This window comes from Haliotis cracherodii, unplaced genomic scaffold (genome assembly GCF_022045235.1).
Source record: "Haliotis cracherodii isolate W230 unplaced genomic scaffold, xgHalCrac1.p SCAF_19, whole genome shotgun sequence".
Taxonomy (NCBI): domain Eukaryota; kingdom Metazoa; phylum Mollusca; class Gastropoda; order Lepetellida; family Haliotidae; genus Haliotis; species Haliotis cracherodii.
Window position 1 is genome coordinate 5,627,462 of NW_027266274.1, and position 72,089 is coordinate 5,699,550.

General features: G+C 39.6%; 2 protein-coding genes and 1 pseudogene across 2 annotated transcripts; 1 reads left to right on the top strand and 2 right to left on the bottom strand.

Moving 5' to 3' along the window:
- Nucleotides 1–4,090: 4,090 nt before the first annotated feature.
- On the bottom strand, nucleotides 4,091–4,913 carry LOC139466594 (beta-1,3-galactosyltransferase 5-like; annotated as a pseudogene).
- An 11,912-nt stretch (nucleotides 4,914–16,825) lies between these two features.
- LOC139467053 (innexin unc-9-like) lies at nucleotides 16,826–34,300 on the bottom strand. The gene is made up of 2 exons (XM_071248766.1): nucleotides 34,156–34,300; nucleotides 16,826–19,965 (listed from the first exon to the last, which is right to left on the bottom strand). The coding sequence occupies exon 2, from the start codon at nucleotides 19,957–19,959 to the stop codon at nucleotides 18,778–18,780; it is 1,182 nt and encodes a 393-aa protein (XP_071104867.1). The 5' UTR covers nucleotides 19,960–19,965; nucleotides 34,156–34,300; the 3' UTR covers nucleotides 16,826–18,777.
- Nucleotides 34,301–54,565: 20,265 nt separating this feature from the next.
- LOC139466901 (uncharacterized) lies at nucleotides 54,566–60,638 on the top strand. The gene is made up of 3 exons (XM_071248627.1): nucleotides 54,566–54,584; nucleotides 58,170–58,361; nucleotides 59,251–60,638. The coding sequence occupies exons 1-3, from the start codon at nucleotides 54,566–54,568 to the stop codon at nucleotides 60,636–60,638; spliced, it is 1,599 nt and encodes a 532-aa protein (XP_071104728.1).
- The last annotated feature ends 11,451 nt before the right edge of the window (nucleotides 60,639–72,089 follow it).

Genomic DNA, 72,089 nt, shown 5'->3' on the forward strand with positions numbered 1-72,089 from the left:
TGGAGTAGGTCGATTTAAAGCCAAACTACCTCCGTCCCCTGCCAACAAAGGATCGAAACTCCTGCTGTGATAATGTGTGTGACAAATAGCTCTTCCTTCGTGACTTACCCCTAAATGTGTCAACTTTATCTAATCGGGGCGCAAGGGTGGCCCAGTCGTTTAACCTGCCGCAATGCGCTGTGCAGAGTTGCGTCCCTTGATCGTTGGTTCGAATCCCGTTTCGCACATATTATGTTTCAAGGTTTGTCAGCACTATCCCCATGCTCGTGGGTTTCACCAAATTGGTAAACGTCTAAGACCTGCATTACTTCGGATGTTCCTCCCACATCAAGCTGACATGTCTTGATTTAACTGGAATCCTGCGGCGTTAAACCCAACTCAGTCGAGAGTATCTGGATATTAGCTTTCTTTTAGTCACTGATCGACACATGTTTGGTTGTATGTACTTGGGAGAGAGCAACATTTTGCATTGACAGTCACATAGTGCCATTGGGATTCTTTGTTGGTGACATTGAAATCAAAACGACCTGCTCACATCAAGCCTTTAAAGGTATTAAAACTTGTGACTTTTAGATGACTGAGGGCCCTGGTACCCCGCTCGTCGGAGGCGATGCTACTGGCTGTGATTTGTTTTTTTGTGGGTTAACGCTGCACAGATATGACGGCAGTCTATATCAAAATCAGTCAGGATAAGATATTGTGGTATATCTGAAAATCATCCTTCTTTTTTGTTTGTTTCTTGTTTAACGCCGCACTCCGCAATATTGCAGCTGTATGGCGGCGGTCTGTAAATAATCGAGTCGAGGCCAGACAATCCAGTGATTGACATGAGCACCAATCCACGCAATTGGGATACGAGACACGCATCAACCAAGTCAGCGAGCCTGACCACCCGCCTCTTTCGACAATCATGAGTTGCTGAAGACCAAATATAACCAGATCTTCATGGGGGCCTTTTTCAATGGGTCACAACAAAGGACTCGTCATCACTTCAATGTGTTCCAGTAAATTCATGTCGAGATCTTTTCAATTCAATTTCATCTTTTCTATAAGATGTATTCAAAGAAACAAGTACACCTTTGGTAAATAACGGTAAATGTTAACTTGACGAGATGGTATGAGGCTGGGATGTATTTGTTCTTTGATAAACATTTTTAGATGCTGATGGTTCTCAGAGATGCCTCGGAGCAAGGGTAACCTCGGATCTTTGTCTATATGTAAACAGAGAGCATAAACTATTGGTCTCTGATAGAATAGAGAGGTGAGGTGAAATCGCGATCAAGATAATTGCACTTATAAGTGTGCATGCACTTAAGTGTATGTTTGTGTTATTCCTGTCTACTTGACAGTAAAATGAGATATTAGGTGTAGTTTAACATGGATACCCAATTCAGGCACAGACTCTGAGCCGACCAGTGGGTTTCACCGACTATGCCGGGCGCTAGTCAGGGTAACAACAAGTTCCCATAAATCAGTGTCAGATTTAGTTAAAACGCTCTTGACATATACATGTTTATGTCATGGTATCACACCTCCAAAAAAGCAAAACATTTTCAAATTATTCTTTTATTCATCCTTAATTATCCAGAGTACCGTATCCCTATTATATTAACAGTTTCTTCTCCATTATATTAACAGTTTCTTCTCTATTATATTAACAGTTTCTTCTCTATTATATTAACAGTTTTCTTCTCTATTATATTAACAGTTTCTTCTCTATCATATTAACAGTTTCTTCTCTATTATATTAACACTTTCTTCTCTATTATATTAACACTTTCTTCTCTATTATATTAACAGTTTCTTCTCTATTATATTAACAGTTTCTATGGTCATGGATATGTGTATAATTCCAGACCAGTTGTACAGGTCGCTGATATATATAATAACTAAAGAAAGGTTAGGGATCATGAAATATTTGTATGTAGCATACACATTTGTAAAACATTAGTCTTTACTCCAAAAATATCAATTATAAAAAAAAGAATTCATGCTCATTAACCTTTTTAGTGTAGTAAATATGCTTCATTGGTTGATACGCATGTATGTTTTCATGCGTACGACTATTTTCCTCGAATTTGTAAAAACGATGTTTAGCTTGAAACTGTTGAGCGCTGGTCTGCACACAAGCGCTACATGTAGTGAGTTAGTGAGTTGGGTTTAATGTTGCTTTTAACAGCATTTCAGTTATATAACGGCGTGTTAGCTAAATGTGGGAGGAAATCCCCAAATGATGGAGGACTCAGACGTTTACCACTTCGTTGAAACCCACGATCAGCGGTATGGTATGCTGACAAACCCAAAAACCTGAGACCTGCATCACTTCGGGTTTTCCTCCAACATTTAACTGAAAGGCCGTGATATAACTGGAATACTCAAAGTTGTAATTGGTGTACTAAAAGAAGTTGAATCTCTAATGTGATCTACCTTCCACCCAACTGTTTTGTCTTTGGCAGCAAGAAAGGAAAACTATCAATCAACTTGTAAATTCATAATATTTGACATAAACTGAGCTATTGATAGTGTCAATACAACGATGTCATGCCAGTAAAGGATTGTTGAGTTCTTGTCAGAAAAATGAAAACTATCAATCAACTTGGAGTTACATTAAGCTGAAATAAACTGAGCTATTGATAGTGTCTATACAGCGATGTCATGCCAGTAACAAATTAAGTCCTTGTCAGAAAAATGAAAACTATCAATCAACTTGGAGTTACATCAAGGTGAAATAAACTGAGCTATTGATAGTGTCAATACAACAATGTCATGCCAGTAACAAATTAAGTCCATGTCAGAAAAATGAAAACTATCAATCAACTTGGAGTTACATTAAGCTGAAATAAACTGAGCTATTGATAGTGTCAATACAGCGATGTCATGCCAGTAACAAATTAAGTCCTTGTCAGAAAAATGAAAACTATCAATCAACTTGTAGTTACATTAAGCTGAAATAAACTGAGCTATTGATAGTGTCAATACAACAATGTCATGCCAGTAACAAATTAAGTCCTTGTCAGAAAAATGAAAACTATCAATCAACTTGTAGTTACATTAAGCTGAAATAAACTGAGCTATTGATAGTGTCAATACAACAATGTCATGCAAGTTAGAGATTGTTGAGTCGTTATCAAGAAAAGGATTAATAGCATTCAATGTTTAAAATTTAAAACAGCCATGGTGACTGAAGTACGTTAGTGTAAATACAACTGTGTTGTCCCAGAAACAGCTTGTCAGCCTACCTGTTTGTTCCGATTCTCAAAATGTGAAGGTTGATCCAGACTCGATTATTTAAAACCCGCCGTCATATAGCTGGAATATTGCTGAGTGCGGCGTTAAACAACAAACAAACAGAATCAGTCGTTCAACAAGCTTTCATAGAGTGCAGATTGAATCAGCTGGCAGCTAGAATTGGATGATTGTCTGTAAGATTTTTATGTTTATTTGAATGTACATCCGTCCAGTATTTGTAACTGACTGTGCTTTTCTATATCAAATGCTGTCTTTTTACGACATTTGGTGCGGTACTGGGGGTGGCACGGAAAACGTGCAGGCTAAGCTAGTCATTTTTATGTTTTTATATCTACTTTAAGGCCAAACTGTGCACAAGTGTACATGTAATAGCTGTTAAATGCTTAGTTGTTTAAACAAAATATAACGTTACTGTTGAAGTCCATGGAAAACGATTTGGTTGTGTGTAACCCCATGCCAAGACAAGTGAAAAAATTAGGGTCGCAACTCTGAACAACGAATTGCGATGCCTTTTACCGTTCACTGGAGCGTGTCCATTAAGCGTGACGATTAAAGTATAACTATGCAACAGAATAATCATGAATAGGTCATATGACAATTCGGTTTAATTCGTAAGTGTTGGCCATCGACCGTTGTTACATTCATATTACAAGGGACGTGATGTATACAGATCGTATTGTTCTGACAATAATGTACTACAAAGTGACATCGCTTGATAGATATAGATAGCTAGACGTTTAATTAATTAATCATTTGTAGACATAACGGTGTTAAATTTTGGTTCGCTCCGATATTCACAATATATGTGTGAGATAATAATAAGTTAATAACATGTGGTCGATCAATGGTCTCGATTTCGTGACTTAGAACAGAGCGACTCGTCATTAAACCGTTTCCATATCTCCTGGCCCAGCGCGGGGTGAACTTTCTGTGCAACGATCTTTGTACCAGTGACATATTCACACACTTTGGGTGGGTCAAATATATTGTACTGTTTTCTTGTCAAGCCACGAAATCTAACCCCGCCGATGGAGTAAGCAACAACCCCGGTAAGATGGGCGTTCTCCAAGTTGTCGTAAGGCAGATGCTGTGCCGTCATCAAAATCCTTTACGCCAGATCTGCGGGCATGAGGTATAAGTTCCCCTTACAGTGCGGGGGAAACTGGGGAGCGGGGTATGAGGCTTCACTCACAGCGTATTTGCCTGTTCGTTGTACTTTGCTGAAAGTGAAAAATGGCCCCATTATTGTGTTGGTCATATTCACTGATGTCAATATGTCCAGAAACACGGGGACATCGGGGAAAGTATCCTCGTCAACTTTGGCAACACATACCACTTCTCTGCAGAACTGATGCACCCAACGTATCCCCATCAACACCTTGTATGTCAGATTGTAGTAACTCTCCTGAACAGACACGTGGACTATGTCTCTCTCCGTATACATCAGATTCGTTTAGCAGTGCCTCGTCATTCTTGCTCATCCCATTCACAAATATGACTCGAACGGGCTTCCGTAACGGTTTACCTGCCCACGTGTTTGTTCTATTAACGCTGCCCCATGTTTCACGCACAGCTTTCCTCAACTGCCAATTTTTCGTCATTGAGAGAACGAGAACAATCAGAAATGGCTGATCGCTGTTACATGGTCCTCTTGTGGCCGACATGAATTCGAAATCAAGGGGCGTAACTCTCTCCAGACGAGGCACAAAAATCTCAAAAGGCTGGTGTGATACTTTACTCTGACAATTGGAACATTGACACGTGAACCTTTAGAGTATTCCCGTCGGGCTTGCGCAATAACGACTCTGTTCACCGTGAGGGTGTCCTCGTAAACCACTCGACTGCTGAACGAATGCTGAATTGATAACGAATCCAGTAATGACGAACGCTACTTTATGCAGCAATTCTCTTCTCACGAGGCGAAAGGGGAAAGGTCCACGTCCCTGTTAAAAACAGAATAGCTTGTATTTACAAAAAGGACCAGATAAATATTTCAACGTCTGTGGAAATGGATTGCAATAGTTTGTGAATAAAGACAAACATCCTCGAATCTCTGTGGATACTTTCACTTTTCAATTTGTACAGAAATGGGCGGGTGTCATTTGTGCTTGTGCTTAACACCCAAGTAGTTGTCACTAATGCAAATAGTCCACGAAACGTTTGGTAGTTGTGTATGTTGAATAGAGGTTATAAAATGAGTAAGTTTAAGAGGTTATAAAATGAGTAAGTTTAAGATGAGTAAATTGATGTCTTTATGAGCACCCAAACACCGCCAGATCCACGTTTAGCCTTTGTATGCATGTTTGTTCTATTATTACCGAACATACATATCCATCCAGACTAATGTCCTCTTGATCCCGTAGAAATCTTTCACAGAGACATTGTATATCATAGTCAAAGTACCCAACTACATTTTCCCTAAAATGTCTATTTTTTACATTCATTAGAGACCATCCACCGACGTTCCACAGACCAAGCCTGACCCCCTAGGAGTTGTGGTATTTTTCTTCCTAGAAATAAATCCACTTCTGTTCACAGTATATACATTTTCCTTCCCAATTTCCTTTAGTAATGTTCTCTGATATTGTTGCTATGCATTCTCCCCTCCAACGTTGAACAATTTTCAATGAAAGTGTTACTATACTTACGGGAGCTCTTCAGAGATGATTTAGCCTTCATAAGTTTTGTTTTCTGGTCCTAAGTGTCAATAGTTGCTAACACTACTCCAGGGTATTTACCATAGGATTTCTTCCTCTCAACATTAGAGATATTCACGTCTGGTAGGTGTAACCCGTCCCTGATTTCATTTTCTTCGATTCGTCTTGCCTAGAAGAACTTTCGTTGCTTTCTTCGTCTCTTGCTCTTTTTCGTTCTAATCTGCCGTCACATGTGGACTGGCTTATGAGTGTAGCAGCCATGACCGTCTCAAAAAATTCACTGTCACTGTCTCTCAACACATCACACATAGTCGAGGTTGCTAAATATAAAATATCTCTTATAAAAGTTTCTTTCTTGACGTAAAATCGAAGACGGAGCACAAAAATAAGATCCGAGGTGATTTAAAACATGTAAAAGGCGATTAAGACTTAGGACCGAACACGTCTAACAGGGATTTTCTTAAGAAAATACAGTAAAAGTACTTAACTTTAACGGACCAGTTTTATTTAAATGCGATATACTGTGACATTATAAAGTGGTATATAGGTAGATATAACACTATTCTATAGATGTAAACACATTTGAAGATACATCTGTCTGTTTAAAGTTGATTTTGACCGCTCGGACCAAGTCGGACCCAACACAAGCAAAACACTTCTGATAGAGACTATGTTGAGAATGTAGAGGGGAAAGGGCTTCACTTTGAGCCCCTTGTTTTCTTTAAGTACAGCGATCTGAGACACTATAAAGTGGTATTTTAGGTAGATATTATACTAGTTTATAGATGTGAATCCATTTGAAAATACATATGTGAGTTTAGAGTTGATTTTGACAGCCCGGGCCAAGTCGCACCGAACACTTGTGTGACTGTTGAGAGTATAGGGAGAAGAGGTCTGCTTTAACCAACGTGTCTGCTTTAAATACGACGATCAGTGACATTATAAAGTGGTATTACTTATATATAGTACTAAATATAAACGCTATGCCGACAGATGGAAATTTGTATCACGATAGCTAGAAGTATTTGATACGTTTCAAATCTTATATTGTTTAACGATTGCTCTTTTACATGTTACCAAGATCAGCGACGCTTACACATAGCTCCACTTTCTGGTTTTCAAGCGATTTACGACGAATTACTTATTTATGGTGCACCTTTTTGTTTGGTGATTGTTCATTAATGTCATGTGTGTATGTTGCATCAATTATATGTAGGTATGATCGCCGATAATGAAGTAATTAGCCAGTAATACTTTGACCCGTCTTGGCCCAGCCCGGCCTGACTTTTAGGCAATGCCAGATTATTGGGCACGATGAAAGTAATGCTAGAATCGGAAGTTCAGGATGTCCGAATCAACTTCAACGAGAGAATTGACAATGCAAACAAAGATATGACTCTTGTGAGAGATGAGCTCTCACGTGATACAGACAACATCAAATATGATGTCACTGAACTAAAACGCTCCTATGCAAGAGTGGCTAAATTAGAAGACACGCGTTTATCTATTGTCATAAGAAATGTGTCTGAATCTAACTCTGAAAACGTGCTGTCAAATGTGAATGGATTTCTCCGAGATGGACTAAGATCAGACTGAGACATATACAGGTTGAAAGTGCAGAGAGGAAGGTATCTCGTCACAGCCGGTATCCTGGAATAATTATTGCAAGGTGTCGGTCACAAGAGGAAAAGAGAAAAATCCTGGAAGAAAAAAAGAAACTGAAAGACAGCAGAAATTATAAGGATGTGTATATCGCCGATGACAAGTCCATACAACGCACGTATTAGCAGACAATCTTAGAATTTCGGACAGAAAGCTGTACAGAGCAGACAGAGATAGGATTCCACTAAAAGATCAACACAGACAGGATGAATACACAAGTAGGACGCCTCACAACCGCGATGACACATGGAGCACAAGGTCTGATGGAGAAGACACTTCTAACAGCGAAAGAGAAACACGTGGTAATGTTTACCAACACAGATCACGTGATAGACACAGTCAACCCTATCATCGGCGAGAAGACCGGGGTCACAGGTCAACAGCATCGCACCTGGAACGAGAGAACAGCCCACAATACAGATACGTGTCAGCAGGTTTTGGAATGTAGGCGGCTGGAGTGTGGACCTTAGCTCTGACAATCATGAGTTGAGATCTCAGTGGGTAGTATCAAGTGATTTAGACTTAATCGGGATTGCGGAAACGCACCAAGTTGGACATAAAACAATTAAAGTTGATAAGTACCAGTGTTATGGACATAACCGTACGGCCCTGTATGTAAACGCAAAACATGTGTCAGGGGGAGTAGGGGTTTTAGTTAAAAGTGAACTGGGTGAACTTTGTACGTGGTATGTCTGGCCACCCTGTAGCTTTCGCACACTCAAGAAGTGTGGACTTGAGTTGGTACGTCCAAGATATTCTTGGATGGGTTCTGTGCCTCCCCTTGGGGCAAGCCCCATTTCCAGTTTGGTTGGTTTGTATACCGGAGGGAGGCTGACTGAGCTGCGGAGTTGAACAATGTTTCTTTTCTTGGCGTTCTGTAACCCAGTAGTTACCATCTTTTGGGGGTTAGCCCTAACTGGGTGATGTACGTTTAGTTCAGGGGAATAAATCCTCCCTATCTGGGCCCACCGCGGAGAGGCGTACATCAACATCATAATCATTATTATAATTTATTATTATTATCATTATCATCATTATTATTATTTTATTGATAATAATAATAATCATCATCATCATCATCATCATCATCATCATCATCATCATAATAATTTACTAAGATCGATTGAAGCCTGCTTTAGTGTACATATAACGTTCAAGTAGGAATTGCAAGTATGCAACACATCAAAACGTTTCCCACACTTCTGACTGAGCAGAAGGTTGGCGTTCGTTCATACCAAAAAAACATTTAAAGATGGTATTTGTTGTGACCAAGCCTGGCGCTCAGCATTAAGAGGATAAAACAAGGACTGACCCGCTTGTAGTCAGTATAACGTGTCTAGATGTGGTGTCCTTGGTATCTCAGTGGACTAGCATTTTAAAACCGGCTTAAGTTCGGACTAGTACAAGCAGCAACACACACACGTGCAATCACGTCAATATGTGAATGAAATTGGACGCTAAACCCAATTTAAACTTACCTCACGTTAATGCGGTCTCTGCTGAAGCTTGCCAAATGTCGCGATAACCATTATAGAGCAATGGGGACGGTGGGATAGCCTAGTCGTTAAAGCCTTCGCTCGTAACGCCGAAGGCCTGGGTTCGATTTCCCACATGTGTACAATGTGTGAAGCCAATTTCTGGTGTTCCCCACCGTGATATTCCTGGAACATTTCTAAAAGTGGCGTAAAACCCAACTCACTCACTCGCTACAGAGTAATGTCCCTTAGCATACACCGAGCATAGTATCCGCACAATCTAGAAGGTTTTCTGTGCTTTTCAGTCACAAGTTCAATGGGACACTGCAATATCTGTCTGTCTGTACTGTTTTTACAGTATTTAATATTGTTGGTGAGACATTCGGCGGTGAACTATACTGCTCCAGACAGGGTTTTGTCTGCTTTGCATAGTATGTCAGTTGTATTAATCTATCAGCATAACGTAGGAGGAAAGATCAAGGTAGATCATGGACAAAACAAGCATCCCATCGATTTCTTAGGAAACTATTGATGAAACGTGTTATGACGGGTTCGTCAGTGGAAGATCCTCGTTGACGTGGGTAGCGATTCCACCACCTCGAAGGAATGGTAGGAAGAGAAATTCTGCCTAAAGGACAAGATTAAGTGAGGATAGCCAAAAGGTAGACCCAGTGCCACAGGAATATGAACATCTTCTCATGGATTTTGGTGATAGTTTGCTGAGTTAGTGTTTGCTGATGTTCCAGATGGTGTCTCGTTTGATTTTGCTTTGTCATGATAAATGTCAAATATGCAAAAACCTATAATAACAATATAGACGGAATGTACAGTAGTCTTGCTTGTTAGAGAAATGTTACGAAGAGTAGGTAAAGTAGATATGAGACAGCCGAAACCATGAATGACAACGACACTGGCGTTACAGTTTAAACCGGACAACAAGTTTAATGAACATCGTGTGTGAATTGAAGCAAGTGTGACTGATTTGAAACATATGTATGTGGGATTACAGGAAGTCTTGTCAAGCACGCTTGTGGAGTGGACAAAGCCGAGTAGATGACGGGAGTTAGTTGATGTTTTGATGTGATTCACGGGCTTATGGTCGAATAGCTGTTGATAGACTAACACAGTATCTGGAGACTTGGTGACAAGCTGCCCGCATTCTTTGAGTTCATTTAGTCCAATATCGGACACGGAATCAGCTCTCTGAGGTAAATTTTCTTTTCCTTGTATTTTGAATTTTAATCCTCTCCGAGTTCAGTAAAGTGCATCGATTTCGCGAGCAGATGTTGATAATCATGTCGCTAAGGTAACGATCTATGCTACCCTTGATCTCTCTTTAAAGTAGACATTTCGAATTCTGAACCTTCTATTTGCATGCCGAAATGATAAATTTGCCAAGAATAATGTTTAGTGCCACCTTTCCTGTGTCATTTACCCTCATGGTGCCTGCATGGCACTCGGTTACAAAAACGTATACATTGTATAAAAAAGGGTCACAACGTTCTTATTTCTTCACACAGTGTTACACAATTACGAAATAATGGATCTTTATATTGTCTTTCGGAAAGTCTACAAGTTGTTGCAAAATTATTTTTTTTAATTCTGATGCCATCGTTGAAAGTGTGAGCTATATTTTGTGTTTTCTTACCTGTATAAATTTGTGAACTAAGTTCATGTCAACTTGTCAAGTTTAGTCTTTTTCATTGTGGTTTCATTTTCACTGGCAGACATCGATGACATCATCGTTCACAAAGGCAAAAATGTCTGAACTTCTGAAGTCCGTTTTTTGGATTCGGGTGGTCGGAAAATTTCCCAAACAGCGAGTCCTCTAACACAGACGCAAACCCGGACTTGGTGGTGATCTTGGCGTACTAGAAACAGTTAGTTTCTGGCAACATCGCAATTTGAATCTTGGAACTTCAATCTGGCTATGTGCAATTTTGACCACAAAGATATTAAATGTGTTGAGAGGTTAAATTATACGAATATCTCTTCATGTCAGTCATATCTCCGTCCGCTTTAACGAGGTCATTTACTTTGACAAGTATTAAATGGCCAGAGCCATGTTTGTTTACAAACGCAGACGTAGTTTTGGTTTTTACTCTGAAACGAAAATCATGTGAATTAAATGAAAAAAAATAATTTTAAATCATGTTGTTGATATGAAACTATGTTTCTTGGCTTGAAAATCTCGAATCAGTGAGATTGTAGCACGTAAAACATGTGAATGAATAGGATGAGAAAAAATAGTCCCGTTGTCAAATGAAAGATATTACACTGCATATTTGAGCCCATATGGGTAATAATCCCATTTAGGTCTAGAATAAGAAAACGAAAAACAAAAAAAGCTTGTTCAGTTGATTTAGATACGTTCCTACTACATTTTCCTTCCCAATGCTTCAACATATTTTGGGGAAATCCTTTTCAAGATCATTGCCTATTTATATCATTAAGTGGGACGAAGTGACTTTTCTTGCACATTATGTAAATTGATCAAGACTTCCACTTTTAATGAATACTGAATACCACAAATGATTAGAAGTGATCTTCCTTTACGACGCCACAAGTGATATAGATAGAATAAGCAAATAAGCCAAGCTATGACGTCACATAGAATGTTTTTGATAAAGAACTCCACTCCATTCGAACTCCACTCCATTCGATATTTTTGACGGTTGTTTAGGGTGCCATTCTTGAAATAATCCTTTTTAAGTGAACGGAAGTCTAAAATAGAATAACTGGAGTTAGTTGTTAACAGCTATACCTCAAGTTAACAGCTATGTCAATTGACCATTCAAAAACGACGAAGCAACCAATTAAAATTTGGAAACAAAATCTCATTAACTGGAGTTTAAAAACATATCCTACTGCGCGTACGTCTCCTGTGGCTTAGATAATAAACCCAAAATGGAGCAAAATCTAAACTTAAAATGTTGAAGTTACTACTCCCAGAGTAAGAGCACCCACAGCGTAACAACACGTCCATGTACAGTACCAAAACCTAATCACAGTGGAAAAGTAGGACTAAAGCACTTTGTCCAGTTCAAATTGTTATTATTGGGCCCAGAACATATTTGATTTAAGAGTTTGATCTCCCGATGCATATGTCCACTTATCTGATTAATATGTTAGTAATCGCCATAATTGTTCGAAATTGATACCACTGGAATTTTCATGAAAGAATTCTCTGCTTTTACATGTTGAAACAAATTAGAGTGATCTTTAATCCACATTTCATTGATTATTGAGGAGATAAACATTCATTGTTTTCCATGCAGAGCTAGGCTATCTGTAGATTTAACCGGGATAAAATTCAATATGGATCCAAACGTGCAATATGATGTTTCAAATAGTTAAATATAGAAATATATGTGAAACCTTCTCCACATTGTCAGTGAATGTTGCAAGCTTTAGTCAGTACATTTCAGGTTTTAACCCCTGGCCTTGAAATAAATGACCCATCGATAGAAAAAAAAGGGTATTTGATAGCATGAGCAGCGACGTGTACAGTTTGTGTGCACACGTACCTCACATATTGTTATCACATATTGAAATCACTCCAGGAAGTTACGAGTGACGATTGACGAGTAGGTGCATAGGGCATACTTGTATGTTCTTGACAAATAATTCTTGACCTGAGAATGTTTATGGGGTAATATATATATGTCAAATTTGTGTTAATGAGGCAGACTAAAAGTAGTTCCAGCATCAAGTATTATTTCAACATTCGTAGAATTAATTTGCTATTTTCTGTACAAACCCCTCTCCAAGCCTAACATACTTTACAGTATTAAAATGTACTTCATGTAACTGCACTTCAGAAGGGGTTCAGATGGGGTAAAAGCAATATATCTTTCTCGCCCGCAAAAGCTGAGGTTTGAATTTGAAGTTTTATAAATAAATTAAATTTGATGATTGATTGTAAAAAAGATATTTTGTATCTATAAATAATAAGTTGTAATTACCTAAAATTACTTGAATTCTTCCCTTATTAACATCACTTCATTAATTGTATGACCAAAGAAATTGGTATAAGTATATGTATCAAGTAATGCTATACACAAGGCCAGTATATTACCTGAGGTAGAAATCAGTATTTTGAATTTTTGGCTTGACTTGGAGACATTTTTGTATGGATTTCCGACTAGCCCCATAAAAGTCCATGCAAATAAAATCCATGTCTCAAAGATTAACCAACCTTCTTAATAAAACCAAAGAAGGACTTTCTTTATATACGCAAACAGTAATTGAAACAAGCGCAATAAATAACATGTGGTTTCTTAAAAAAAACATGTGAAATACTGGACTTCCTCATAGTGTCATATGTGTGAAATGTGAGATCATAACATAAGGCAAGAAGTTGGTATCCTCATCGGCACCAGATGTGCTCCCCTCCTTACTGATCTGTTTCAGTTATCCCTTCATATGAATTTCGCTGTTATTTTGGCTTTTGTGCCGAATGGAATCTGTTTCAGTGGATAATCAAGACTGGAAGTCAGAATTTCTGCTCGCCCTGACGGAATCAAAGCAAGGGAACTTTGCCCAAAAGTTTAACCAAAGGTACAGGTGTAGTAATGATCTGATATCGTTCAATAGTGGTCAAAAACCAATTCCCTTTCACTGTTTTACCAACCTGAGCTAGAACCAAAAGAGACCAGTGACACCTCATCTGTTTCATATTTAGATCTCTCCATAATTATTCAGGGTTACACAAGCCTATCCCCAGGACTGTATGACTATGACAAAAGGGATGACTGAAACTTTTCTCTTATGCCCAGCAATATTCAAGCAATCTTTTACACCATTTTAAGTTCAATGCAATTCCATATGTTTTGTGTTGTCTGAGTTTGCATGTGTTTGAGACACCTGGTATCATCACTATTTGATAGTTATTTATATACACATACTTATGACATAGTCAACATAGAACATGGCTGACAAATCATCAAGGTTACAACTTGGCACTGCGCAACTGATATAAGATACAACGCATTGACTATTATGGGCATAGAAACAATAAAGTTTCTATTTACCGACTTAGTTCTCACTGTTATTTATGTCAACACTAGTCCAGATAATATGAACCCCTTTTACAATAATTATTGATCAACAGAAAGGTTAACAGGATCAATAATAACTTTCAATAAACATGAGAACCATAAATCCTATCATTAAAATATATTATTCATTATTTACAGTACAAAAATAGTAACTATACTTCAAGCAGCATGAACAGAAACAGAGTTTAACCAAGTGCCAGTTCTCCAAACACTTATAACACGAATATTGTGAATAATAATTATAATAATAATGTAAGCACTGTTATTAATGTGTGTACATGGAACATTCATGGACTTAAGTCCAAAGAAGAGTCAGCTGACTTCATTTCATTCTGCGAAAATTTAGATATATTCTGTTTTATAGAAACCATGTGCATTGATGCTAAAACATGCATTTTCTTGGTGTTTGTTTATATCCCCCTGAGTGAGTGAGTGCTTGAGTATTGTTTTACGCCGCTTTTAGCAATATTCCAGCAATATCACGGCGGGGACACCAGAAATGGGATTCACACAATGTACCCATGTCGGGAATCGAACCCGGGTCTTCGGCGTGACGAGCGAACGCTTTAACCACTAGGCTACCCGACCGCCCCATATCCCCCCTGAACGCTCACGGATGTACAGTAACAGTGAAGCAAACGGCATTGATCACTTGGAACAACAACTGATGCACATTATGTAAGACCATAGAGAAACATGTACATTTATCCTCTCTGACTATTTTAACGCTAGAACCGGATGTGAATTAGATTATGGTTCAGATGATGGTATTGAATACTTACCCAATGATGAAGATTACAAGTCAGTTTAATGTAGTTGTATTAGAAATTTTCTTGATGCAAATGTTAATACTTTGGTAGAAGTCTTTTAGACCTCTGAAAGCTATTTGGTGTACATATTGTTAATGGGAGATCTGTACTGGATAGCTCTGGTAACTTTACCTTCATCTCCCATACAGGTTGCAGCGTTGTCGATTATTTTATTGTATCTACTGAGTTATTTCCAAATGTATTAGATATGTCCGTTTCACCAGGCACAGAGTCTGATCACTTACCCTTAGTATGCAGTTTCAAGGATATTGTTACTGATGGAGTAAAGTACTACTTCTGTTAATTTATCCTATGTTCATAAATATAAATTATCTTCAGAACAGTTTTCATCTTATGTTAAGTATCTCAGCGAAGATATTTGTAAAGTGTAGTTTGAAGAATATATGTTGTTGGTAGATCAAAATGTAAATGTTGCAGTATGTAAGCTCAGTGATATCATACTCTACTGTGCAAAGTCAGCTGGTGCTGTTTCTATAGGATCTTCAGGTAGACAAAGATATCAGCCACCATGGTTTTAACAAGAAGTGCGAGTTTCTGAAGTCTGAGAAATACAGACTTTTGAATAAATTTAGAAGTTGTAAGTGTGACTCAAACTTAAAGCAGTACATATCAGCCAAAGATGGTTTTAAGAAATGTTGCAACCAAAAGAAACTTAACTATGACCTACATTTAAATGAAGAAATCAATACTGCTGCTAAACACAGTGATTGTAAACAATTTTGGAAGACAGTGAAAAAGGCCATACAGCGACGTCCACTGAGAAGCTACATATCTCCAAGTGACTGGCTGACTTACTTTAGAGATCTTCTTAATCTCGTACAAGAAACTGATAATGATGAGTTTAAATGTGTTGTGGAGGAGTTTCTGCTCTCTCATACATGTGATAACTGTAATGATTTTTACCTTTTTCGGATGAGCTCCTGTCAGGTGAGATCACTGAAAGAGAGGTCACGGACGCTATCAATAACCTGAATACGGGCAAGTCCGCAGGGGAAGATGGGATACCCCCCTGAATTCTTTTAACTAACATCGAATCTCTTTGCAATATACTTGAATCTATTGTTCAATAAGATTTTAGAAATGGGTGTGTTTCTGGAATCTTGGAATATAAGTATGATTATTTCATTATATAAATCTGGGTCAGTTGGTAAACCAAATAATTATAGAGGCTGTTACGACGTAAATTGTAATGAAAAGGTAAATTGTAATACTTGCAGCAAATTGTAATAATTTTGACGTAAATTGTAATAACAACGTAAATTTTAATAATATTTGACGTAAATTGTATTACGCAAATTGTAATAAAAATTGACGTAAATTGTAATAATCTTTACTTGCGGTAAAATATAATAAATTCTTACGTAAATTGTAATAACCTTACTACCGTAGTGTCCAAGACGCCAATTGACTAGAAATGATCTTTGTCAGTTGAGCTTGCGTTTCACATGTACAATTCGAGAAATACTGTGTATGATGACAACTATACAAAACTGTTAAGTTAGGGATGGTTGGTATAGGCTTAATCGTACAATCGTCATTAAAGGGTGGTGTCAACATCGATAAATTTAAATGACTGAAAGATCCATCCTCGGGTTCAAATTGATGGGTTTCACAACCGTATATTTTCGACAAATAACTTAATTGTGACATATTGTTCAATACTCTTATAAGGTTGTCCAAGATGTTTTTGCATGACTTGCTTCAACAGTACGTTGACCAGTTCGACACGACTGAACGAGTGATGACGAAGGGTACAAACACAGGCTGGTCAACCAGTGTGTCGATTTGCAGTGGAAACGCAATACGAGTTCATAAGGAGTACATGATCCTTTTCTTGAGACAAACGAGGGAATTCAATCATATTTATACAATTCATTTTATTTTGACGAAGAATTCAAATACAACAAATGAGTTGACAGATCCCGTGCATACACAAATAACATCCGGTATCTTTTGGTAACTCTTGAACAGTTTCAAAGAGTATACGAATTATCATAAACTTCTGGCAATCAATTGCTGAAATATATCTGTTTGTATCCAAATAGACAGGAATTGAAAATTTATGATGAAAATATGTTTGTCACTAAAGTAAATTTTCTCTTTGACCTTGAAACGTACTTGAAGATCATTAAACTCGACAATCGTTGGTGGATTGCGCCAAGAAACCTTGATACGAAATATGTACGTACAATAATCCCATGAAAACATAACCTCATCTGAAATATTAAGAGGATTAAAGTAATTTTGGCTAGCATCAAGCACTATAATAACATACTCTCTTAAAATTCCAATGAAATGACTGGTGCCTTACCAAAAAGTCAAAGTATATTTTGCTCCGATTTTTTTTACCTAGATCTAATTGCCTACCCTTATCACTTTTTTTCTGAAAGTGAGTTAAAACTTCTAAATTTAAGACTGCAATATATGTCTTCAGGGGGTATTTGATACACTATGTTATTTTGCATAACCATTAATTGCTCATATCAGCATTTTTGTGGGACATCTCACAAAGTAGTGTCACTCATCTTTCACTTGGAACTATATGTAGTGCAGTCATAGATCTGATACCAATGACACATAGAGGTCGTATTTACTCTCTCTCTCTCTCTCACACACACACACACACACACACACACACACACACAGACACACACATACATACATGCATGCATAAACACACACACAGACACACACATACATACATACCTATGTGTGTATGTGTTTGTATGTATGTGTGTGTTGGTGTGTTTATGTGTGTTCGTGTGTATGTGTGTATGTATGTGTGTGTGTATACTGATGAGGGCAGAGTATCGGAGATAAAAATAATTTGGTTTCTTAGTTAGTCTTTTCATTGGAATGTTAAGAAGGTATGCTATAATTTCAATATTTTATTACAGTGCTTGATGTTAGCTGGAATTATTTTAATCCTCTTAAACCCCCAGAGAAGATTATCATCTGAGGTAATTTTTGTCCGTATATATGTCACAAATTAGTGATAACCTATGAAAAATGTTATTATCTGTTTCGAAAATTATGTATCGCGCATTATACGTGAGGTACCAAATTTGCTATCAAGGTTGCTTGACGCAATCCACCAACGATTGCCGAGTTTAATGATCTTAGAATACTCCTCGTATAAGGTCAAAGAGAATATTTACGTTAGTGACAAAACCCTTTTCATAATAGATTTTCCATCCTTTCAATTTTGATCAAAACATATATATTTCAGCAATAATTGATTACAACAAATTTATTATACATTCTGATGCTCTCAACAACTCAACAAGACATGCCCGAAATTATTTATGTATGCTTTGAATTATGATTTCGTGCCGTTATCATGATGGATTCTGTTTTTGTTGTTGGGGCAAGGAGTTATTATCCCAGCAAAAGTTGTCAGTAAGTTGTTGTTAGTTCTTCTGTGCAAAATGAGCATCGACCAGTAAATGCCAGATAGTAAAAGCGAAATGGCTCCAATTTGCAAGCTACATGATTGCCTTCATATCAGTTTGAGCCTATCAGGCCATGCAAACAAAACGTTGGTAAGGAGTAGAAATATAAAACACAACTTCGAAACAAAGAAATAACGGCAAACTGTACACCAGAGTCTGGTACTTGTAATTCAGCATCTAAACTAATAAATAGTGAATATAAGGACACATATATATAACTATATAAGGAGATGCATACATAACATGACGCGGTAATCATGTGAATTCTTGGAGTAAAACAAATCTAGGTCACCAACTATGTTGAATAGCCACGAGAAATACCGAAACACGAATTAGTTATTCACTAATGCACAATTGTTTCGAGTTCACTGCATGATACATAAGTACTACTCTCACATAGTAGGCGCTTTCTCCGGGTTTTCAGCACAAGGTGGTAGCGTCCTCATTGGTAACGCTGCTATGGTTCCTGTTCCGGTTAGGACGGCGCCACCTTCCGTTTCTCCTGTGTAGAGGTTGCGCTGGTTTTGCCATTCCCGTTCCTTCTCCTGAAACACCTGGTACAAATGTTGGGTAAGATCTGCTGCAACTAATTCGCTGGAATTCCGGGAGATCATGGACAAGATAAACACACCATCGATTCCGAGGAAACTGCTGATGAATCGTGTTACAGCGGGTTCGTTAGGGCGAGCTCCTTTGGGAGCGTTGATGTGGGCAGCTATCCTGCCATCTCTTAGGAACGGTAGGAAGAGAAATCCTGCCCACAGGACAAGATTTAAGATTGTGATGAAAGCCAGGAGGAAGACCCAGTACCACAGGAATATGAACATCTTCTCATAGATTTCGGTGATTTGCAGAGTACACTGAACTGCAAATCTCTGGGTATTCTGCAGGAGGTGAACTTGAAAATGGCAATAAATATCTTTTACAAGTAATGGTTTTATGATGGAGTCAACATCAAAACCAGCATAGGACCCAACCCTGATTGCCAGGTATTGTCTAAAGTAAGTCGTCAGGAACATAAACTGTGCTATGAGATTGATACATGAGAGGAGCTTCACAAATAGGTACAACAGAGCCAGAAAGAATCGATTTCTTCTCAGAAGACTTCCAAATATTCGGGCTGCATCACTGAAAATGGCCTGGCGATTCTCCGGACTGGTCAGTTGTACACTTCTCAGGGACTCGACAGTTTCCTCCATATTAAGAGTGAGCAAGTGCTTGCAGCTGTTCCAGATGATGTTTGGTACTTTGAAGGCGAGGGCTTGGAAGAAGAGTATGAGGGGTATCCAGAGGTGGAAGGAGGGAACAGAGGGGGGTTTTGTTTCGTCATCATAATTATCAGATATTGATGTGTTATAATACATGTCCTTCAGAAAACACGATTCCTGTGTGTACGAGACCATAGGCCATGTGAATTCAGCAGGGCACCAACAACTGATGGGTGTAGTGATGTAACGTAAGGCGAATGATCCGACAGAACACACGACCAATAGAAGGACTGTCCAGAAGCCGTTGATGGAGTCAACATGATCCTGATCTACTTCACGTCCAAACCATGATCCAAATACTGCCATTTTTGTCTGAAAACAAGTAAAAATGATTAAGTCGAATTGGAATCGATCTATCTTTATATTTTATGTGCATATACTCAATATTCATATCAGGTATAAACGCCATAGGCCCATGTCCATCAATTCAGCACGATTGATGTTACTATGAGAGATGGATGCCTTATCTTTTACATGGACATTCTAAAGCGCCTCTCACAAACCTTGTATAGTTCATAAAAATATATTTTGATTTTAAGGCAGTCAAACATGGGCAAACCAATATAAAGTGGTACTCATTATCTTCAATTATTCCTTCGTACACAATTTACGGAGTCGATTACAACGAGCAACACCAGGTCGTCTTCCAATATTCATCATAAGTGTCAGTTCACCAATTAGTCTAATTCTTAATAAACATAAAAATCGCCTGTATTCACGAACCGTGAATGTATATAAATATTACACAACTGCGAGAAGTGATTTATATTCTTGATAAGACATAGTTTACCTGTTTCACAACTTTTGAATATCACTTTTGTTGATTATAATCTCTTGTACAAAGTTATTTAAAAAGTAAAATATTTTCCCCTACTTTTTGTTTGATGCATACAAGGTCATAACCGTAAGAGAACAATAATCCTTTTACATTTAAAACCCACGTTGCACGATTGCACTGATCTGAAGATAACATTGCTTCAGGTATAGAGATGTTCTGATATAGTTCAATAACATCCGTGGTCTAGTGGTAGAGCGTCCGCCCGGAGAGAGGAAGGTCCGGGGTTCGATCCCCGGCCGCGTCATACAAAAAGACATTAAAAGATGGTACTTGTTGTTACACTGCCTGGCGCTCAGCATTAAGGGGCTAAAACAAGGACTTGTCGGCTCGGAGTCAGTATACTGTGTCTGAGTGGGGTATTCATGTTGAACTTCGGCATGGTATCTCAGTGAGCTAGCACTATAAATCGGCATCAGTCCGGACTAGTACAAGCGGCCACTCAAACACATACACGTACATGCACGTCGCTATATAAGTGCAATAATCTTGGACGCGACATTAAACCCAATTTCACCTCACCTTTAATAACCATCAAACAGCCAATTCCCTTCTACTCATTTACTTCACTGATTTACCCTGCTGAACTAGAAAAAGGAGACTAGTGAGAACGCCTCATCTGTTTCATATTAAGATCCATGCATAAAGATTCAGAGTGACAAAACACTCTCCACAGGACTGCATGACAAGAGGTATGACTTCAACATTCCAATTCACTTTCCCTTCTTTTCGAGCGATATTCCAGCAGCTCCTGCCTTTGGTGTTTACATTTCACAACCTTTCTACCATGATTTCAAATGGCTTCACATAACTCTTGCCCAGAAATTGTTTGACCAAGGTTACAAGTCCTCACTGAACTTTGACGCAATAGTGACAGCAATGATGTCCGATGCAATTCCATGTTGTGACTTGTACCATACGTGCCCGGCTGTTTTCAGGAGAACAATTAACTTGCTGTCATTTCTATTTGGATATTTGTAATTAGACATTGATAACAATTTCAACATATATTTAATACATCTCTGGTGATAACATTTGTATACTGTCATGAATTAAAGCATTAAGTCGGGCTTTTCTTGTATAGATTGTAAATTGATCATTAGTGAACATGAACCATTCTCGACTTACACCAACTGATATTTGTCACAGCAATATAGTTTGATATTTAGACGGTTTTTTATTGACACTGTCAAATGGAGTCTAAAATAGAATCTCTTGGGTTAGATGTGAACATTTGTACCTCACAAGTTGCTGATAAGGAAAGAGACCAAGCAAAATGTTGAAAGATATCACAGCAACAAGAGATATTAAAAATATACAGCGTACATCTCCCGTGGTAGCAAATAACTACTTATAAGTCCAACTAAAACAACATAACACCACCTAAACTTGCGATGACTGTGTCCTCTTTGTGATGTTGATTTAAAACTTGTGACTTCACTCCAAGGGTTAGAGTACAGACAGTTTACCAACACATCCAAGTACAATCCTAAACACTGCTCACAATAGTAAACAACCTAATCTTCTTCAAGTGGTTAGAATTGACCGCAGTACAAGCGAACAGGAGTTGGGGCTCTACATGAATACATGAACGTCCACTTATCTTCGGGGGCGGTTGGGTAGCCGAGTAATTAAAGCGTTCAATCGTCACGCCGAAGACCTGGGTTCGATTCCCCACAGTGGTACAATGTGTGAAGCCCATTTCTGGTGTCTTCCCGCCGATATTGATAGAATATTGCTAAAAGCGACATATAAACAAGAGCAAAAGTGAGCGTGGCTCACTAATACCCCCGACCCGCCTAGTGTGTCAGTAGTTTCAAATTAAATAGCTAGGATAGGGTTAAGGTTTGAAAAATTCATAAAAAATGGAATCAACTTTTTTTCTTTTGACTGCACCCCTCCATATGACACAGATTATATGTACTAAGTTTAAGATGAATCCACTGAATAGTTTAATAGAAATCGCGCGGACAAAGTTTTCGGAAGGACGGACGGACAGACGGACGGACGGACGTGCGGAACCTTGGTATAACTCTATACCCCCGACCTAAAGGTATAAAAATCACTCACTCTTCGTATAAGCTGTACTTGTAAATTCCATTACATGCATTTTAATACAGTTCCTGCAACGATGGTTTCTCCCACATGTATCATTCCCATGAGGAAACAAGACCATATTGTGTTTTGTTTCTTTCATAATGGATATTATATGTTGCCTTACATTAAAATATAAGCTTCTGATTGGTTAAGGAGTGGGCAACTATTTTCCATGTAGCCCGCTCCGAGACGATGTACTAATTTCGTGTAGCCCACTGGGAAATCAATCGGATCACATCATGGGTAACCTAAACTCTGGGAACAGCTGCAAACTTTTCTTGTAGGGCACCTAGACTTGGATGACAGCTGGGACAGAACCGAATTATTCTAATTCTGCCGACGCTTTGTCAGATTGTGCATTCTACCAATTATAACATCACGCTTTGACCAAACCCTATTTGAAAGACATTTAACAGGTTCTTCTTCTCTATTGCCTCATTTTGGGATTTTCTTTGACAACATCCATAATGATTTTAAAGTTGTGATTCCAATTGGTAGGAGACAGGTCCATATTTGAACAAGAAAGGAGCATTAATCACTACCCCCCGGCTTTGGGCACATTAGAATTTCGTTAGTTCATATAGCTGTAAATGATATGGAAATTAATGTTAACAGTAAGAAAAAGAGTCCTATAAAGACAGAAAATACACAGGCACTAGGGTCGCTTTACGTCATCAGAAATGTGAAATTAATACGCACAAAAGGGCCCTTCTGTGGCACCAATTTTCGAACTGCTTTGATAAGTATCTCTTAGATGAGCTTGCAAAATTCCATTCATGTAACTTTGTAGGTTCTGAATAAATGTGTCCCCATTGAAGACATTATACATAAAGTAAAACAACACGGATCAAGGACTGTAACTATGTATGCACAAACACATGTACTAAAGAAAGTAACTCTGGTTAAAAACATTTCAAGGCACCAATTTTCGAATTCAGTGTTGATAATCGGGGACCAATCATTTGATAATCTGGGGAATGCCTTGGATTTTGTCTGGAGATCAGATATTTTTCAGCTACAGGGGTTGGATTGGTTGGGGTGGGTGGCTTGGGGAAGCAGTTCCACTGTCTCGGCCGAAACAGCTTCTATTTTATTCGTCTAACATTTGTACCAAGCCTGTGATATGTCTCTGGGACAAAAGGTAGACTAGCGGTCAAATTGACTTGGTTGATGTCAATAAGCGAGAAAACACTTTCCATATTTAAGCATCTTCTCGAGGCAAGAGAGTTAACTGACTAAAAGTCCAGTTTCCACCCTTGCCGAACTAGGCAAGTTCCTGGGCTCGATCGTAGCCCCACCAGTGGTTATTACGAGTTATGTCCCTTATTAGCCTCTCCTGTGGACCAATCAGATTCCATCACTTGCATTTGTTTCAAACAAAATGGCGGCACCCAGTCAAGACTATCTGATCGATAATCAAGGTCTATATTGTGATAAAACGGGACTTACATCGCGAAGTGCACCAAATCACGGGAGCATATTGATTAAAAACATGAGAAGGTTTGGAAAATTTCTGTTGACAACGAGTTGGCGGTGCACATGCTTTGCAAATCCTGCAATCTGCACGACAGTTTACGAACCGGATTTCGCTTTCGTTGCGCGATTTTGATTGGACTTTGCATAGACTCGTTACACTGCAAACACGAAAATGTCGTTTTTTCGTATAAGGTCTTTGGACGTAAAAAAGAAGCTGTTTGGAGGCTTTCAAACCATCGTTTTTCCGTCCAAATAACGTCGATATTTGACATCGGAATTTACTGGGAGAGAAAGATATCAGTAACCTCTTCCCTTTTTGACTGACATGTCAATCAAACAACAGCGTCTGCCGGTATTTCTACTTCTCCGATTTCATTGGTCAGTTCTCACGTGTTAGATCACAGGCCCGAGTTTGACGTTGTACTCGAAGCGCTTAGCAGAAGTACTGAAATCAATCGTTCTGCGCATGCGGATTGTTTAATGCCTTGTCCAAATTTTCCGTTCTGTGCATGCGCGATTTCGCGTATTGTTTCCTAGATTTAATGTCACCACTATTTGACAATGATTCATAAACACAGTCTCGTGATAAGTTTGGAATCGTACAATGTCGCTTAAATTTATGGCACGTAATTTATCAGCACGCATTTCCCATTAACTAATACAATGATAACGGTAATAATTTTGGTCAAAATAATTAGGAAAGCGCAAGGCTCAGGAACGTCTGAGTATAGGAAAATGATTTATATTTTCGCAAGTTATATAATCGTCAAATACGCAAACGAATATCAACCGGCTTTTAAAACTTATTTTTGTAGAAGGTGAAATTTGTGCATATTGCCAGATATTATATGCATATATATATATTTCCGATATTGCTTATTTTAATGTTTATTAATAGTTTTAAGGTTCGTTCGCCTAATTGACGGGATTCCACTTTCTCATTTGTATATGACACTTAAAGAGTTTCCTGTTACTGTAAACAGATTAGTTGCAAATTCCAAACTGGTGATGTCTATAGAGACTAATGCTTAGTCTCTAAAACTGAATGGTTTTGAAAGAAACAAGTAACTCCATTTAAATTGAAGAGGAGCATTCTCTACCTTAAGGAGTGAGTAAGTTGGGTTTAACGCCGCTTTTAACATTATTCCAGTTATATCACGGCGTGTCAGCTTAATGTGGGAGGAAAGCCCGAAGTGATGCAGGTCTCAGACGTTTATCACTTCGGTGAAACCCACGAGCACATGTATGGTGCTGACAAACCTAGAAACATAATCGGGGCGAACCGGGATTCGAACCCACAATCATAGGTTTCTGGCGTGTCCAGGGGACGCAACTCTGCACAGCGAATCGCGGCGCCTTAGACGACTGGGCCACCCGTGCCCCCCTACCTTAAGGAGATCATAGTTACATGCAACATGCTTATCTAATCTGTCTTGCTTATCTAAGACACACACACACACACACACACACACACACACACACACACACACACACACACACACACACACACACATACATTTTGAGTTACCAATCCCTGAATTGAGTAGATGTGCTTTACGAAACTCCGTTCGGGATTTGGACCCACACTGTGAGTGAGGCACCCAGTCACCAGCACACAAAGTCAGTGATCTAGCCCAGCCACCGAGGCTTCCACCAAAAATAAAAGTCGGACAACTGTTAGTCCAGATCAGGTACTTTGTGTACCCCTCTTACAAGTGAAAAATGGTACGGCTCCCACGGCCGATAGCTTTGATCACACAAAGATTAAGAAAGTGGTCAACTGTAACACATGTTATGTTTCGAGAACACTTTCTCAGTAAAGAACAAATTCTCGTACTTTTTAGGGTTGAGATAATAGACGTTGATGGTTGATTATCAATGGACAAATTAAAGCCAAAACTCAACTTATGAATGATTGGTAATGGGCAATGAACAATGGGCAAACGGGAGGCCGGGGTAATTAGCGCCAATTATCCGTCGGCTTCCATTCTTTCGTTTCCTCCTTTGCTATCTTTTTACTTTTGTTGGTCTTACAGGTACATTTATACGTTCTCTACCAATAGCATTTATTCACCTAATGAGGGAATAAGTATATACTCCGAAACGTTGTGTTCCTCATAATAAAGACGTCGACATCCATACATGTTCTTCCTTATGTGTATCTCCTCTCAATGCCCTTCAAAGACTCAATCTAGTTTTGTTTTTCTTTGTGGAGATATTAATATGCGTAGAATATAATATGGTCATGCCTATAAAGATTTGGGTACTTGTCTACATGAGCATTTAGACATAAATTTTATAGCTAAAGAAATTGCTGAATCTGCAGGTATGAAGTACACATTATAGCAAGCTGTGATCTTTATTCACACTTTAGATATTCGTAATGGAGATCTGTAACTTTAGTTTATCGTAATTTTCCGCAACTCTCTCCTCCTGACCAGTTAAACATCTTAGTGCATTCTGATGCCCTTGTAAAATTCAAGGCTGCCCTTTCTGTGATGTTTTGACGGCTGGAATCTATTGTGTTATAATAATCTCGGTTCCTAATATTTAATATGTACATATTGTAAAATATTTACGACATTTCAAACGTGTAATTAGATGCATGCAATGCAATGTGTACATGAGTGCGGATGCATGAAGGTGGTTATAGTTATAGTGCGATGGATGTAGGAGAATGGTAGGAGTGTGTATGTACGTAAGCACGAATACCGATACTAGAGGGCGGATATAGTTATATATCGATGGATGTTGGGGAAGGGAGGGAGGGTGGATAATGTATATAAGCATGCGCATGGATCCATGATGGCTTACGTCGACATAATGAGATGGTTGTAGGGATACGGTTGGGAAAGCAGAATGCGGGGTGTGCGTGCGTGCAAGTGTTGTGATACGAGGGTTGGCGAAAATATAGTGAGATGATTGTGTAAGTAAGTACAGTGGTTGAGGATGTGGCAGGTATGAGTATTGATACATGCAGATGTGGGGTTGGGGACTTGGTGTGCCTGTACTGATGTCTTTTGTTTCGCTCACTAATAGTGTTTTCTTTTACTCAATAAATGCTTACGCATTTAATGACTGAAAATGTTGTGTCTCAAAGGTCATACTGGCCGGCCATTCTATATATCTACCCGAACTACGTAGCCATTTTATGCTGTACAATTCTCCTTCTTTTTCTTTTTCACACACACATCGATTGTTTTATTAAATGTATCCTCGAGAGTCAGTAAGAAACTAGGAATAATTGCCTTTGTTCTGTAAATCTTACCATGTTTCATTTTGCAGCTATTCGCGGCGAGACAAGTCTAGATCACTGCAGGACCTGTATTATGTGAAGATCCGGGTTAGAATAGGTCTCCAACAACCCATGCCTGCCGTTAGAGGCGACTATACTTGTCGTAGGAGGCGACTAAAGGGAACGGGTTGTGAGGGTGGTTTCCAACATACAAGACGGACCATGAAATTATGAATTGAATTTGGACCTGGCTTTCTGGTGTGATGTAACACCCCATAATCTCCTGTAGGAAAGAGCTAAACGCACGAATAAAGAAATGAAACTGATGAATACATCTGGACATATATTTGCGTAGTATTACTACGTTAACCCATCAGTATATATGTATTTTGTGCAAAAGGATATTGTAGGATCGACGCTGACATACGCATGTAACCTTTTCACCAGTGCTGTAATATCTAATTCATTTGTCTTTTGATATACATTGATATGAACATGGAGAGTCTGTCTGAAGATATATAGAAATGCATAGGATCTTTTAGTTGAATTTCACGGTAGACTAACGCTTAGTCTATGAAAATATTTTATTTTGATTAAAACAAGATACTGTATTAAAACTTAAAAGGAAATTTCAGCCTGAACCTGTTAAACATCTAGGCTTGTTTCATTTGGGGCTAAAGCATTACAGTGAGGCGGATAGCAAAATCATCTAGTTCAGGAGCTGTGAGACAAACTACTCCACGCTCTGTATCGCCGCCGTGATCTTTAGAGCTATGAAATTTGAACCATCTAAGACAGCGACTCGACAGCTGTTTTCACCCATCAGATACCAGTCACTACTGTCACTTCTTCTCTCGCCAAACGAAAGATGATACGTAAAATGTCTGAAGTGTATATTTATAATCCTTCTCATTTACTATTTAGATACATGTTTTAACTTTAAAGTAATTATGTTCAAAAATGTATTATTGGTATCTGTGATGCTAGTACCGTTTTCTCGCCATTGTGTAGCTTTCGAGTTATTATGAATACCAAATACATGTCTTGAAATAACGACTTATAACGTAAAAGAGCTCATAACTGAACCGTATGCAGTCTAACCCATTTAATTGGCGTGTATGGATATATTATCCATCTACTTATACACACTTATTATGGACATATACAGAATTTCATGGTACCTTATTATTAAAAAAATACGCGTGAAGATCCGGGTTAGAAAAGGCCTTCAACAACCCATGTTTGTCCGAAGGCGACTAACATAATCGGGTGTTCACGCTCGCTGACTTGGTTGATGCAGGTCGTATCCAAGTTGCGTAGAGATGCTCTGAATGTCAATAACTGGATTGTCTGGCCCAGACTGGATTATTTACAAACCACCGTCATATAGCTGGTATATTGCTGAGTGCGGCATTTAACAACAAACAATCATGAAACACCTTCCAGCAATGAGAAATTATTTTCTATGTATTTAGTTTCATTTACAAAATATTTTAATCCATAGTTTAATCATTGCGTTGCTTTCTTGTCTGTCATTCAATGCACAAGTTTAAACCCCTACACTTTGAATATTAGATTTTTCACAAATGGTTACGTTAGTGAGTTGCCTCGATCTCTGGTTACCTACTCAAACGATCAGATCAAAATAATGTGTTTGTACTATCATATTTCAGTTTATTTAATCCATAATACGAAATTAATAATTCATTTATCACAGTATGGTTCATGTTCGTTTATATCACTATCTGATGTTAAGGTTTTATTGCAGAAATTATAATGAATTCAAAATGTAGGAAGATACACAATTTGCCATTATTTGAAATGCAATATTACTCAACCTTTAAACTATACAAAGTATAATGATTAGAATGCCTGTAACGGGCAGTGTTTAAGAAAGAAATATTAGTCGATTAGTCCGATTTTTCATATATGCCCTTCAGTAGTAGTATTGTATATCTCCAGATAGATGTTTCTCATGTTCTCATTATTTGTGGATAGTTAAAAAAAACATAGAAAATATATATGCTACCATGACAAAAGAATACAGAGTATACAATAACTCGCAATTGTTCAAAAAGAGATTTCAAATCACAAATAACATATCTGATATAAACAGACTTGTGTAAGGTGGTTACGCTTTAATCTCTACATTGTGCCCTTGTTCGTGGGCCCTTGTCATATTCAGCAAACAGCACGAACCCGAAACTCCACAACATATCCGATTACACTGACCCAGCGGGATTCATCCTACACGTCAGTTCTCCATCCGATACTGATGCCCTTGTATGTCTCCCAGAGCACAGAGAATAAATTGAAAAGGAATCCAGCTCAAGTCTAGAACGATTTGACAAGCCTAGAATGCCTCAATTCTATCCATGAAAGTGAGCATCAATAAAAAATATTGTTCTTAGCTCTTTTAGATTATATTTTGTAGAATACATATTTTAAACTACGAAAATTTTACTGACACCGGTGCTGACCCTATTGAAGCTATATATAGCTCGAATAAGAATGTCGAATTGTCGTCCATTGTACGACAAGTGAGAATATCATATAGTAATCGTTGATGCCGCGCTACACTATAATACACATTTTAATCAAGTTGACTATTACTACAGTGAACATGTACATGATCATGCCCTTCGTAATATCAAATACTACTATATTATTGTGAGATGGATTTAACTGGATCAGTGGTGACATGTGATATTAATATTCCATCAATTTCTTTCCGAGTTGGTCTATCCATGTCTACAAAATAAAAATAATAAAATTATAAAGAAGCAGAGAACAATTCTCAATTTTAGGCTAGAGCTGTGGAAATCGAGACTTTCCCAATCATTGTAGACAGAGACCATAAACCGATATGGTCTCTGTTGTAGACTTGAGTTGGTCTCATTTTTTCACTTTATTCTCTTGGGTCTACGTCACAGCTCATACCACACAATAACAAAGCCAGTTTGCCCCCGGTCGGAGCTCCTGGATTTTGGTTATATCATCTAGCATGGTCATTTATCATCCCTATTTGACTGCTTATAAAAATCTGATATCTCTTCTTACAGCTGGCTTATATATATTTCTTATATATAAAGTCGAAACAGAGTGAGTGAGTTGATACTACATATGTAAACGGTTCTATGTTAAATGACTGCAGAGCTCCATTATGCAGACAAATTGTTTTAACGCCGCTCTCAGCAGTATTCCAGTGATATATGACGGCGGTCTGTATCAGAAATAAATGCAAATTGAATCTTGATTCTTGAAAGTTGTAACTTTTCCGCAAATAATATCACATGCAGTATACAGTACATCAACTACAATATCCTGTATACAACAACATGCAGACTACAGTGCGTCGCGAGCTCTGCGCTGGGCTTGAGCACATATTTTTCCTTCCCCTCTCCCTTCGGCAACCCCGAAGGGGGGGGGGGGGGGGTGTTGGAGGAGGTCACAGGTCAGGCGTGCACTCGTTAGTTGTCTGATACGCTGTCAAGTCTGATACGTTGTAAGATCTTCCGGACGACCACTGTACTGGAGGCATGTAGATTGTTGATGGGGTACTACATGTTTGGATCTGAGCGTTAAACACTAAGCACTTACAGAAAAGAGCTCACAATAAAACGTTATGGACTCGAGAATGTACATTATCAGGTTGAACTTCTACGACATATATAACTTGGTAACCGCTTCCTAACTGTAACATTAACTGAAAGTTACGCCTTTTATACAAATTTGTGATGAGGTGACAATGCGACAACGAGACATATTTTGACTTTGAAAATGTCGCGTTAGGGCATCATCGCCGTTTGGTAAAATAAAGAAAATGATTATTCAAAGTGCGACAATTCGACAAATGGCCAAAATGTCGCGTTGCCGAATTGTTAGCGCTTTGGTTAATTTTCACACGTTTTGCTTGTTTTTGTAAGGTCGTCAATGCGACAATACGACAACGCGACATAGTCCCTTCCAAGATTTCATAGTGATCGTGAAAGTAAAAATTGGGTTATGAAATAAAAGCCTAACCCGCCAACACGTGCAAAGGCAAGTCAATTGTTCACCTGAAAAAACGCGGGATCGTGAAGTACAAGTCAAAATAAGGAATTGCATCGGACATACATGTAATTTTAGCCACTAATGTGTCACATTTGTGAATATCCTCCACTTGTCTACTTTTGGGAAGCGTTACTGCGGCTTTGAATTTAGTAACGTTGATCACAGAACTTCTGAGCAAGTGTAAAACCAAACTCAAGAAAATCATTAATTTGGGAGGCAAAAGCTCTCGAATCCATAGATGAACTAAATCATAACCAGGTTTCTAGCTTAGCTGGTCGAACTTCAGTTGATCTTTCTCATTTTCAATAGCCTTTTCACACGCTTTTACCACCCGGACGTCGGTTAATTATTCCCAATATTAAATCCAAAAGATCTCAAATGTATTTGGTTCCTGTTAGCATTTCCCTTTCAAATAAGAGTTTAGAAAACTGTTTTCTGTTTAAATTTTCCCCATTGTTATGTGTGCTGATAACTTAATTTTATCTGTCATCTTGTCTTAATAATATGTTACAGTTCTAATTAATAATTTATTTGTTCATGTTTGTGTATCACTCTGATGTGAAAAGAATTTCCAAATAAAACATTTTTATCTCTTATTTATTTTATATTACTCCTGCCATGCGACCGGCGGCCTGTTAACCAACCCCACAGTCATGAAAAGTGATGGACCAGAAAAATACAATTTCAATCAGCGCCTTTCCAAGTGAAATTGCCAGATAAACACATATCGGAATAAGGAATTTGTGACGTCTCCAACAGTAGTATAGAAAGTGGAGCTCCTCCCGATTGTCAGTGTTCAACAAGTGTTCCCTTGTACGAATCATTCATAGCGCTACAGATTTAGCAACTCCCATATTTCACTGAGGTCAAGATTAGTTGGGTATATACGTGAAATACGTGAGAAAACTATCCATTACTCAGATCCCCCCTAAAATGTGTCAACGCTATGCGTAAGTAAGCAATGTAAGTTTGTGGTCGGTCGGGTAGCCTAGTGGTTAAAGCGTTCGCTCGTCACGCCGAAGACCCGGATTCGATTCCGACATGGGTACAATCTGTAAAACCCATTTCTGGTGTCCCCCGCCGTGATATTGCTGCAATATTGCTAAAAGCGGCGTAAAACCACTGAGTGAACCATTCTTAAGAAATACTTCACTCGCTCACTTTTAAGTTTGCGTACTGGTATTGCTTTACAGTAAATGTATTTTCTGACTGAATTCAGGCATCACCTGCCAATGCTGACAAACAAGCCTGTACTGCAGTAAAGCAAAAGCACTGTCATCGCGCCGATTGCAACTTAGATATGAATATTGCCGTTGTGAGCCTATGCGACATGACAGAAGAAGAATTATTTCTTAAGAAAGGTCCACCCAGTGGTTACCCAATAGATTGAGGGAGTAAAACATATTGAAAACCAAAATAAAATTATGAGAACTCAAGTTAATGGCGAATTGTGATTAAATTCTCATGATCAGATATCCTTCATAGTCAATTCTCAAGACTGTGTCTGAGTGTGGTATTCATGTTAAACTGCGCTGTATGTCAGCGGCGTTAAACCCAATTTCACCTCACCTCAGACCAACACATAATTAACCAGCATTGCAAGTGTCGTGATCGGAAAGAGTAAACATGTAGAAGACAGAATATTAGTCACCCAATAGGAGCCCTAAGCTAATTGGTCAATGAGAAACAGAGTTATGTAAGTTTAAGGGCACATGCTTTCAAGACTGATCATTGAGAATTGACTGAGAATTCTCAATTCTCTTCAGCCTTATCGTCTCAATTCCCTCCAGCCTTATCGTCTCTTTAGATCTATGCATATAGATCCAGAGTGACAGGAGGATGTCTAAAGCATTTCAATAGTCCACCTTCCCTCCATGTGGTCAATATTACAGCAGTTCCAGCATTTGGTGTCTGCATTTAGCGACATAATAACCGATTCATTTGATGTCATGTTTCGACAAAAACATCAATGTTGAAAATCTAATTTAGCGACTTTGGAGGTACAATCGAGCATAGCCTTTTTACGAAAATTTCAAAGAGCGTCAAATTTATAGTTGCTGGTGGTGCAAAGCAGGGGACCCACCCTTTTGAAGCATACTTATTATGTTGATGTATACAAAAACATATAACCGAATCATTTGACGTCATGTTTCGACAAAAACATCAAAGTTGAAAATCTAATTTTATATATTGAGCCTATGAAGTGAGTGAGAGAGTTAGCTGGATTTAAAGCCGCTTTTGACAGTATTACATTTATATCACGGCGTGTCAGCTCAATGTGGGAGGAAGGCCCGAAGTGATACAGGTCCTAGACGTTTACCACGAGCACGGGTATGGTGCTGACAAACCTAGAAACATAATCGGGGCAAACCCGGATTCGAACCCACAATCATAGGTTTTTTGGCGTGCCCAAGGGACACAACTCTGCACAGCGAATCGCGGCGCCTTGGCGACTGGGACACCCGTGTCCCCTGATCGAGTATAACTATTTCACAACAAAATATGATTTAAAGTTTCTATTTCCTTCCATTTCACCCACTTGAGCAAAGCTGCTTTATAAAAGAAACCATACAAATATAGAGGTAACGATCAAACTGTGTTCACATATTCCGGAGTCTACATGGATGCTGGTTTTTTTTGATGATCTGCGTCACCCACTGATACTGCTTAATCAGCTCAGGGGTTCATAGCAAAGTGAAAATCTCATGAACCGTGAGGGTTTTATGTCAGAAAAGTTTGAAACATACGCATCGTAATAACAGTAAGAAAGGGGACTCGTTACAATAGGAGTATAAATTGCAGTTACCGTTTATGCAGCACTGTTTAGTGTTGTCTCAGTTCGTGAAACCCTTCGTGGAATGTCCTACTTCGGCTGAGCTAACACGTTGTATATCTATCGCGAGGTGGCTGGTCCACTTGTAATCAAAATGGCTGAATGCAAGAAACACCATCAAAACAACTTCCTGCACATCACGACTGGCGCACATCGAACAGGGCTTGGGTGTACCACCGTGTTCAGTGAGATAAGTATCAGTGTTATGACTACTGTGCTACCACACCATACCACCACGCTACAGTATTTAGGGAGAACCCTGACATATTTTTTTATCCTTTAGCTGTATTTTGATATTCAAAAAAAATATTCTTTTGAAGAGTGATTCATTTGTGTTTTAACGCCGAATTGAACCATAGTACAGTTATATCACGGCGTGTTAGCTTAATATGGGAGGAAATCCCGAAGTGATGCAGGTCTCACACCTTTATCACTTCAGTAATGCCCACGAATACGGTTAAGGAGCTGACAAACCCAGAAACATAATCACGACGCACCAAGATTCGAACCCTGGATCATAGATTCCTGGCGAATTATGGCGCCTCAGACGACTGGGCCATCCGTGCCCCCCTGCTTATGAGAAAGAGATAGCACAGGTACGACTTAAAATGTCTCAAGAAATAAAAATTGAAATAGTTAAAAAAAAAATATATTTGAATGTCACAATTATGATGAATAGTTACGAATGCATTTGTGATATCTAAAAATAACTTCATTCGTGTTTGTGAATTTGGTGAGTATGATTTTAATCATCCAGACGACTTTACAACACTAACATCGCTCTCCGTCTTCCCGTGACGTGTTCGAAACACGCCAGTGGTGTCCCAATTCTAAGGGGCTAAAGTTGAGAGCCAACACCCAACAGCCAATGTCGAGTCGCTTTCGCTCCGAACGCCAGCAGCATGAAAAAGTTATTCTGAGAATTATTTTTTTTCTTTTATTTAATTTTTTTATCGAAATACTGTTTACCATACAGCGGCTTGTGCCGGGATGAAACGAATGGTCACGAATGGTCAGGAATGGCACGGGATGTGAATGTCGGATGTGAGCCGGTGTCCCGGTATAAACTCTCCCCCGTACAAATTCTCCCCCCGGAGAGTTTATACCAGTACAGATTCTCCCCCGGAGAATCTGTTCTGAAATAAAATCTCCCCCGGGCGGATTTATTTCGCGCCCCCCTCAGTATAAAGTCTCCCCCCTGATTATTCGGTTTGTTGCAATGTCTTTAAGTACTATATTCTTTAAATAGATATCTTTAATGTATGGCGGGTTGCTTTAAAAAATAGATTATGAAATATGGTCATAATGAATTGATATTTCAGTATATTTTATTTGGTAACTGTACCTTCCATCCTAAAATAATTATAAGATATATATCATACCAAACAAATTTGAATGAAATGACTTAATGTAACAAATACATGTACGGTAACTGTTGTAACTGAATTCAGAAATCTTATTAATCCTCGCAAACATTCGGTTTTAACACTAACTACTTAAAAACTGTCAACAGTGCGCGCCTCCTGCTCAGGTTGTCCGTTATACTCTGATTTAAGATCTAAAATATATTCCTTAATACAGGCTATACGATTTAAAAATGGTATCAGTGGCTAGAATATCATGGTGCAACCAGGTTTCTGCTAAACACCCCCACACAAACAAGTAACTAAATGTATATTTAGATAAATATTTAATCCAGAAAAAATAAAGGAGAGAAAAAAATAAATAAAAAAGTACATAAACAAATAAACATTAAAACCTTGAGGAATATGAAAAGCCAATGTAAAGCCGAAGACATGATATACTGTACCAACATTACAATGTTCCCCGATATGCATGCTTTACCTGGGTTACATACCGGTGATCTAAGTTAGAAATATATGACTGATATAAATTCTTTCAACACGGTAATATCGCATATGCTAGGTTATCTTTTTTTCTCAAATGTGCTCCATTCAAGAAAATTATATAGAATTATGTATTTACTCTCCCCCATGTATTTTACTCTTTTATGTACAAACTTTTTACACCTTACATCGAAACAGTTCATTTATGGTGTAGTATTTCCATAGGCGCTGTTAGGACCGCTCGGCTAAAAACAGTACTAATTGTAATAAAGAAGTTGTTCATCCATAGAACTCGTCTTACTTCAAGTCGAACAGTGCTCGATTATCTTGAACCGCATGGTAAGCCAAACACAGCGGTTTAACTAATCAGCATTGATTTTTACTCCATAAACTGTCATAAAGTATTCATAAAGTATCAGGGGTCATTTCAACTCGCAAAATGATTGACATAGTCCTTTATAGAGCGAGGATTGGGCAGTTTTCTCACCCGATTGACTGACATACAACATTCACATGGTTTAGATTGGTACAATGAATGGTAAAGCATGCAAATTACTCTATTACGCGATATTTCATACGAAAATATCATATCTCCGTTAAAACATAAAACCAATATTTATGAGTCCACATATTGATATAAGACTTTATCACTGTCTTCAATTCCAAAAAGTTAGATATAAACTTTCGGACAGTTCAGTTCAAAATTCTTCAACCATTTATACACGCAATAATGCACGCAAGTAAAACTTGTTCAGAAGCTGATATTCTCCATCAAAATATACCACAAAGACACCACATAGCGAAAGCAGTTTTAGACAATTACAAATGTTGAACTGCATGACAAGTCTATATAAATATATAGTTCGGGGGAGAAAATGTTCCGTGAGTCCTCGTAGAAAAGTCAGTGTCTTGACTGTGTGTTTTCTTTGCTGAGAATGTTTCTCACCGACCTTAGCGTGTAGGGGTGTGAAGTCCTGGGCAGGAAATGACAGTGTTTTGACTACTCGTCTTTCATTAATTAACGTGTTGGGCATCCCTAATTAACCTTTATATGTTAAACCAACACAGGATGTTTTCTGGAAGTGGACAATCGCGAATGTCAGAGGGCTGACATGACACGTGTTAATAACCGTGCTAGAACTTTTAAAGTTACTAAACATTCTTTATATCTAACGACTAGTATTATATCTACCTATAAACCACTTTATTGTCACATATTGCGGTAGTTAAAGAAAGCACAGTGCTCAAAGTGAAGCCCTTTTCACTCCACATTCTCAACATCGTCTCTCTCAGAAGTGTTTGGCTTGTCTATGGATGTAAACACATTTGATGATACATCTGTGTGTTTAAAGTGGATTTTGACAGTCCGGGCCAAGTCGGACCCAACACAACTTACTTACTTACTTACTTTGGAGATTTAACGTGCGCTTTCCGACTGATGCGTATTTCGCACACGGGCCCGGCCAGGCCATTTAATGTGTTTCCGAAAGGGGCGAAAGTGGTGTGTGCAACCCAAGAGGGGGCTTTAGGGGTTGCTTATATAGAATTTGGGAATTTTGAGATTTGGAATAGATGCCGATGGGGTAAGGGAGGAGAACTAAGGGAGCTGGGTATGGTGGATTTTTGTGTGTTTATGTAATTTTGATTTGGTGGATTATAGTGTTTTTAGATGCGTTTTATTAGTTCCGTTTTGATTAAGAATACGCCTAAGGCCTTGAAGTTTTCTAGTTTATTTTGTGGGTTTAGTATTGCTTCTAGAGTGAGAGCCTGGTTTAGATTGAGGGTGGTTTGTAATGCGGTTCGATGTGTTAGGTAGTGTGTGCAGTAGATGAGTGCGTGTTCTGGGGTTTCTAGTTGTTTGCAGTGTGGGCAGTTACCTGTAGTATGTTTTTTTATTTTTTTTAGGTGGTTATTTAGGTTGGTGTGTCCTGTTTGGAGTTTAGTGATTACTCTGTCGATTTTTTTTGATGGATGGTGAATTTTTGGTTTGGTTAGTGGTTTGCTGAGTACTTTTTTGATTTGGCTATTTGAGTTTAGATATAGGTTATGCCATTTTTTGGTGATTTTTTGCTTATTTACACTTTTAATTTCTGATTTTGAGATGGGTAAGTTTAAGCTTATTTCTGGGATTTTGAGGGATAGTTTAGCTGCCTTATCGGCGTTTTCATTACCGTATATTCCTACGTGGGCGGGTATCCACAAGAAAGTTATTTGTTTGCCTGCGTTAGTTAGGTCGTTGGAGCTTTTAAGTATTAGATTTATTAATTTAGGTCGGTTTTTGGTATTTTTGTTTTGGAGGGCTTGCAGTCCACTTAGGGAGTCGGTAAGTATTAGGATTTTATTGTGGTTTTTGGATTCTTGACTATGGAGGGCTGAGGCCATGCCCATTAGTTCTGCCGTGAATATTGATTGGTTGTTTGGGAGTCGGAAGGATTGTGTAGTTTTAGTTGGTTGTGTGGTATGGACTCCGAAACCTGTGTGTTTGGAGGTCGGATCTGAAGATCCGTCCGTGTAAATGTGACACCAATTTGGCCAATTTTCGTGTATGTAAGCTAGTGTGGTGGTTTTAGCTATGTTTGGGTCGGTTTGTTTATTTATTTGGCTAGCTAGTGTTGTGTCTATTTTGGGTATTTTAAGTTTAGGGGTGAAGATATTTGATTGTTTGCAGTTTTGTTTAAGATTTTTAATTTGGTGTTCATTTAGGTAGTTTGTTATTCTTTGAGATATTGGGGTAAGTAAGGGGTGTTTACGAGCTAGAGCTTGGTTTTTGGGGCTGATATTTTGGTTTATTAGGTTTTGGATGAGAGGGTTTGATTGGGATGCGGCCCAGAAATTTAAGCTTAGCTGTTCCCTGCGTAGACTTAGTGGCATTTCTCCTGTTAAGGCCTGGAGTGAAGTGTAGGAGGTGCCATGTTGGGTGCGTGTAATTAGTTTGAGAGCCTGATATTGTATTGAGTCAAGTTTTTTAGATAGAGAGTTGTTTAGGGTGTTGTATATGGCGCAGCCGTAGTCTAGTTTTGATCTAATTAGTGATATGTAGAGTGAGAGGAGGGTATCTTTGGAGGCTCCCCAGTTTGAGCCAGTGAGGCATCTTAGGGTGTTTAGGTCTTTACTGCATTTAGTTGTTAGGTTTTGGATGTGAGCATCCCAGGTGAGATGTTGATCGAAGATAAGTCCTAAGAATTTGGTTTGTTTTTGAAATTTGATTGTTTGGTTGTTTAGCTGGAGAATTGGGGAGGCGGGTTTCATGTTTTTATGTTTGAATACTATTCCTGTTGTTTTTTCTGAGTTAAGGGAGAAGCCCCATTTGTCAGCCCATTGTTGTATTTTATTAAGAGATTTTTGGAGTAAATTTTGGGCCATATTAATACTTTTTGTGCGGATCCAAAGGGCTCCATCATCCGCGAATTTGGATGTGTTTACTTTAGGGGATAGGCCCTCGAAGAGATCGTTTATCATTATATTAAAGAGTGTGGGGCTGAGGATACTGCCCTGGGGAGTGCCATTTTCTAGGGGACACTGGTCCGATAGAGTATGGTCTATCCCCACTGTTATTTTACGTTCGTTTAGAAAGTCCTGAATGTAGTTTATTATTTGTCCTTTTAGTCCTATTTTTTTAAGTTTTTGTATTAGCCCGTTGTGCCAAACCATGTCGAATGCTTTGGAGAAATCCAGAAAGATGCCTGTTGTGTATTGTTTGTTGAGTTGTCCCGTCTTTATGTCCTGTTCTAGTCGGGCGAGATTATCTAAGGTTGAGCGGCCAGGAGTGAAACCGCTTTGATCTGTGTTTATGATGTTATTTTGAGTTAAGTAGTGTTGTAGTCTATTTTTGGCCATAGATTCCATTACTTTACATAGGTTTGAGGTTAGGGATATTGGTCTATAAGAATTTGCCTGGTTAGTTGGTTTATCGGGTTTAGGGATAGGGATGACTAGTGCCTGTTTCCAGGGAGTTGGTACCTGTCCGTTTTGATAGATTAGGTTATATAGTTTAAGTAGTGCCTGGAGTAGGTTGGGGGGGAGTTTTTTGATTATTTGGTAGGATGTTAGGTCTAGTCCTGGGGCAGTTCCCTTTTTCCTATTTTGGAGTACGTACTGGAGTTCTTCCATTGAGTAAGGTTGGTTTATTTCGAGGTTATCATTATTTGGTACTTTAGTAGGTTTGGCTTCTGCTTTAAGTTTTTGTTGGAATTTTTCGCTGAAGTTATTGTTGCTGCTTATGGCCGAGAAGTGGTTTGCTAGGTTATTTGCCTTTTCGGTAGGGTTGGTTGAATTGTTTATGTTGGGTGTTTTTTTGTGACGTTTTAAGCCTCTAATGGCGTGGATTTTTCGCCAGACTGTTCTGGCATCTGTGCGATTATTTACTCCTTCACAAAATAATTTCCAATCTTTGGTTTTAGCTATTTTGACTAGTTTTTGGACCTTGTGGTTTAGTTCGTGAGCTACCGTTATATGGTTATGGTCGCGTTTGGCTCTATTGAAGGCTGTTTTACGTTTGCGTCTAGTTTGTTCTATTTCCTCGTTCCACCATGGTACCGAGGGTTTGCCTACGTTATTTGTTTTATAAGGTATTGATGCTTTGGCTGCGTTAATTATGTAGTCTGTTAGGTTTTTGCAGTAGATTTCTGGGTCCTTATTTTCTAGTTTGGTTAGGTTGGCTTGGTTGCAGATATCCTGAAATTTGTCCCAGTTAGCTTGGTTATAGTTGAATTTTGGTTCTAGGTTTTCTGTTTGGGTAGGAACGTTTGTATTGCCTATGGTAATGTTTATAGGGAAGTGGTCACTACCTAGTGGGGCGTCGTGAACTTCCCATTGAGTACTTTGGGCCAGATCTGGGGTGCATATGGTTAGGTCGATAGCCGACATTTTATGGTTTTTCTTATCGTATCTAGTTGGTTGGTTATTGTTTAGGAGTACAAGGTTATTTGTTTCTATCCATTCAGAGATTAGTTTGCCATGATTATCTATTTTTTCATCTATGCTCCAGGTGGGGTGGTGAGCGTTAAAGTCTCCTAGGAATATAGTTGATTTATTGCTTATTTGCAGTAATTTGTTTAGGTCCTCAGCTTGAATTTTTTGTTCTGCCCAGTGGTATACGTTAATGATGTTTATTTTTTGGTTTTTGAGAGTTATTTGGATGCCGTTTGCTTCTAGGTTTGGTGTGTTTATTTTGATTTCTTCATAGTTAATGTCTTCTCTGATTAGTATTATTAATCCTCCTGCGGCTCTAGCGGTTTTAGGTTTGGCTCGGTCTGTTCTAACTGAGTTGTAGTTTGGTAGAGTAAATTTAGATTTTTTTGAGAATTTGGTTTCTTGGATACAGGCAATGTGCGGGCCCTTATCTTGTTTAAATTTTGCTTTTAGTTCGTGGCCGTGGGAATTTAGTCCATTGGCATTCCACTGAAATATGTTTAGGCCTTCCATTATTTGGGCTTTTAGTGTTTGGAGGTTAGGTTTTTATTTAGGCTAGGGGTTTTTACTTGGTTGAGGTAGGGCTAACTAATTCGAGGCCTATGCTGAAGAATTCGAAGGTAAGGGTTGTCAGTTTAAGCTTATTTGCTACGGTATAGAAAGCTTTAGTGCTAGCGTTTGGGTTTATTTCCTTTAGCATGTATGCGAGAAGGATGGTTAAGTTGTTTAGTTTGTTGTTTGACATTTGCTGAGGCCTGTGTTTAAAGGTTTTGGTTTTTTGGGGGGTTGAGAGAGTTATTTCGTTTATGTCTTCCTCGGTTGTGCATTCATATTCTTCTGTGTTGTTAAGTTTAGTTTCCTCACATTCCATGGGGGTGGTTTGCGTGCGTGCTTGTGTTTGTGGTCTGGATGTGGTTTCCTTACTGTCTAGGTTTTCGGGTTGTGATTGCTTGGGATCGGTTGTTGTTGCCATAGCGGCTGTGGTTTGTATGGTGCCGGGTTGGGTTGTGGCGGGCGTATTGTTGCTTGTTTTGCGTGCAGGTGTGGATGTTGTGAATGTGCTAGTGGAGGGTTGTGGGATGGACGTGTGGTGGATGTGTGTTTTGGGTGCTGGATGTACTCTTTGCAGGATGCCATCCCATGCCGAGTTTAAGTGTGGGGTGTTGTTTGGTTGTGGTGTGGGTAGCAGAGGTTGTTTTGTATGCTGTGCTTGTCTTTTTGTTTGGAGTTTGGCCGTGTCGATATTGATGTGTTTGTTGGCCTGTTGTGTGAGGGTGTGTCTATGAGGGCAGTGGTTGGATAGTGAGGAATGTTGTATGCTTTTACAGTGTATGCACCAGGGTGTGCATGTCCCTGGGCAGTCAGTTTGGGCGCATTTCCTGCATTTAGTTTTTTGGAATTTACATTCATTGGCTGTGTGGTTGTATTGGAGACAGTTAGAGCATTGTTTAACTTGTTTTATGTATGGTTTGACTTCTAATTTAGTGGTTGCTCCGAAGGAGATAAATTTAGGTGCTTCTGGATATTTAGCTGATTTTTGGAAATTGATTATGACTATTGGTGTGTTTGAGATTTTACCGTTTCTATTTGAAGTTATTCTTCGGGTGCTAGTTATTTTAGGTTGGGGGTACATATCTTGGTTATCGTTAGCGTCTTGTGCGTACATGTCTAAGTCTTCGTTGTTTTCTTTAGGATTTACTCTGATTACGCCCCTAGTGAATAGCTGCCAGTTTGGGGTTTGATGAGTTACTGTGTATTGGAAGATTTGGGTGATTTTTTTGGCTGCGTTTAGGGAGTCCTGGTCTGGGAAAATTATTTGGAAACCTTTGTTAGCCTCTTTAATTTTGTCGAAGTGAATTTTGTGCTGTTTGAACCAGATTCCTACTTTATTGGCTGTGAGACATTTAGAAAGGACGTTTATGGGGCCTGTAGCGCAAAAGTAAAGGGCGAATGTGGTGATGATGGATGCGGGCGACATGTTTGGTGGTGGTTGTGTGTTTGAACTGTCCAGCTTCCTTTTTTTGGTGTTTGTTGTGGGGATCGGCGATACGGCTGTTTTGGTGGGTGAAGCTACTGGTGATTTGGAGCCGAAACCGTCAGGTATGAGTGGGATGGATGTCCTCCCGGAAGTGTTGTGGGCTTCCGAAGGTGTGGGTGATTCTGTTTGGTGGATGTCTGCCTGGGTAGTGTTGCGGGAGTCGGACATGTTTTGCGGCTAGTGGGGTGAGGTGAGTGGATGTGGTGAGTGGGTTTGTGTGGAGTGAGTTGGTAGTGAGAGTGTGTTTTTAGGGAGTAGGTGGTGGGTACTGGTTGAGCAGGTTTGTTGAGATGTGTTTAGGTTTTTGAGATTGTTATTTAGGGGTTGTGGATTATCCTATTGTTTACCTATGAGGATTTTTAGTGTTTTTGTGGATTTGCGGGCTTGGGTGTGAGTAGATTTAAGAGAGAATGTGGGTGTGTGTTTTGATAATTACCTCCTCTGCTGGCTATCAGTGAAACTGTGCTGGCTTGGGAGGCTTTGCTGGGTAAGTTTGGCTTGGTGGCTGGTTGGCTTGGGTGGCTTGGTAGGCTGGAGAGGTGTTGCTAGCTTGGAGTACAAACTGCGACTGTGACCCAACACAAGCCAAACACAAGTATTTATAAAACGACCGGGGGGGGGGGGGGGGGGGGGGGGGGGGGGGGGTTATTTCGTAGGGTGGGGGAGAGTTTATTTCGAGAGGGGCTGAACTGTACCGGTATAAATTCGCCTTATTAATCCTCGCAAACATTCGGTTTTAACACTAACTACGTAAAAACTGTCAACATATCCATGCCGTTATACTCGGATTAAAGATCTAAAATATATTCCTTAATACAGGCTACGATTTGAAAATGGTATCAGTGTTAAACCAGGGGCTAGAATATCATGTTGCAACCAGGTTTCTGTTAAACATACAACATCATAACTATCTAATTCAGCACTGATTAAATCTACTTTAAAATCTACTAAGACTGCGTACGTTTATATGTATAATCTTTATAAGCAAAGTAACCCAAAATATAGATAAATGTGTATCATCTTCCCGAAATGATTAGCATGTAGAATAGATTCCAAAACACCTGTATTGAACAACATCAACCGGCATCGTCAAAGCAAAGTGTACATGTAATTGTTACAATGGGGCTGGCGGTGAATATAAATGAAGAACATCTTGTTAAAAAGACACACCGAAACTGATTTGCATAACTGATGACCACAACATATTGCAAAATATCAAAATAGTAAAAATGATACAGTTAAATCTCACACTGAAGAGATAGAACTGAGATAAAGTAATCTGAGAAGGGATTCATACGTTATATACAACTTAAAAATATATTATTATGAAAAACGAAAAGAAAGGTGGGACCCCCCCCAACCCCCCTTCCACACCCTCAAAATCAATAAAATAATAATAAAAATCAACAAATACCCCCCCCCCCCCCCCACACACACACACATACACACAAGTAACTAAATGTATAACTCAGAAAAAATAAAAGAGATAAAAAAAATGAATAAAAAACCACATGAACAAATTAACATTAAAACTATTGGCAACTGCATGGCAAGTATTTAAAAAACGACCGGGGGAGGAAATATTCTGGGGGGAGATTTTATTTCGTAGGGTGGGGGAGAGTTTATTTCGAGAGGGGCGGAACTGGGGAAGATTTTATTCTGGGGGCGAATATATTTCGTGACACCGGCAAGTTCGGTCGTGTCAGTATACGTCCCTTTCCCAGACCAGGCCTCAGCGCTACGTTTATCGAGAGGTATGCCTGTTGTACACGCGCGTGTAGTTCAACTATACTGTATTTAAGCTTCCGCACGCCAAAACGAAATGCGCGGCTAATAATAGACAAATCCCAGTCAAATTGTAACAATTCCATACATTTTTATCTGAATAAATATTACTCAAAAGCGAACGCCGTTTTCTGGGACAAAATTTTCATAACAAATAACGTTTAAGGAGAGTGACCGGCAAGTTATATATTGCTGTAGAGTGAGTGAGTGATTTGTGTTTACCGCCGCTTTGAATAGTTTTCCGTTTATATCACGGTGTGTCAGCATAACGTGAGAAGAAAGCATGATTATTCATTGCTGCTAACACATGTTTTGACCCACTGGTTGTCTTTTTTTAATATAAGTCTAATCCTGTGCATTTCAATATATTTTGTTTGTTGTTCATTGCTCTTCTGTCGTTATTTACTGATTTTTTAAACAATAGTGCATGTTAAGACAAATCTTGTGTTCACAGAGAAGAAATGATTACAGAGTCAAAGATATGAAGCAGTATTTCTTTGCCTAGGTGGGGCGGTCGGGTAGCCTAGCGGTTAAAGCGTTCGCTCATCACGCCGAATACCCGGGGTCGATTCCCGACATGGGTACAATGTTTGAAGCCCATTTCTGGTGTCCCCCGCCGTGATATTGCTGCAATATTGCTAAAAGCGGCGTGAAACCATACTCACTCACTCACTCTTTGCCTAGGTTGACGTTGCCGAACAGGACGGTTCGAATCCATTAACATAATAATAGCTTTCAGATCTAATCTCTATGTAATCTGGACAAGTAATAAGGTAGTGTAAGGCACTTTCACTCAAAAAAACCCACACATGAACATTCAGCTTTATCGCCAACAAATCTTTCAAATTTGTGACCATTCTGATTACTGCATCCTAGTTTTAACTTTTAAATTATCTCATTTACGCGTAAACCAATATTTTTTAATATGTCGGGCACTTCTCATTTATTGCAATTATAAAGTGATTTTTTTTAAAAACTGAGATACTGAAGCTTCAATATTGCTATGCCAGGGCCAATCACTTTGTGAAGTTAGCCCAAGATGTTTGTGGCTATTAGCATTCTTTATTTTTACATTGTTCATGAACAAATCAGGTAGGACAGTGACGTTCCGTTTTCTTAAAAATTTAATTGCTTCTGTTTGAATTGTGAAGATAGCAATAATGCGGATTTGCTTTCGGATTTTATATGGGAAGATGAAGTGAGACAGGGAAATCATGAAAACCTGGTACAGCCCCAGGACTAGATGGTGGAGTTTTATAAGAATGCTTTGCACTTTCCATCACATATACATCTATTGTTTAATTCTAATTTGGATACTGGAATTTCCCCCAATTCATGGAATTTTGACATGATATTGCCGTTTTATAAAGAAGGGGGACACATCTGATCCTAAAAATAAAGTGTCATTTCACTGTTAAATGTAACTGGTTGGAAGTTATAACAGAAGCCCAAGCTAGTTTCAGACACGATCATTCGACTAGCGATAATATCTTTGTTGGAAATTACAGTCTTTAGCGCAAAAATATCTTCGAAAGTTAATTCATCGTTTTTGTGCTGATTAATGAATTACGAAAAGCTTTTGAATTTGTTGATATGACTAAATTATTATACTTACTTTGACAGAAAGGAATACATGGCACAATGTTCAAAGTAAATATATATCAAAATGTTTGTTCGTATGGGAAATGTTCAAACCGATGCATTTCAGACTTCCAGCGGAGTCCGACAGGGCTGTATGTTCCACCCACTGTTATTAATATTTTTTTTGTAATCCGACTTGCGTATGGATATGGACGTATTTGCATTGACGTGCTCCGCAGTACTAGAGATGATGTGTGTAAGGAATACGGGAGGGATCTTGTACGTTTGCTGTCCATATTGTAAATGGACGATTTGCTGGGAATAAGGACGGATCATTTGATTGTTTAAGGAGGGTGGCGCTGGTTTGTTTGATTATGTACTATGCACAACTAGTTTATTTGACACCATTTCCGACTTTAGCATACATACTCACTGTGAATCAGATCACTTTCCTATCATACTTCCCTCCATGGATGTGATAGACAGGTGGATAATGTTAATGAAATGTATTTAAATATTTATTCCTTGATAAACATGGAGAAATGAAATATGTGATTATTCTTAATGGTGATATTACACAGGAACAGATCGAATCATTCGTTAAAAGATCTGAAGCAGGGTGAAGCTGCAGGGCCAGATGGCATTAAGACTGTGTGAGTGTTATGGTTTTACGCCGCTTTTAGCAAAATTCCAGTGGCGGGGGACACCAGAAATGGGCTTCACACATTGTACCCATGTCGGGAATCGAACCCGGGGTTTTTGGCGTGACGAGCGAATGCTTTAACTACAAGGCTACCCGACTGCCCCGAATTTAGTGAGAAACCAACAAACAGCTAACAAGTGGGTATACACTCAACAACTGTATTACTAAATTAACTAGGTTTGCAATATCAATACAAATTACTGCACCGCAATTATAATTGCAGTAGAGAGGTAGTGCGATATTCAATGGCACTATACCATGTGAGAAAAGTGGAAATGACAATGACAAGAATAATAATCACCTCATCGCAACAGTGGTCAAGCTTCTGAAATAGGCCTTGGCTGAACACCAGGGTGAAAAGTGATCGATACACGAAAGCTGGTCTTGGTGTAATGTCAGATGAAATGTGAGATGAGACAGGGACGCGCCTGCTTCACTTATATAGTCTAATCAGCTCACCGCACTTTCTACACATTGTTTGACCAGTCCAGTCTCACGAGAACAACACAGAATATCACACGTTTCTATAACGGTGGACATCCATCCATGTTATTCCAGAAGTTTACATATAATTCGAGCATCTAAGTACAATTACCTTATTACCACTGCTCACATTAAAAAGTTACACATTCCTGACAACTAATCTTTGTCCAAATACAATACGATGAACATCTACTGAATCTCAACTGAAACAATGTCATACAGTTACAATCACTGTGGAACAATAAACTACACTGCCATATAGCAAGTTACAACATGCTGGGATGCACTGAGGTGCGATTCCGCGATACTATCGGATTGCATTCCCCAATATCGACTTGATAATAAAGTAAAGAGACAACTTTCGTCATACCGATCCAGTACCAAGTTAAATGCATATAATAATATATCAGACAATGGTAAACGATACTATAAATGGGTATTTACATTGTCTGGAATGTTTACAAACTAACTACCCTATAACAATCACTCCCCAGAAGTGTGACTTTATATGAATTAATTCCATATTCTTCTGGCATACGAAATGTTCAATGTAGACTTTGCAGATTGCTGTTAGCCAAGTCGTTAAGAGAGCAGGACCTAGCTATTTCAAATGAAATAGTATCAAGAAATTGAAAAGAGTCGAAACCATATGGTTTTTGCGAGATTGTTTACAAGTATTTATCTACCAATCTTAAAAAATCAGAAATTCTAACGTACTGATTGATCCTGGCAGTTTCAGAATATATCAAGGGAAGATATATTATGTTAACTGTGCAGTTCAAATATTCATGTAGTTGGTGATGGGTTTCACTCTCTTTTTAGTTGCTAAGCTCTTCACTTACATCTCAGCAGATCAATGCGCCAATTCGCCCAGCCACTACTTTCCATAGAATGCACAGCAGCTGAGAAGATGATGTTCTTGTGGTTACTCGTGTTCACACTTTTCAGAAACAGTATTTGCGAGGAAGATAATATACAGCATGAACGATACATGCGACGATGGGATCTTGACGGGAAGATAGCTCAGGAACACACCACAGTTGGATGTTCGTCAGCGTGGTCAGAAGGACATTGTGCATCATTGTGTAGGACAACCAATGGTTGTACTTCCTTCTTCTACAACACCGAGACCCGTGCTTGTAAACTGATCGACAAGCAGATCTATAACTCAGACACCCTGGTTGATGAGACTCATTCACGGTACTACTGCAGTAAGTATTGAGTACGACATTTTGAAAGGGTACACGGTTAATGGCATTAGTGTTATTGTCATAGCGACTAATTTGGGACAACCATTGTCGGAAGAGCATTTGATTTCGAAGGTTAATTACCCTGTAGTCATGACATGTATATGTCTCCATAACTTAATTGCATTTATTTATAAGACCCTCATCTCCGTTGTTAATCCTCACAAACATTTCTTTGTATGGACTGTCAACCAACATGGGCTACCACATCACTCCCCGTTAATTACTGTTATGTATTTTATGACATTTATTACCTAAATTGATCATCCCCTGAGCTGTGTCGGTTCATCACGCCAATATGTCCCATGTCCAGAGCAACATCATTGTCTCTTTGTCTGTCCATTGTTGTTCATTACTATATATGTGTTATTAATACAATGTTAGTCAGCTTGGTATTCCGAGCTTTGGTGTAAGGATGACCTCGAGCAGGATGTGCCGCTCGTAGGAAACGTCCTGAGGTTGGGCTGGAGCTCCACTCACCTCATGTATGCCTGAGCTGGAAGGCCCGCTCATCGCTTTGTTTGTGTTGTCAGAGCAGGTACTCCGCTCATTGTGTATTTGCTGTTTATTGTTTTTATGTTGTGCATAAAACGTTCCGGGACAGCGAAGCCGATTTTGTCCTTTATTCCCGCAAGAGCTAATTATACTAATTATATTAACATGCGCGTTGACTTTATGATAAAATATAGTTTAAGGTGTCTAGTGTGGATTTTTAAGAACTGACTTCGATATTTCTTTTTTGCCTTTCATGTATATATATAAACGTAAAATCCTGAATGCACACTGTCTTGTTACGATGCTATGACATTTATTTGTTCTGCCAATAATCTAGAAATTATTCGCTTCCGATTGGTCAATATGCGGTTTCAATCACATTTACTACCTTTAATTGAAACAGCTGATTTGACATATATTGCGAAAGGTAATATTCATAGAAAAGTGCGTCCTTTTTTAACATTGTCGAAATGATCACATGTACACTCATAGCTTGCAAAATGACGAGTTGCAGTTCCCACAAAATCCAAAGTATGTGTCGCAATACATGTTGGGCAGAAAACACGTCTGACTTGATCCCTCTGAAAACTGTCTAATTTATCAACTATGCGTGGTTTTGACATGTTCCCTACCTCCTTGGCCTGACTATTTGTATCTCATGTCATGTACACATTTCTATACAAAATTACATGATAGTTTCTTGAAGAACTTCATCCGTCATGGGTCTTAAAATGAACGAAATTCAGATTTTGTTGGGTACAGGGTATTCATGGTCAAGTACCGTATTGATGTTTCATACACTTTTCTGGATTTGGAGTTATTTTGCAATTCATCGTTCTCATTTGGAGTCAAACGGACTGTATAACACATTAAACCTCTTCATTTTGCACCTCTTTGTCCGCTAATTTTGCTTTTATGGCCAGAAATATCCGTATTGCGTTTCTGGTTTGGAAGAGTATAGTTACTTAATCACATTACTGGATGGCGTTCAGGCGAAAGATAACAATTGTTGAATAAACTATGTTTAAACTAAAGATAATAATTGAAGTTTGAACAGTTGCACGCTGTTTGATTTTCGTATGTCTACTGGCATCATGACATGACTTGTATTTTCGTATATCGTAATTATTTAACTAAAACATTTGAAATTAGGACTGGGGATTATTTATAATTCATTAATTGACACTTTAGATTAAAACGAATGTTCGTACTCAGCAACCTACATGGTAACCTCGAAAATTAAGTTTTTCATGTTAAACGCTAGGATAATAAATTTACTTAAATGCTTAATAATTACCATTACTGAATTTATACTCAAATACTTAAAATTAAGATATCGGAGTTATGATTATTGAAATCAATTTGCACAAATGTAATGACTGAAATCGTGTACCCTCTTTACAGCTCCTTATGCTAAAACAATTCAGCAGGCTAAAGGTTAACAATCTTAAAGGTATATGTGAAATATGGTAATGTTAATTTTGTAAAAGATTCCATAATGATTATAATACAATTCGATGTTGCAAAAAAAATAAATATTATAATTGTTATTAAGTATTCTAACTCGACCATTTGAAATACTAATATTCCCATCAAAATATAATGTGTAATACAAGATGATGCCTTGATTATTTGTGTATGACTCATGGAGCCTCACAGTCAATGCTGGAACATCTCTTTGACTAATCACTGACTCACGAAATTCTCCCTTCTATTTGAGATTAAGAAAACGCATTGTTATCTCACGTGTAACAGGGTAGCAGAACGTACAAATGTTTGGAATTCATTCAATTGTGGATAAATATTTTGTCACTGGTTTTCATGAAAGGCCTATGGGGATATCTGAATTTAAAAAGTCCCCAGTACTCCACGCTTGTTGTAGGAGAGGCCTAAGTTAAAAACTAACGTCACGTCAGCATTATTTCAGCCATATAGTGACGAGACCAAGTTCATATGCACAAGTGAGTCATGAATATAAAGTTACATTTAAAAACACATTTGTGAAACATATTTAGGCATGACAATATTATTTTTACAATTTGAAACACAGGCTATAGGCCACCAGTAACCAAAGCTGGGCCACCTCGCCGGGGATCATGGGAACTTACAGTACCTCTGCTTCCTGCATCGTACCCCAGCAAGGTTTACGCCATCACTTAACCAGTGATGATTGTGCTCAATACTAGCCAATATTAAGAAATGCTCAGCAATATGTACAATATGTATTTGGTACTTTAACCTCCTGGGCAGAGCATTCTATAGTCGTTGGTGATACAAGCACGACACCAACTTGAAAGACAAGAAAATTAATTATTTACATACATATTTAACATTTATATTACAGACCACTTTCTTTCAAGTAACTTAGGATGAGATGCCCACTAGCACGGTAAAAAAGAGATCTCTCAGATTTACTGTTTCATAATGTCAATCCCTTGCAATTACAAAATACACTATTCAAAAAAAAAGAAACGTACAGGTAGTATGTAGTTTATTATACCTGACTGCACAAAAAATCCGGTATATGAATTAGATATATGCTATTGGAAAATGTTGGTGGCCTGATATTCGACAAACGGTGCGTCAAAAACGCAGCCATTGTCGATTTGCAATGATTAAACGGCATTGTTCTCACACTTGTTTAAAAATGTCATGGAGGATAACAGTAAAGCAAAATGCACGTGCAAGTTATGGCATTCGTAGCTCGTGGTAGTGGCTATGAAAAGGCAAGCATAAGCCAATAATTTGTCATTCAATTGTCAACATTTTTCAAGTTCAAAAATGCCGAGACTCAGCGCTGCCGATTGGAACATCGCCATAGGACGTATCCAAAGAGGGGAATCGCAGTCTTCTGTTGCACGCCAAATCAACGTCCACCACAGCACCTTGTGCCGCCTTTGGGACCTACACACACAGTTCAATTCAACTGCAGACAGTCCGAGAACCGGCCGACCAAAAGTTACCACCCCTGCACAGGATCGCTACATTCGACTGTTCCACCTACGTCATCGCAATGGCACAGCTACGGAGACTGCAGGGCGCATCCCTGGTTTGAGGAGGATATCGAGCCAGACTGTCAGGAACCATCTTCGCGAGGCTGGAATCTGACCCAGGCTACCAGTTATCGACCCTGTTTTGCAACAGATCCATCGACAGCGACACTTGAGTTAGTACCATACCTTACAGCCTTGGAATTTGCGAAACAGAGGACGAGTGTGGTTTAGAGATGAATCACGATTTCTTCTTCACCGGCGAGATGGAAGACAACGTGCTTATCGTTGGCGAAATGAGCGTTTTGCCCCACATTGTGTACGTGAATTCGACAAATTCGGTGGCGGTAGTGTCATGATGTGGGGGCTATATCCTACACCATGAGATCCTGCTTGGATTAGGTTCAGGCAAATCGCTACATGAATCAAATCTTCAACCTAACCTTCTTCCAATCATTGACCGCCAGGGGAGCTGTTTTAACAGGACAAAGCTCCACCGTACACAGCTCGTGTCACGGTAGACTACCTTCATAAATAACGTTTTGCCCTGGCCGTCGAGATCTCCAGATTTCAACCCAATCGAACACCTCTGGGATGAACTCGATCGACGTGTACGTCACCGTCAGAACACCCCACAGACACTCCCACAACTGGCCAAAGCATAACAAGCAGAATGGCGCAGAATTCCGCAGGACAGAATTGGTACACTTATCCGATCAGTGCCAAGGAAATCGGGGCGGTCACACGAGATACTGATTTCAGTGCAACCTTGTGGCCTTAGGTGACATGACAATGAACAATTTTCAATACCTTTGTACAACGACAACATGTGACAATCGAGCTCCAAAATTTCATATTTGTATCTATGATATCCAATTAAATATATCACCTTTTTTAGTTACAATAAATTTACTAAAAATCTACCTGTGCGTTTCTTTTTTTGAAGAGTATATATGCTTGACGGTGAACCTTTCATCTATTTTAAGCAGATATTCTTGGGTAAACCGACTGTGGCCAATACGACATCGTCGTAAAACGACCTCATAATGTCTTGACTGACAACCCAAGTCGGTATGACCGATTGTTATTTTCAATTCGTGAAGTTTATTGATTCCTACCTTGTCGTCCCATGTCTATTCCATGAGATCCCGAGTATACCTTTTGGTTGTTGGGTTGAAGTCGCTGTACGGGATAAGGAGTGGGGATAATGCTTTTGTCAAGAGCTGCTTTAGCTGCAGCATCAGCTTTTGAGTTACCTGTTATGCCTGCATGACTTGGTAGCCAGAAAAAGACGATGTCACATTGGCCAGTAGAAGGCTCATTATACAGTTCGAAAGGATGATTTGAGGAGACCCTTTTAAGTGCCTGAAGGCAAGACAATGAATCTGAGAAGAGAAGGACAGCTTTTGATTGGTTGTGCTGTTTAATATAGGTTAAAGCTGTTAGGATAGCTTTGGCCTCAGCGGTGAAGATTGAACTATACTGAGTCAAATTAAAAACTTCACATATTTTAAAAGTAATTCCATATATGATATACAACGGACAAATATATCAGAGAAGGTAATTGTTATTCATTAATGTCCAAAGAAGGATTTTAATTAACGGTGGTAACCATAATTTGTTCCAAGCACCTACGGTATTTGGTAATAACATCAACAGTTTAAATCATCAGTTCCAAGCACGAGAATCTGATGGCACACAAGTTCAGTAGCGTGTGTGGCCACCATGTGCGTTGCCACACAACGCCTCCGCATGATGGTGCATGTGAACACATGATTGGGAAGACGACGCCATTGTTGCTGCAAAATGGTGCCAAGATCTTACAAATTCTGTTGTTGGTTCTGGAGAGTGCGCAGATTTCTGCCAAGAGCATCCCAGACCTTGACGGCCAGTCCATGACGTTGACTCCCGCATTCTGAAGGAAATTCCTTGTCAAAATTGCTGTGTGGGGTCTGGCATTGTCGTGTTGGAAACCGAGTCCATGTGCTGCCATAAAAGGCAGAAGTTCTGGTGCCAGTACCTGGTCGCGGTAAGCAGCAGTGTTGAGGTTGTCACGGATGACAAGAAGCCTGGAACGTGCATTGCCACAGAAAGCACCCCACACCATGACACTTCCGCCTGGAACTCTGTCAACTTCCTGTACACAACACGTAACGTTCATGACGGCGCCTCCACAACCTCGCCCTACCATCAGCAAATCGAAGATTAAATCTGGATTCATCACTGAAGACGACTTGATTCAATTCGCTGTGTCCACAATTGACGTTGGCGTCTGTGTAATTGAGTCAGAATCGGCCCGCAGTATGGCCGTCGTGCTTGAAGGTGAGCAGTTCTCAGACGGTTTCGAACAGTTTGCGCACTCAGTCTACCCTTAAACAGTTCATTTCTGGTTGATGTAGCCGTCAAAAATCGGTTACAGAGGTGACGTAAGACAATCTGACGATCCTTTGCAACTTCAGCTACGGGCGTTCCCGTCTGCAACATGCCGATGGCACGTTCACGTTGCACATTTGAAAGGCGTGGCATGACCAATGGCCGTAAAGACTTTTGTTTTCTTGTGTTTTTTCTCCTTTTTTGAATGACTGCTAACAAGTATGGCTGAAAACACGTGAAGTATTATGGCCACGTGACCAGTTGCACGTGAAAAAACACTTTTGCCACTATAATGCTGTGCACATGATTTTGATCGATTCACCTGCACAAAAACGGTTGTTATCTGCAGACAATACGTGGCCATTACTGTTTAAATACACAATATAAGGGCCCACAATGATAACTGGTCAAAATGTTAAAATTTAAGGATTGTGAAGTTTTTAATTTGGTTCAGTATATTATCTGAGATTCTTGAGGAGACAGTTTTGATCAAAGGATGATGGCAACTTTGCCACCATTTTTGGACCTGTCTGTAAAAATGGATCTGTGAGAATTATATTTTGTTCGTAATTGGTTGTATTCTTGTTGATATACCAATTATATGCCATGTTTGAAGAAGTTAGGTGCCGTGTCTAGTTTAAAAGTTATGTCGATTATACATGTAGATGTTTGGTCGGAAATCCAACATGGCCGTCAGTACCGTGGTCGTAATAGAATAGAGATATAATACACTGGGTGACGGGAGGATGTTGTGAATCACTTGAGGTGTGACTTGTGAATATTTCATCATCAAATAAAGTACCTTAGGAACAGTACATGTGTAATGTTTAGTTGTCAAGTATGATCGTATCAGTAGCTCATTAATCTTCATGGTGTACAAGGTAAATTCATGACAAGGTTTTCAAAACTCAAGTTGACAAGGAATGGATTTATTGATCGTCCAGCTGATATTTTGTAGGAATTGTCCCAGCTATGATGTATCTAAATATCTCACAAAAGCTTGATCAAATTTTAAACATTGCCTTCAAGGCAGTCATACTAAAAACGTCATTTTTGATCATTTGCGTTTCTGCATGTTGATTATGGATTTTGATATGCAGCAAGCATGTGGTCTTGGGAATAAGAAATACATTTGCCTGTCAGCTGTGACTAGCCATGACCAGATATTACCTTTGGCTTTAGAATTAGAGCATAAGTGAAAATGCTGCCATGGGCAATAATGATAATAATGATTAATATGTTCATGATAACTCGAAGGATTTAATGTTGGTCAGTGAAACACGTACACGCCACCATTAGAGCGGGGCCCAGATTGGAAAAGGTCGCAAATAACATATTTGGAAGGCCAATGTCAGTGAAGGTCATTCGTAAAGTGTGCTTCCCCGTTTCATTACAATGTATTCATCATCTGCTGATATGTGTTAAATATGATGCATGTAGTGGTAAAATCATTTGAATACTTATGTATTAATTATTGATGGAAATACTTTGATATCCGAGGACGGTAACTATGTTCTACTTTTTTATGGAAAGCATTATGTGCTATCTCTTCTTTGTCACACTGAATTGAACAAGGGAACTCATTTTTGGTCTATTTGCTGGGCAGATCTTTTGAATGTTCTCTAAATACGTGTCACTACTATTGAAGGTCACATTCATCCTCAAGATCATAGGTTAGAAAATGTTTATGTTCGCATTAATCAAGAATCGTTCACTGTAGTTGAATGCAATTTGATACATACCATCCTATGGGTGGGTGGGGATGGGAGTTTGAGTTGGTAAGGTTTTGAGGGATCTGCATTGAAGGTCAGGGTCCCTGGAATGGCCTTTCAAAAGATAATGACCCTCTGAACCAACCCGCTATTACATCTTTGTTAGAGTGAGCATCCATGTTTACTACTAGAAATGACTAAGCATGTTATTGGCATATACCTTTCTTATCTAGAGACATAGGAGTTTTTGGTTCCTAAGTTGTCTTGTAATTTTTCCTGCAGGCTGTTAAATTCTTACACATTTTGTAATTAACCAAACGTGATGCCAATAAATGAGAGCTAAACTATAAGCTAGAGCCATATGACAAAGTTGTACTAAGTTAGAAAACATTGAAGGTCAAAGATGAACCCCACTTAGGGTTAAAGTAGGCTTGGAAATTAATCCTAAATGGGTAGCCCTTTGTGGCCATATCCAATAATTACTGATCGGGTCACTTTTTAAGCTATTGACATAATGCAGCTCTTTCTTCAGGAAGATATTAAAATTCAACATCATAATGCTAACTAATATTTTATCTTGTCTTATCAAAACAGCCTAATTTATACCTACTTTAAGGTGACTAATATAGTTTATACACAGGAACAAAATGATCACACTTCACCGTATTTTAATACCACCCTCAAAAGCACTCGAAAGGTTTTTTGAAACGTACAACCACTGTGAAATCTAGGATAACACAACCACTGTAGTATATGTGGGGGACTAAGTAGTCACAATATGATATTTGTGAGGGTGCTTTTCATGAATGATTGTGTATGCCGTGTATAATACAAGTATGAAAAATGAACTTTGTTGTTCATCAATCCTTTCATGCCAAGTGAGAGTTTGAAATAATTTGTTGACACTCTTTATATAATTCCCTCAACTGTCAGTCTCAGTGCTAAATGGATTGATTTTCCACAGACACTAATGTTTCAACACATATGCAGAATATTTAACGCAAAATGACTGCTGAGTGATATTTCTGAAGTAAATAATATAACTAAATTGATATTACGGGATTGCCTAAAAGTCGGGCCAGGAAAATCGGACCGGCTGGGCCAGTGGGTGATGTTAAAGTGAATTGCGGAATATTTAAAACGAAATATGCAAATAACTCCTCAAATGTACACAAATGGCGTGTCAACTTTGTGTGGTTAAACCATCACAATGAGCACATCTAAAATACGCTTTCACCAACAGCCCAGGGATCAGATATTTAAGCGAACTTAGAATTGGAATCAATGGTTAAAGGAAATAACCATGAACAGTGAACTGCAGCATCCTTGACGTTGAGTCTCGTGAAGTTCCGGGGATAGAATAAGTCTTCAGCAACTTATGCTTGACGTAAAAGGCGACTATGCTTGTCGTAAGAGGCGACTAACGGGATCGAGTATTCAGGCTCGCTGACTTGGCTGATAAACGTCATGATATCCCATTTGCGTGGATCGATGCTCATGATTTCAATCACTGGATTGTCTTGTCCAGACTTCATTATTTAAAGACTGCCGTCATATAGCTGGAATATTGCTGAGTGTTGAATTAAACAACAAACAAACGTTGACGATGACAGGTTAGATCCCAACAAAACACGTATGTGTGAGATAGGGGTTGTTTTCTTTGGGGTTTCTTACTGCCATCATGAAGACTATAGTGAAAGTATAAATAGGGAAGTCTTTAGGAATGAATCGGATTACAACAAGCGTTAATTGGATTATCAGTATGAGACAGTATGAGACACACAAGGTTTCTTTTCTGAGCAATTGTTTTGAATCTCCTCAGATTATGAAGGACACTCAGTTGTAGACTGCGGCTTCCCTCCATATCAGGACGGTGCCATGGTCGACTACGTCAAGACGACGTTTGGTGCTGAAGCCAACTCATTCTGCGTGAAGGGGTATTCTTCATCGGGCACCGGAACATCCGTGTGCCTGTCTAATGGAACTTGGTCACAAACAGACTTGGTTTGTACAGGTGAGTGATTCTACTTCATACAAAGCATTGGGGCTGGAAAGATTCATCAACGTATCGGTGCATCGAAACGAATCACTATACGACTATCATATATAAAACAATGCATACATACAATACACGATATAGACAAAAGAAACACGAATACCATACATGCATGTTGGTTATTATATGATGAATTACTCATATTCAATATATATTCACAAACGAATATATTGTTATGTTTTGGGGACCGACGCTCATGGCGCATCACATGTGACGTCATAGATCCATAACTCGAGATGCACCATTTGTCGAACGTCTTATTTGTTTTAGCGTGTAAAGTTCAGCATATCGTGATAAGAATAAAGACACTTAGTGGTAACTTTTGACTTATTGTTAGTTTTTTCATGAATAGGTACACATTGGAAACATCTCTTCTTAACGTACATACTTCTCAATATATTTCTATGGTTGGCGTTTCTTTTGGCGCTGGGTATATAATAACAAACAGTATCAAAACTATTCGTCAAATTCTACTTTCTGATGACATGAATAAAGCGCTCTGAAGCCATTGTTAGTCTTACTGACTAAGATTTACTACAGTGTACATTGCCATTGTCAGTAAAGTCATAAGTATTATAAAGCTTGTTCAATCGTCTGAGACGAGGGAATCCGCTCAGCAGAAATGTATCCGTTGGTCCGTGCCAGGATCTGCTGATTGTAGGTCATCGTACTGATAATAATTATTGGTTTGTCAGCACCACGAAATTTCACGAAATTGGTAAACGTCTATCATTTTGGGCTCTCCTCCCATTGTGATGAGCTTCATGTATAACTGCTATTTAAAGAAGCGTTAATACAAAGTTGATTGTTATATGTTTCAATGAGCTGCGTGTTGTATATATTGCAGCACGGTCTCACAGTACATGGCAACGGGTGGCCAAGACAACAGCATCAACTACGCCGATTCTCCAGAGATTTAAGTTAAATGCTCAAATTTCCGCAGCCTGTAAGCCTAAACTCCGCGTCAAAGCTGATTTTAAACTTTCCACCAAAGTTATGGACCTCCATTCAAACCACGTCGAATCGTCGAGGAAAATTTGGGGCCAGTCGGTAAGAGGGTTGAGTAAATCGTCCTGGGACTCCTTTGAAATATTCCCTAAGCGTGAGTTCGAGCTGTTTCTGCCGGACGCACAGAATACTCATTTGTCAGTGGATGACGAAGGGAACGCCAGGAAAAACAGGTATGATGGAGATTTCGTTTGGTTTGTGAAAGACGATCAGTGCGTATCCACATCCTCTGCCAATGATATAGGATCTGTTCTGACCAGTCTGTTTGAAGGGGAAATCGATCCTAACTTTGATACGTACGAGGTAGATGATAGTAACAGTACTGTATATGGGCAAGTAACCGGTCATACGTCCCATGATTCACAGCCTTCATTCATGATCCCTTTTTACTGGTTTGTTAAAAAACAAGGTACGTCGGGGAAAGTAGATATCATAAGATGGTATGTTGCAGGCGGATTTCTTAGTGTGGAGCCACGCTCCGCTACCATGCCCTGGTGTCCCGATACGTGTTGGCACCATGCCTTTGACACAAGGGCCTCATCCTCAAACAAGGACAAACATATCCGTCATCTAACCAACGGGGTACAGCATGGACACAACATCATGGTTAAGTTTGGAAACGTGATAGCAAAGGCACGGGAAGTAATTCTACACGACGGCCACGTGACTGTAAGTATCAAAGAATTCTGGGTACCATCTGATAAAAATGCTTTCTCATCCGGGTCTCGTCAAGCGTGGATCATGGCTTCAACGACAGGTCGCGATGTTCAGTGCATCCACGTTCCTGAGTCCGCTGTCGTCGAGGATGTAACAGAGGGTGGGAAACCCTCCATCTGGTTTCTAGACACACGACAGTGGGATAAAGTTTTCACCATAGACGGGACCGGGGCTGTGCTGTCTGGGTCAATGTCAGATTTGTTAAATAAGGTCAATGAAGTGAGATCACTCCGAGTTGGTGTGCTTCACACAAATGGCATGTACAAGGCTTTGGAGGTGGACGCTGTGGATGTTTCAAGCACAGGTCACATAGCAGGGGATATTATCCACAACGTAGATTTGGTGTTAGGCCAAGGAAATGACTTCCATTTTACGGACACATGTGGCGTGGTATCATCCATCATAACGACAGAGGGCATCTACAAGACGTATAGATATAACATTGGGTCCGCCGGAAAGCACAGCATAGTCAATGACGTGGCAAAAATTGATTGGTTCATTGAGATGTAAAAAGGTGTACTTTGACGTATGCACACAAGTACAATATGGAGGATTTTATATGCATAAAATATTCAAGCCATACAGAAAATAGGCTTAGACGTGTTTTCTAATCCTTCACACTAACTTTAACAAATGTGGAATAACATCTTTATTATGGGGACAGTCAATTTAATTCCCAACGAATCTGTAAATATATTTTAACCTAATAATGGTGTCGCGAGCAAAGGTTCAAATTCCCGGGCGTGAATGCTGTTGACGTGAGTATGTGGGTAACACTGCAGAAGTCTCGGCTCCGGGGTTTTTTGCTTAAAAGTTGTAAAACTGGTGATTCTGACTAGTTTTATATCTGGTGCCTTAATCTAAAAAAACAAATTCTGTAAATCATATGAACCCTGTGAAGAGGCTTCAACAACAAGGCCACCCATTGACCCTGTATACAGTATTATGATGACCTGCAGTCAAGCATCTACCATATTTCCTCTAATAATCGCCACGACTACCTTCTCTCTGGATGCTTTTTTATATTCTCAGCAGACTATTTCTAAGTCAGGTTACGCTGACCAGACATGACGTAGAGCTCACCAGGAATGATGACCGTCTATTAACAAAGGAAAGGGTCAATATAAGGTGATGAATTTGCATGGGTATTCCAACTTGAGCACATATAGCATAATTAATATTTATTGAACACTGTGTAAGTGTTATTTAAAGTATATCTGTTCGTAAGATCCCATATGAAGCCAATACCGTGCGTGCACAGAGGTCCATGTTGGTTCACTCGGCTTTTCCCGATACTGACACTTGGCGCAGCAATAGAGCATTGGTATTGCATCAATTCACTGTAAACCCTGTGGTGCCAGATCCTACAGCACGTCGTTCTTGAGGACAGGTTATCCAGTGCTTAAAATGATTGCGTATTCACTTCGATCTGTAGAAAAAAACGAGTGATCTCGCTTCATGTTCTTCCCTGCGGCTCGAGTCTTCGTCAACGTCTCGGTTAAATTATGTTGTTTGGAAATACAAAGGGCATGATACGTGTCCCGTCGAAAATCAGAATATATTGAAATGGATTTTTGTTATTGGTAATACTGGAAGCATTAGTGTAAAATGTTGATTCCATATTGTCATGTAAATAAAATGTCATACTGAATAAGTCGAGTTGTCAAATAGTGAACCCGTCTGTTAGGAGATTGTAACGCATACTCTGCTTTACGGTATAATTTATAATATTTATACAATACAGTAAACTACGGTCATAACGAACTAAAAGGGATCATTAATTTTAGTTCGTTAAAACCGTAGTTCGTTATAGGCACATATACAGGCCATATACAGGAAATGAACGGGACTGGATCAGTTATAACCGTCCATTTATCAGTGATATCCGTCAGTTCGGGACAAACGTGTTCGTTGTAAACGTAGTTTACTTTATTAGCTACGACATAGTTCGGTTACATTTTAGGAAACGTTATTGTTTTAACATCATGTTATTACATCAATTATTTTAACGTGAGTTTAAAATCATTCCTTTGAGGCTTGGCATTACAATCATGAATTACGCTTTTCTAATCCGTCTGCAAGATGCGATATGCACGAACCATGAGATTCTCACATGACCCTCCTACATTTATTTGATATTTTACGTGCGCTTCACCTAGTTCAGCCATAGGTCATTTCATACTGCAGTATTCTACCACCAAGGGGCTCTGCTGAGGTGGATACATATCCAAACATGTTTGGAACGGTTTAATGTATAAGTGTGCCAAGTTTGGTGCTTTTAACCCAAATTTCACAATTTTAGTCTTTACTCTATATATCATGCTATGATAACCTATCAATGTTATTCTTAATTATCACTGCTACCTACATGTTTGAATGCTTGAATACATATATCGTAAAAGGGGCCTGTGGCCTGATTTACTGAAATAAACCACTACTATTACCTACAGGTGAAACTGTCGTGACTCGTCACTATATTCGACTCATACAGTTTTTATCCCAAAATTCTGTTTGTTGTTTTCAGAGATTATGGTTATATAAGTAATTTATTCTACTGCCACTCTTTGGTGTTACCTGAACGTTTCAATTCATGCATGGAGCAATGCTTTATCTGCTTTGAATTTCTACCACCAACATGATTGCCGTGGCTTGACATCTTTTTCTATGTGTTGTCGATTTATGGTCACGTGTGAATTATGATCATTCACTGATCGGGAGAGTCTACTGCTTCCCTGGCTGACTGCTGGCCCCAACAAAATCAACAACTCGCAGATACCCCACTATTCGTCACGTGAGCTGAAATATATGAACATAGCGGGGCCCAGTGGTGTTGGGACCCACACCAAGCAGTGAACACACGAAGAGCATCCACAGGTGGTGTTAACTCTGGTCCAGGTTGTCACATCTTCCCGAGGCAAGAGAGTTAACTGACTATAAAAGTCCAGTTTCCACCCTTGCCGAACTTGGCTGATATTATGGAATACAATTTGGCTGGACTAACGAGTCTATGCATAGTCCAATCAAAATCACGTAACGAAATCGAAACCTGTTTCGTAAACTGCCATGCAGATTTCGGTCGATTGCAGGATTTGTAAAGCATGTGCACCGCCGCCTCGTTGTCAACAGATATTTTCAAAATCATTTCATGTTCTTAATCAAGGCTCTTGGGATTTGATGCATTTCGCGATGTAAGACCCGTTTTATCACAATATAGATCTTGATTATCGAGCAGATCGTCTTGACTTGGCGCCCCCATTTTGTTTGAAGCGAATGCAAGTGACACGAGAGGTGGATCTGATTGGTCCATAGGACAGGCTTAGAAGGGACATAGCTGGTAATAGTCACTGGTGGCGCCACGATCCAGCCCAGGAATTCCAGCCTAGTTCGGCAAGGTTGGAAACTGGACTTCAGTTAACTCTCTTGCCTCGGGAAGGTGAGGTTGTCACCGCAGCCGCTTCGGGGTATATACACAACTCGACAGTAGCCTCGCAGAACATACCCAGGGAGTGCAGATCGTTCACATTCATACTTGCCTGTATCATCAACGTGCAAGTCTGTGTGATTCGGCAATGCAGTGCATCCAGACATTACCACTTTATGTTTCTGCCTCTTATACAAGAGGCAACATTGGGTTCAGACAGGGTGCCGGCAGTTCCATGCCTTTCGAGACCCTGGATATCGCCAGCATATTCTATTGGTGACACTCGAACTGTTGAGAATTGAGCCCAATCTTAGCCATGCTCAGTGACATTTGTCATTCGATAATCAGTAGTATTTCACTATTTCATCATGTAGTGTGTTGTTATACATTTATGCACATGATTTGTGGCTATTCGAAGTAACACAGGGTCGTTACTCTTTTTGTTTGGCACGTGTTGTTTATTTGCAATATTATTTACACAATTGCATAATTGTCTTCTTCTAAAGGGATCCCTGAATTTCTTTGTAATTATTTAACACATCCTATATTAGATAATCGATCCTATTTTGCTTCTCTTGTGTCTATTATCGTTGTTTCTTAAAACACATCAGACGTGGTCTTGTGTATATTTCCGTCTGCGATGTTGGCGGCTGTCAACGGAGAATGTTAAAAGGTAAAATTGCATTCCAAAATCCTTAGACTATTCATACAAAATGGAGGTTCAAATTGGCAATTACCTTTCTCCTCCGGTAGGATGAGATGACAATGTGTTAACCTTCTATCGCCTAACAGGCAGCTTGGGTTGTATACTCCCCAGGGAGCTGAGCATGATTCGTGAGTGCACACAGATCCAGTGACCAGGGTAATAACAGTGCTTTGAGCCCCTGAGTGGCGTGGAAGTATGCGCAATATAGAAGGCCTATTACTATTATTTTTGTTATTGTTATTGTAAATTTTACAATAAATTGTAAATCTATAATACTTATCCTTTCTTGATCTATGAGTTTCGTCCTCCTTCTTCCGATCCCATATGTGGAAACGTCCTTGAACAAAGTTTCCAGCTTTTAAGCTTTTGTGTGCCCAAACACCCCTGCATCACCATGGCGACCGACCCAGCAATCAGGTCATGCAAACGAATCTCGTGCAGCATGCTGACCTCGATCTGCCACTTGACCTCTGTCTCATCATTCTCTTTCTTGGAGCTGACAGGCTAGTGTAACTGTGATGTGGGTAGATTGGGCGGCGTCTGGAGATATTTTCTCGTAATCTTATGGGTAAATCACTGCAGTTGAGTGATCTTGAAAACCCCTCTGTGCCACATGGACACAGTGTCATGTCATCGGGTATAACACGCGCATGTGTGTTTTCGCATAGGACATCGTACTATGACGACCGCGCAGTTTTGAATTAGGCAAGCTAATCAACCACAACTTGTAACCAATTCGGAAGGGGTGTCCAGTCAATTAGTTCTTCAAACAAACTTTTCCGTACCTCCAAGACGCAGGCATTATTTATTTGGCATCTCATTTTCTGCTTTGTTGAAGCTATCACTGCAGGATGGGATACGATCGACAATATCCAGAAGAGGATCTTTAAACCTAACTGCGTCACATGCTCATGACAGCCGTGGCCTGATAATGGAATTGGGACACTGTCGAAACGGCCGCGCCTTGCGTCGACTTCGTGATCATAGACTTGTTTACGGTCTCTACAGACCAGTTCTTAGCTTCTCCACTGAAGCCTCATTCTTGGGAACCCAAAGTACAATAATAAACAAAACAAATTGGCTCTCAATTATTTATTTGTGATGTACAATACGATTTCGCGACTGCCGTGAGTGGTATTCGCATCTTTTATCTGCATTGACTGGTTGTCGTGTATTGATGAGCCAGGACAAGATCGAAATAGATCGTCAGCTACAGAGATATATCGTATGATCGTAAGTAGTGGGATGCGAAGACCGTGTCGGACTTCGAGAAACATCCTTCCATGATAGCATTGAGGGAGCAGTTATTATGCAATACCATCTTGGAGACGTCACCTCTCATCTCGTGTTGGTAGAAAGGATTTTAGGGGGACTCCGAAGTAGATGTTCGTTCTGGATAGCCAACATTGTAGATGGCCATACAGGTGTAACGGGAGCTGAATCGGGACCGATAATTTTTGATCTGAAGGTGCTGTCTTAAGAAGCGCTGAATTGGCCGTAATTGTAGTCAACCTCTCTGGGTGAGGGCTTGCGCCGACGTCAATAGACCTAGCAAATGCTGCCATTGTCAAAGATGTAGCGGCTGTCTGAGTGCCAGTGGCATGAGTCGTTGTATCATCTTCCATCTGTCCGGAGGGACGAACATCTTTCCGATACCAGTGTCGAAAAGTGCTCTGATCAATTGCAGTTGTCGAGAGGTCCTGGTTTCTGACTTCTTTATGTTTACTAACCAACCGAGCTGGTGGATTAGTTTCTTATGAAGGCGAGATCGGCATGATCCTGGATGCAATCGTCAATGAATAGTTCGAAGACTATTCCTCTAACATACTGGAACTTCGTAATGGGCTTGGTAAGGCGGGTACAAAGCATGGGGCCGAAGAAATTCCAAATAGGAGCACCTTCCATTGGTAGTGACGACCTTGGGTAAAAAACCCGGAGGTAATGCTGGTACTCGCGATGGATGGGCCCTTGAAGTTAGGCGTCTTGTAAATCCAGGCTGACCATGTAGTCCCCTTGTGTGAATGATGGTGCGAAGAAGCGAGATGGAAGTCATACGACAATGATATACCGCGCGTTGAACAGCTTCATGTGGAAGATCATGCGAAATTTCTTACTGTCTTTTTTCGAGACCAAAAATATCCTGGGCCTTTGGCCTAAACACTCTAGAGCATGTTTGGATAACATCGTAGTGTTTACAGTTGACTGATCGGGTCTGCATTCTGGATTGGAGTGGACGTCGTTGGTGGTACTCCGATCAGTGGGAGTGGGTATCCATCACTGAGGATCTTGGATACGAAGGGGTCATCGTGGATGGCCCAGTTTGCTGCAAAGTGATTTAGTCTTCAGGTGTTTGTGTAACGGGTACGACTGTGGGCGGAAGTTCCCAGTCGGCCCGGAGATGGGAAGAGTCACTTGTTAGAGACATCACCCTGCATGGGTGTGTCTCCGGTGTACTTCGTATCGGTGAAGGAGGTCGATCTCTGTTGAGAGACTTTGTAACCTCGGCCACTGCCTCAACCTTTGCAGTGTATTGATAGAAATCCGGCGTCAAAGGGTCTTCGGGGTAGGGTCGATATCTATCGTCTCCTTATCAATTCGTAGTCGGATAAGGGTAGAAATGCATGGGCTGGTATCACTGGCATGGATTGATGGCGATTCCATTCGATATCTCTTCCATGTCTGTAGTGTCGAGACGACTGCCAATACAGATGACTTTGAGAATCTGAGTCCAACGAACACGATCATTCGAGGTGAGAATGTCGATCTGTAGAGCGAGAACTTCTGTGTTCGTGTCCATACAATCGATCTGTAGATAGAGTGGTGATGATCTGAATCAGAATAATCTCCTCCCTGGTTCGATGTCAAAGTGTGCTCTATAGACGATCGACCTTGACGAGAGGAGGAATGTCGACCCTTGTCATATCGTTCTTGGAATGTCGACCCTTGTCATATTGATCTGTGGAGTGTCGACCCTGCTTCGATGTCGACCTCTTTGTAGAATGTCAACGCTGGTTAGATTTCGAACTCTCTGTAGAATGTCAACGCCTCGAAGTCGACTCTGAATATTGACCCTTATCTCGATGTCGATCTTCCTTTCTATGTCCTGTTGGCGCTTTCCCTACCTGACTGATAGAGTCGATATTAGTCGCAATAGGTGGAACCAGAGAAACTGGATGATCAGAGTAGAGATGAGGCTGGTCGGAGGGATCGACTGGTCGAACTACAACCTCCGAAGTCGACTTCCAACAGAGTGGGTCTGAGCAGACGGGTTTAAATTTACTGCAAGCACCATACGTGTGTCCGACGTATTTGTTGATTGGGAGTTTGTCGTGGTCGGCGGATCACTGATGACAGGTTGTGAAGAAAAGGCGGTAACTTCGTCGTGTGAAAACTATCCGATACTGTATCTTCCCCCACCGAGAGGGAGTGAGAGTGAGTGAGTTGGGTTTCACGCCGCTTTTAACAATATTCCAGTCATATCACGGCGTGTCAGCTTAATCTGGGAGGAAAGCCCGAAGTGAAGGAGGACTGCTACTCTTTGTCGATGTTCTGTATCCTTAGACTTTGATGGCGGCACGGGTGGTCCAGTCGTCTAAGGCGCCGCGATTCGCTGTGCAGAGTTGCATCCCTTGGACACGCCAGAAACCTGATTGTGGGTTCGAATCCTGGTTCGCCACGATTATGTTTCTACGTTTGTCAGCACCATACCCGTGCTCGTAGGTTTCACCGAAGTGGTAAACGTCTGAGACCTGCATCAATTCGGGCTTTCCTCCCACATTAAGCTGACACGTCGTGATTTAACTGGAATAATGTTAAAAGCGGCGTTAAACCCAACTCACTCACTCACTTAGACTTTGATCGGCGATCAATGCCTCCCTTCTGGCATTTCTTAAGAGACAGTGAATGGCTCCTGGGACAGATGAGTGCATTCCGAACACTGTAAACCTGGCTGACGGACGCCCCGACAATCACAGCATAATTTGTGATAATGTGTGGATATGTGGCGACACTTCTTGCAAGCTGTCCGTTTTGCTTGATCCTTGCTCATATCTTAGGCGTAAGAAGTGCCCAAAACTCATTTTGAGGAGAAGAAAGGCCTAAATATTCTCTCCCAAAAAGCACGTCTCCACAGCGAGGCGAAGAAAAAGAGAATGATGAGACAGAGGTCAAGTGGATAGATCGAGGTCAGCAGGCTGCATGAGATTCGGCTGCATGACCTGATTGCTGGGGCAGTAGCCATGATGATGCAGGGGTGTTTGGGCATACAGAAGCTAAGAAGCTGGAAACTTTGTTCAAGGATGTTTCCACACAAGGGATTGGAAGAAGGATGAAATGCATAGAGTGAGATAGGATAAGTTTTAAAATGTATTGCGTTGTGTTGCACTAGTTCTATGTGAGTGTTGCAACAGTTTGTTTGTTGTTTAACGCCGCATTCAGCTTTATTCCAGCTATATGACGGCGGTCTGTAAAAAAATCTAGTCTGGACCAAACAATCCAGTGACTGACATGACGAGAATTGGGATACGATGACATGCACCATCCAAGTCACAGAGCCTGACCATCCGATCTCGTTACTTGCCTCTTACGACAAGCATGGGTCAATTTGCGGAAGATCCATTCTAACCCTGATGGTCAAGGGTTGCTCAATTTGGTCGCCGCTTGGGCCCCCCATTCGGATGGATTGCTGGTGACACATTCTTCTTCCGAGTCCCCCACTGTGGTGTGCGACAATTCCCTATTTTGACTTGTACCATAAGTTCCCGTGTTTTATTCAGGTGAACAATTGACTTGCATTTGTATGTGTTTGTGATGGTTGCCATCAGTTGGACAGAATACGCTCACCTTTTTGGCGAGCACCAGGGCCCGCTTGCACAAAGCGATCTTAGTGCTAAGACGATCTTAACTCCCATACTTTAACATAGGCTTACAATAGTCTTAGCACTAAGATCTTTTTTTGCAAGTGGGCCCTGGTATCACGTCTATTTCATAGTGATTGATAAACACATCATGCTATAGTCGGAATCATACAAACAACTCTGCTTTTAGCAGAGATTTCGATTGAAAGGGTTTTGTCACTTTTATTAATAGATTGCTGAGTGTGGTGTTAAACAACAAACAAACAAACATAAACTTTTGTTTATAAATGGGCATATATTATATTAAAGATTGTTTGTCCGACAAGGTTGTTAGCTTGTTACTGAACACAGGATAGCCGGAAACCTCTATATACATTGTAGGATATTCCAGTCTGGTTCATTGGGAGATTTTACAGAGGCTTCTATAATTATACGAAGGTGGTCCTTCGCTTGCTCCATTGAAGTCTGGACTTGAAATTCAACTTCAGCCAAGCATTATGCTAATATTCATGATTGTTACATCATTGCTGGTGATGGATAACTATTTGAAAGAGAAAGACAATATGAGGTGTGATTTTTTTATATCCCAAATACACTTTAACAAGGTGTGTTCTGTAAACAATTAGAACATTTATCTATCTGTAAAGCAAAAAATGTCCATACCATCATATTTATTATTTTTCATTTTCAAATATAAAAAAAATGTACATGATTAACTTCAGTTAATCACAGCATATCAGCTTAATGTGGAGGAAAAAGTGTTGCATGGTTCAGCTATTTTGGTGAAACCCATGAAATTTTGCGCTGACAATCCAAACATCATTATCAGGATGAACCTGGGATTCCAACCTATAATCATTGAATCCAGGAACACATATGGGACACAACTCTGCATAGCAAAAAAACAGTGCCTTAGAGGACTGTCGACCATGCCATCATTCATAGTGGTTGTGGCATGGCAATACAATAGATCGTGTATAATGCTCAATTTGCAAGTTATTCCAGTCTCATATCTATGACTCAACAAATGAACTGTGTTGATGTTGATGATAAACGAACACTGCAGAGTCTGTGTCAACCAGTCTGAACAGACATACTAAACTTCCTGACAATAAGTGAGTGAGTATGGTTTTACGCCGCGTTTAAATAAAAAAGCAATATTCCAGCAATATCCCGGCGGGGGACACCAGAAATGGGCTTAACATATTCTACTCATGTCGGGAATCGAACCCAGGTCTTCGGCGTGACGAGCGAACGCTTTAACAACTAGGCTACCCGACCGCCCCTTCCTGACAATAATACCAAGGGGATAAGAATTAGTCCCAGCAACCTACACTGATCATAAGGATGCGATACAACCTCTTCTGGTTTATTGCATATCGCGGGGGTAGTTATCTAAGGCACCGCAATTGGCTGTGCAGAGTTGCGTCCCTTGGGCACGCAAGAAACCTATGATTGTGGGTTCGAATCCCGGTTCGCCCTGATAATGTTTCTAGGTTTGTCAACACCATACTCGTGCTCGAGGGTTTCACCGAAGTGGTAAACGTCTGAGGCCTGCATCACTTCGGGCTTTCCTCCCATATTAAGCTGACACGCCGCGATGTAACTGGAATACCTTTAAAAGCAGTGTTAAACCAAACTCACTCACTCACTATTGCATATAGCAACGTTTCGATGTAGGTTCTTACACCATTATCAAGCTGGAGTTTCCAACTTCTAAAAATAAATATGGATCCTTAAGAGGTTTGTATTTACGACAAAAGTGAATACAGCTTTTGTTTTGGATTAAGAAAATTTGAAGCCGTTTTCGTTCGCCCATTTTTGAAGTTTGCTTAGACAGAGCTGTAGCTGTCTTTGTATTGTATTCATATTCTTACCAGGACAAGAAATGTTGAAATCGTCCACAAAAAGTGAACCATCAACGTTATTGTTTAATACTTTAGTGAGACTATTAATTTTGATGCTGAAAAGTGTGGCTGATAGTATGCTGCCTTGAGGGACGCCCTGATCTTGATCGAAATGATCTGTAAAGTTCCAACTTGTTGAAGGTGGTTCGTCAGGCGGATTAATAGTTGTCGGTATCATAGACCAACGATTCGAATTCATTTAAAATATTTGAATCTGTCAGTGAATGGTCTAGGGATGAGTATGTGCCAGTGGCAGGATCAGATATGTGTCATTACCATCATTAAAGATGCATTAATCATTGTTTGAGATAAAATCTTCAAGGACCTTTCCCTCATTATTTGTATCAGTACTCCTCCATAGGGGATTATGACCGTTTAAAACGCACATAATGATACAGAGCTTAGGGAGCTGATCGTACAAAGTCTGAAGATCTGATTGACCGAGAGTTGAGGAAGGTGGAAGATACAGTGAACATAGTGTAAGCACTATGTTGAAAGTAACACTGGCAGCAACAGATTGTAGAGTAGTGTTGAGTTGAACAGGGCTATGGATTATGTCCTGCTTCATAAGGATAGAAGAACCTCCTGTAGCTTTATCACCAGGAGGGGGAAACGAGGTGTAAGAACTGTACTGACGGATATCAAATAAATCTGCATTTTTCTAGATATGTTTCTTGGAGACAAAAAGCTGACGGTTTAAAATCTTGGATTAAAAGTTGTATTTCATTAAAATTCGTCTTAAGACCTCTGCAATTCCATTGTATTATGTTTTGTGGATTCGTGGTGGTGCTTCCACAGGAGAAATGTCACGTGAGTAGATTGGGGATATACACCTCTACTCCAATGCTACAATTTAATCGAATTTGGAATCTTTGAACGAGCGAAATTGAAGGTGTTGGTCAGTTGGTCAGTTTAACACACCGTTCTTCTTTACAGTAAACCGCTTCACAGCTGTGACTGACTGTTGACAAGTTCTTTGAAAATTTGTTCTTCGGTCATTTCGGACAGGCAGCGTCCTCTGTCACAGACAATGCCCTTACACAATGTGTCCTGCTCAGAAACAGCAACCTT

Bases quoted from the DNA above. Each gene is read 5' to 3' on its own strand.
- LOC139467053 (XM_071248766.1), bottom strand. From the start codon at position 19,959: ATGGCAGTATTTGGATCATGGTTTGGACGTGAAGTAGATCAGGATCAT.
- LOC139466901 (XM_071248627.1), top strand. The intron at 58,362-59,250 runs GTGAGTGATTCT...TATATATTGCAG, and splicing joins AACAGACTTGGTTTGTACAG to CACGGTCTCACAGTACATGG.